The following is a 58,873-nucleotide window of genomic DNA, read 5'->3' on the forward strand; positions in this document are numbered from 1 at the left end:
GGAGATGAGGGTCCTGGTCCACACCTGCGGATTACCTGGTTTGGGGGGACCGTTGCTGTTCCTGTCCTTGTCCACCTGGTCATACTTCTGACCTAGTCTAAAATCAAATATACTCTGGATTTAGCCAAGAGAAATTTATTTATTACTCCAATTGGACTCTTAATATCTCACCCGGCACAGCCAGAAGAGGACTGGTCACCCCTCTGAGCCTGGGTCCTCTCTAGGTTTCTTCCTAAAATTCGACCTTCTTAGGGAGTTTTTCCTAGCCACTGAAATTCAACACTACTGTTGTTTGCTCCTTGGGGTTTAAGGCCGGGTGTCTCTGTAAAGCACTTTGTGACAACTGCTGTTGTAAAAAGCGCTTTATAAATAAATTTTGATTGATTTTTGATTGATACAGGAAGTCCCACCCTCCAAACCGGATGTCCTGCCAACCTGTCACATCAATCTGGAAGCCCCGCCCAACAGGGTCATAAATTACCAATCTGACCCAATATACCCTACATTTACTACTTATAGTAAGCCTTAACTTAAACTGTATACGGTTAAATTGCGACTGTTTCTGGCGTGGAAAATTCATCTTTACTCTAGCTCGCAATTGCTAGATTTTTATGTTATATAAGCAATATAGTTCATAGACGCTATGGTGGAGGTAAACTTAATAAGAAACTTTAGTCAGTGTAACAATCCTCAATGGAGTCTAGCGACTGCTGAAATGTGTAATGCTGTGGCGTAGTGGTTAAACCTGAGTTCGAATCTATTGAGAGCAATGACATTTATTATTTCTGGTAGATTCTACGATTCTCCCGTCTTTTCACTTGATGAAAAAGTTTGTCGCCTTTATTGATAGTTATTGTATAAGTGTCATTCACGAATGAAAGATACATTCTTATGCCATGAAATGAAATAGCTTTGGCAGACTCGCTAGCAATTGCTCAATTCTTATGACTATTCCAGACATAAGAATTGACTGGAATAGCAAAAGAGGAATTATACTGACACCTGGCAAATGTACAGTTGTGTGGTGTAGTGGATAACAACTGAGCCTTTTACCTGGGCGACCCGTGATTGAATCTTGAGATGGCAACACTATTGCGGGCCAGCTGAACTAGGCTTGCCTGGTTTCTTGTTTATATTGCTCTTGGAATAATCATTCGAAAAAAACACAATATCATTGTTGCAAAGTGAATAAGCTACGAGAATGGCGCGTCTTTGCGGGTCTGTTCCAGGAGTCCTTGCATAGAAATTGGTTCATTTCAGTGCCAGTGTATAGGACCAGACTTGTAATTTAAGCGATTGTATTTTCCTCAAACTCCTTTCAGTTTGGACCTATGCTATGGGCGTGGAAATCAAGACGTTAACCTCATCAAATTCCCTGTGAGAGACCTGAAAAGATGTGCCGTTTTCATAGCCTATTCACTTTCCAAAAAACCCTCTTGGTTTCGCTATAGGCTAACTGGCATACATTTGCAATGGTCAAAGTCTTATCCACTCCCAAATATCAACCATCCATCACACAACCTTGGAGATGGTATTATTCGAAAGGGGAGGCATAAACAAGTGTTCCATGATTTCAATAGTGTGATTTGGATGTTTCAACAAATAAAGATCTACATATTTGGGGTTTGCCCTAAGTTCATGCCTGTCTCACGGCTCAGTGATTTAATTTTATTGTGTGTTTCGGCAGTTTGGCTGAGTTCTCTTCATAGTTTTTAACTTTAGCCATACCTTCTTATTAAGCTGTTAGACACTAGCTCAGCACAATTTAATAAAAACAAGTTATTTTACCCCTCCATGAACTGCCATCTTAACGTGGTGGAGGGGTTTGAGTACCCGAGTGACCCTATGTTGTCTGGGGCTATATGCCCCTGGTAGGGTTTCCCAAGGCAAACAGGTCCTAGGCGACGGGTCAGACTAAGAGCGGTTCAAAACCCTTTAATGATGAAAAACATTTTGAGGACCGTGACGTTGCCTGGTATGGCGCAGCCGGGGCCCCACCCTGGAGCCAGGCCCGGGGTTGGGGCTCGTATGCAAGCACCTGGTGGCCGGGCCTTTCCCCACGGGGTCCGGCCGGGCTCAGCCCGAAGGAGCGACGTGGGGCCGCCTTCCCGTGGGCTCACCACCTGTAGGAGGGACCATAAGGGGTCAGTGCGTAGAGGATCGGGCGGCAGTCAGGGCAGGGGCCATGACAACCCGATCACTGGACACGGAAACTAGCTCTAGGGACGTGGAACATCACCTCGCTGGCGGGGAAGGAGCCTGAGATCATGCGTGAGGTTGAGAGGTTCCGACTAGAGATAGTCGGGATCACCTCTACGCACGGCTTGGGCTCTGGAACCACACTCCTTGAGAGAGGATGGACTCTTCACCACTCTGGAGTTGCCCATGGTGAGAGGCGGCGGGCTGGTGTGGGTTTGCTCATAGCTCCCCAGCTCTGCCGCCATGTGTTGGAGTTTACCCCGGTGAACGAGAGGGTCATTTCCCTGCGCCTACGGGTTGGGGATAGGTCTCTCACTGTTGTTTGTGCCTACGGGCCAAACGGCAGTGCATAGTACCCGACCTTCTTGGAGTCTCTGGGAGGGGTGCTGGAAAGTGCTCCAACTGGGGACTCCATCGTTCTACTGGGGGACTTCAACGCCCACGTGGGCAACGACAGTGACACATGGAGGGGCATGATTGGGAGGAACGGCCCCCCTGATCTGAACCCGAGCGATGTTCAGTTATTGGACTTCTGTGCTAGTCAAAGTTTGTCCATAACAAACACCATGTTCAAGCATAAGGGTGTCCATCAGTGCACGTGGCACCAGGACACCCCAGGCCGCAGGTCGATGAACGACTTTGTTGTCGTTTCATCTGACCTGCGGCCGTATGTCTTGGACACTCGGGTGAAGAGAGGGGCGGAGCTGTCAACTGATCACCACCTGGTGGTGAGTTGGATCCGATGGCGGGGAAGGAAGCTGGACAGACTCGGCAGACCCAAGCGTACTGTAAGGGTCTGCTGGGAACGTCTGGCCGAGTCTCCTGTCAGAGAGATCTTTAACTCCCACCTCCGGCAGAGCTTTGCCTGGATCCCGAGGGAGGCTGGGGATATTGAGTCAGAGTGGACCATGTTCTCCATCGCCATTGTCGAAGCGGCCGCTCGGAGCTGTGGCCGTAAGGTCTCTGGTGCCTGTCGAGGCGGCAATCCCTGAACCCGGTGGTAGACACTGGAAGTAAGGGATGCTGTCAAGTTGAAGAAGGAATCCTATCAGGCCTGGTTGGCTTGTGGGACTCCTGAGGCAGCTGACAGGGTACCGGCAGGCCAAGCGGACTGCAGCCCGGGTGGTTGTGGAGGCAAAAACTCGGGCCTGGGAGGAGTTCGGCGAGGCCAAGCAGAAGGACTATCGGCTGGCCTCGAAGAGATTCTGGCAAACCGCCCGGCGCCTCAGGAGAGGGAAACAGTGCCCTACTGGGGATGTCGTCGGGCGGTGGAAGGAGTACTCCTCAATCCAGCCACCACGTCTTCCGTTGAGGAAGCAGAGGATGAGGGCTCAGAGGTGGACTCTTCCATCACCCAGGGGTGATGGGTCACAGAGGTAGTCAAGAAACTCCTCGGTGGCAAGGCACCGGGGGTGGATGAGATCTGCCCTGAGTACCTCAAGTCTCTGGATGTTGTGGGGCTGTCTTGGTTGACACGCCTGTGCAACATCGCGTGGCGGTCGGGGACAGTGCCTCTGGGATGGCAGACCGGGGTGGTGGTCCCTCTTTTTAAGAAGGGGGACCGGAGGGTGTGTTCCAATTATAGGGGGATCACACTTCTCAGCCTCCCCGGGAAAGTCTATGCCAGGGTACTAGAGAGGAGAATACGGCCGATAGTAGAACCTCGGATTCAGGAGGAACAGTGTGGTTTTCGTCCGGGCCGTGGAACACTGGACCAGCTCTATACCCTCTACAGGGTGATGGGGGGTTCATGGGAGTTTGTGTTTTGTGGATTTGGAGAAGGCAATCGACTGTGTCCCTCGCAGCATTCTGTGGAGGGTGCTTCAGGAGTATGGGGTCCTGGGTCCTTTGCTAAGGGCTGTCAGGTCCCTGTACGACCGAAGCAGGAGCTTGGTCCGCATTGCCGGCAGTAAGTCAGACTTGTTCTCAGTGCATGTTGGACTCCGGCAGGGCTGCCCATTGTCACCGGTTCTGTTTGTAATTTTTATGGACAAAATTTCTAGGCGCAGCCAGGGGCCGGAGGGTGTCAGGTTTGGGGACCATGCGATTTCGTCTCTGCTCTTTGCGGATGATGTTGTCGTGTTGGTTCTTTCAAACCAGCACCTTCAGCATGCACTGGGATGGTTTGCAGCCAAGTGTGAAGCGGTGGGGATGAAAATCGGTACCTCCAAATCCGAGGCCATGGTCCTCAGTCGGAAAAGGGTGGCTTGCCCACTTCAGGTTGGTGGAGTGTGCCTGCCTCAAGTGGAGGAGTTTAAGTATCTAGGGGTCTAGTTCACAAGTGAAGGAAGGATGGAACGGGAGATTGACAGACGGATTGGTGCAGCTTCTGCAGTAATGCGGTCAATGAATCGGTCTGTTGTGGTGAAGAAAGAGCTGAGTCGCAAGGCAAAGCTCTCGATTTACCGGTCAATCTACGTTCCTACTCTCACCTATGGTCATGAGCTTTGGGTCATGACCGAACGGACAAGATCCCGGTACAGGCGGCTGAAATGAGCTTTCTCCGCAGGGTGGCTGGGCACCCTTTTTCCCTTAGGGTGAAAAGCTCGGTCACCCGGGAGGAGCTCAGAGTAGTGCTGCTCCTCCACATCAAGAGGGGTCAGCTGAAGTGGCTTGGGCATCTGTTCCGGATGCCTCCTGAACGCCTTCCTGGCAAGGTGTTCCGGGCCCGTCCCACTGCTGCTACCCCCACGACCCGGCCCCGGATAAGCGGAAGAAGATGGATGATGGAAGTTCTTTTTAATGTCAAGTCGAACAGCAGCAGCATACAAATCTTTCAAACCTTTTTTGCAGTCTGCAATGCAAGACAAAATGCACTACTGCTCATGCGTGTTTCCTCGCTACTATTGGTAAATGCTGCCTTGTGTACAGTAGACTACTCTTGAGTCAGTCCACACGGTATTATAGCCAGCAGTTAATAATCCAATTATTTATACTATTTAAATCGGGATGGAGGGGTTAATTAGGTTGTTCTAAATGTGCTGGCATAGAGTTGTTGAGATAGAATCAGACTGTGAAGACACTGATTGCTCTTTTAGATCCTTGGCTCGTCCCATGTTGCCAATCACCAGTCCTTGTTTAAGCACATGCATCGTTTGAGCATAGCTGACATTAAAGTAACGAAAAACCAAGAGGAGTTTTCGGAAAAAGACAACGTCATTTTCATGAGGTGAATAGTCTACAAGAACCGCGTGTCTTTGCGGGTCTGTTCCAGGAGTCCTTGCATTGAAATTGGTTCATTTCAGTGCCAGTGCATAGGAAGACCAGACTCGTGAGCGATCGTATTTTCCCCAAACTCCACTGTGTTTGGACCTATGCACTGGCGTTGAAATCAAAACGTTATCCCCATCAGATCCCCTGTGAGAGACCCGTAAATATGTGCCGTTTTTGTAGCCTATATTGACTTTCCAAAAACCCCTCTCAGTTTTTCTATAGGCTAACTGGCATACATTCACACTGGTCAATGTAATTGGCTACTTTTACCAGTTCTCATTGCTATCTGGGATTTTTAATATCAGGGCTGACTGGTCATTAGGGACAGGTGGGGCAAAGAAAAAACTGCAAGAAAATTGTTATTTTTATTTCTTGAAGATTACTTTCATATTTATTATATGAATATAGCATCTTCCTAAATTGCATATCATTTGTGTTAGGATTTTATTTCATGTTCTCTGGTCCATGCCTTGCTGCTTCAGACTGTTCTGCTGATTCGAGTGTGCAGTAGTAGGCCATAGGCTAAGCGTGACTGTGGGGCTAGCCCCTCTCTCACAATGCAATGTACATTGTACATGTGAAAATATTAATATGCATGCTCAGAATGTTAGCGTGATCAATGTAGATCACACCAATTTGATCCCAAGTGGGGCTGACAGCCCCTACAGCACTGGTTTGAAACCCTTAATTTGGATGAGAAACTTGAAGTAAAGCGACTTTGTACCCATCAGCCACGGGATATTGTCATCACTCAAACTGCTAGTAAAAGTAACCGCAAATTTAATGTGGAGTGGTTATTGAAGAAAAAGTGGCTAAGAAGGCACTCTCTTGTTTTCCATGTCTGCTATTTGGGGGAGATGGTACTTGGTTGAGGACAGGATCTTTCTGAGAGGATTGCAAAACATGAGAGCAGTAGGAGTCACCTGGAAAATGCTGTGAAATTGGGCTTACTTGGTAAATGTTGCAGCCCAAGTTGATAGTGCATACAGGCACTCCATTGAGCAACATAACAAACAGGTGGAGGAAAATAGGTACATTCTCAGTTGGATCATAACATGTATTAAACTGTGTGGAAAATGTGAAACCTCACTGCGGGGGCACGACAAGTCCGTGGACTCCCTGAATCCTGGAATATTCAGATGCATTCTCAAAACTGTGTGTGAGGGCGATTTTCGAGACATCAGAGGCACTATGACGCTCAGCCCATCTTCAAAGGGACATCCAGCACTGTACAAAACTAACTGTTAGATTGTATGTATGAAGTGTACAGGGAGGATATAGCCAAGCAAGTGGATGAGACATAATTTGTTGCCATATAGGCAGATGAGACAACTGATGTTGTGTTGCGATATGTTGCCTGATAATACAGTGACAGAGAGATTTTTGGAGTTTGTGGAAGTCAAAGATAAAACTGGACTCGACCTCTCTAAAAGCATCAAGGGTGTGCTGGAACCACTGATGCTGGAGGAAAAGCTGATCGTTCAGACTTATGATGGTGCGGCTGTAATGTGTGCAACGTCCAAGGGGTACAGACGCTAATGAAAGAGACATACCCACATGGCCAGTTTGTTCACTGCTATGCTCACCAGCTGAACCTGACCTTGCAGCAACTTTGTTCAGCAAGGATGAGCATCCTGAAGGTTTTTTTTACAGATTTAACTGCATTTGCCACCTTTTCTCTGGTGCTCCAAAACATGTTGTGGCACTTGCTGAGGCAACACAGAGACTCATTCCAAGGCCACCACCCCGCTGTATGATGGAACTTTAAAAGTAGACCTGTTAATGCAGTTTGAGAAAACAGCGTTGTGCTGCTCCTGTGTATGGAGTACATACGCACACAACCAGGATGGGATGAGGCCACCATAAGTGAGGCATATGGCCTGTCAAAAAAAGACCGAGCATTTTCTTTCTTCCTTATGCCAGAAGTTGATGTTTTATACAACACTCTGCAAAAACGGAGCATCTGGGATTAGCAGTGCGCTCACCCACGCGGAAGCAAACTGATGAATGGGCTGCAACCATTCACGATGGAACAGACGAGCCAGGCCGTGTAACCAACACAGCACCGGTGATGAAGGAGGCATGCAACACAGTCATCTCCCAGGTGGAGCAGAGGTTTTCACAAAGTGACCACCTGATCACTGCAAAGCTGGTTGACAGCTCGCTCTTCCCACAATTTGTCCTGTCATTCCCTACATCTAAGCTTAACTGTGCGGTGAAACTATGGCCTCTAGGAAACGAGGAAAAAAAGTCTGAGCTGACCACTTTGTACCGCCACACTGAGCTTCACACTGGTAAGACGGCCCTGTCTATGTTAAAATCCATCCATGAGAACAACCTAAAGAGGCTTTTGCTGAGATCGTCACTCTGCTGAAAATTATCATAACAACACCTATGATGACATCCTAGTCAGAGAGGAACTTTTCCACCCTGAAGAGGGTAAAAACCGCCACTCGCAGTACCATGGAATAGCCGCGACTCAACACATTGGCAATGTTGTCCATCGAAAAGTTTGCCCAGAGGTAGAACTGCCGTGCCACCTTTCTCTTCAAGTGAGCCCTCAGCCTTGGTGAGTGAAAGCATATTTTATCATCCTGCCTTTGTGGTGCTGGTCCGTGCATCTGTCATATTTTTGTGCTGGACCGATAGATGTGGTTGGTGACGAGTGTCAGCGTGTCCATGCTTATCTGTTAAGGTTGTCATAGAATGGATCTTTATTCCTAAAAAGTTGTCTTTCCACTTCGTTGTGGCCTTCAGTGGTGTTGAGCTCATTGTTGTTCGCGTATGGCCCTGTAAGCACATTGGTTCTGAGCTTGGTTGTATGCCTAATTTAGGTTTGTAAATGTGACAGTGGTAATTTTACATGTGAGAGAGAATGAGAGCAATTAGACAAGAAGGTCTCTCTCTCCAGTATGTGTACTACAACACATTGTAGAAGCAAGCCGCTCTGTCGTTAAAAAGTGTTTTCTGTTGATGTTAAATAAACACATCAGTAGCAAGAGGGAGTTTTGTAGCTTTACTGGTATGTATCCTATATTTTGAAGTGGTTTGTACCCACCAATTTTTTACATGTAAAAACACCACTGTATAGGTCATACAATATTAGGCTATTTAATATGCTATTAATAGATTTATTTATTTATTTGGTATATTTCCTACCAGACATTTTGGCCGTTGATATTTTTATCTGCCAGACAACTACCCCCACACCTCATACCGGCTTTTTTTGCAGACTGATGTACCCTGCAGTGAATAGAATAATATTTTTAATGAACTCCAGTGGCGTCGTTAGGCCTGGGCGTCTTTTATGAATAGCCCCGGATCTCAAATTGACCAAGAACATTTCAATACTGAATGTAATGTGATCCTAGCGACGCCTCTGGTGAACTTCGTCAATTTTATTTTAAATTAATGAGCTTTGAACGTAAAGTGGCAAATCAAAAGTAAACTAAATCTGGATAACATGGTCACAGACCCTGTTTGAAAAACTGTGAAAAGGTATTATAGAATTTATCCCCCTGCAGTATAAAATATGACATAACTGCGCAATGTTCTGTTAGATTGAAGTGTATACACTTAACAACTGCAACACATTCAAAATAATCTACATAACCCCTCCATCCTGATTAAAAGGTATAAATAATTGCATTATTAACTTGCCACACAGACTGACTCAAGAGTAGCCTACTGAACACAAGACAGCGTTTACCCGTATTAGCGAGGAAGCACGCTTTAGCGGTAGATAACTTTTGTCTTACATTGCAGATCATTGTAGGGATCTGATGGGGATAACATCTTGATATCAACACCAGTGCATAGGTCCAAACCGAAAGGAGTTTGGTAGAATACGATCGCTTAAATTACGAGTCTGATCCTATACACTGGCACTGAAATGAACCAATTTCAATGCAGGGACAGACACGCAAAGACACGCCATTCTCATAGCCTATTCACTCTAGAATGATATTGTGATTTTCCGAAAACTCAATACCTTAATCATGTCACCTATGCTTAAACGATGCATATGCGAGGAATAGTGATTGGCAACATGGGGATGCGCCAAGAATCCACTGTAAAACAGCACTCACCGTCTTCCCAGTCAGATTCTATTTGCTGCTCTGGGCTTGATTGCTACGTCTGACTGTTAGTCCCGCCCCTTAATTTGCTTAAGGACAAGGAAATACAGAAATAAAAGAACACAGAAATAAATAAATACAGAAATAAAAGAATAAGGAAATAAATACAGAAATAAAAGAATATGGAAATAAATAAATATAAACAGAAATATATGATAATGGAAATTAATAAAAAAATATATAAAAACAGAAATGAATGATCAAGGAATTAATACTGATTCATTATTATATTTTTATGCATATATTTACTGATACATTTATTTATTTATTCATTTATTTCAAATTTTGGCAGGTTTGGTCCTCCATAGGTAAGGGTTGGGAGTATGAACATTTATCAAAGGGGAACAGCCTGAAAATTGATGACATATAACATATAAAATATACCTCAAGAACTGCTTTTTTCCATCTTCGGAACATTGCAAAAATCTAAACTTTTATCAAAAACTGATGCAGAAAAACTAATACATGCTATTGTTACTTCTAGATTAGATTACCGCAATGCTCTTCTCTCTGGTTACCCAGATAAATCAATGAATAAACTTCAATTAGTGCTGAACATTGTTGCTACAATTTTAACTAGAACTAAAACATTTGGACACATTACTCCAGTATTAGCCCCCCTACTCTGGCTGCTTGTTAGGGCTAGGGCTGATTTTAAGGTTTTATTGTTAACCTATAAAGCCAAACATGGACTTGCCCCTACTTACCTTGTGAAATGATTCAGCCATACATACATACATGTAATCTAAAATCCCAAGTTTCAGGCCTTCTTATTGTACCTAGAATTTCTAAACAAACATGCAGAGGCTCTCTCATAGAGCTCTACTGCTGTGAAATGATCTGCTAACTAAGGTTAGAAATGCTGACTCAGTGCAAACTTTCAAGTGTCTAGTGAAGCCTCATCTCTTCACATCGCCTATGATTAAGTTTAGTCTGGCCCAGGGGTCTGAAGGTGAACGGAAAGACTTGATACTGTCCATCCTTGCTGTCTTGCCAGGTGGGCTCACATCCCCACTGGGATGCCCTCTCTCCAATGCTATTCGGGGGCGGAGTCACCGGCCTGCTGTTATCTCTTCATTGAGCCCCTCGAGCAATTGGAGTGAACTCGGGCAATAATTGGCCCTCATCCAGGGTGGTTGCAGTTGGTTGGTGTCCCTTTGGTTGATGCTTGGTAATGTGGGTAGACTTCCTGCCTGTTGGGCCCTGTCCGGGGGCCTCCCCTGGATAGGGCCACAGTGTCACTAGACCCCCCTGTCTCAGCCCCAAGGTTTTATGCTGTTATTTTTATGTTGCCGGAGGAGTTGGGTCAGTTCTCCTTCTCTTTTGTAAATCCTTATAAATCTAAGGAATGCACTCTCTCTATTTTCCTTGTCGCCCACGTCTCCGGAGTACCCCGGCTCAAAAGTCTCATTGCTGTCCGTGTCCAAAGTCCTCCTGGTTGTGTTACAGATCAAGATGATACCTGACGATTCCAGCTGCTTCTGACCTGGACTTTGTTTTATAGACTCTGGACACAGCCTCCATGCATTTATTATTAGAATTTTTACTCCTAAAATGTTCACTCGGCACAGCCACAAGAGGACTGGTCACCCCTTCAAGGCTGGTTCCTCTCTTGGTTTCTTCCTAAATGTCAGCCCCTTTTAGGGAGTTCTTCCTAGCCACAGTGCTTCAACACTGTTGTTGCTAGCTCCTTGGGGGTTCAGGCTGAGCGTTTTATAAAAGCACTTTGTGACAACTGCTGATGTAAAAAGGGCTTTATAAATAAATTTGATTTGCCAGGAATTGTTAAAGGTTCTCATCTAAAATGTGGTTGCCCCCACCCCAACCAAATCTTGCCTAGGGCCCTGAAAAACTAGTGCTGGTCTGTGTCCTTTTCCTTTTCCCCCCCATCTGCCCTTCAGGCTAGGCCACATGTGACAGACAGACACTGATGGTGACGCCCATCCACCCAGTTTCACACCTTGGCTGTCCCCCACTGAGAAACCACAGGCCACCACCCTGGCGCCAGCCCACAGAGCACAGAGGCCCAATCAATACCCTTGCATTTCCTATCCATTTGCTGCAGGTCACAAGAATGGGCCTCATTAATAATTACTGCCCGCACAGCTTTGAGTGTGCTCCTTGTGGCAGGGCCACAGAAAGCTTAATGACCTTTTTCCTTCTAGACTGTCTGTTGTTCCACAGTGGCAGAGCAAAGTAGTAATAGTAGTACACACAACAAACACAAAACAATAAAATGACTAAACAACAATTGACATGATGTGAATTGATTTAATAGTAAACCGTTAAATGGGGTTTTAACAGTGGCATCTAATTTAATTTGTGGTAAATGCCTGTAGGAGCAATGAGGGGAAGGGTCATTCCATGTGTTCTGCCCATTGATTTGTTTAAATAGAACCACAATTGTTTTTAGTTTCAGTGTGTGTTTGAGCATTGATTGTTTGTGCAATTTGTCCTGAGGCCACAGGGGATTAAAGGGGGGTCAGAACTTTGTAACAGCCCTAGCGATGTTCTCCAAGGCTGAGTGCGCCTCAGAGGAAGGAAAAAACTGGATGGACTCCAGAGCTTTGCTGCTGTGGTAACGACACAGGTCCATTGTTGAAGTAATACCATCTTCCAACTTGATCGAGGACCGCAGCTGTTGCAAGAAGAGACCATAGGATATGACTTTCATTAATACGTTATTATTTTAAACATTTTTGTATTAAAATTTGAATTCCTATTGTGATCCCTGAAGATAGAACATGCAGTCGTTCTAACAAAACTGTACATTGGTCATGAGAGTCCCTCCTCTCAGAAACATTGAGTAATCTTGGGTGTCTTTCCTCATTCTGCTCTGGCAGGACATCTTTTGGCTCAGGGCATTGTACCTAATGAATTCTGGGACCGAAAACACCCTGTGGGCTTTCCCATAAAAAACAGCAGACGAGAAGCATTGCTACACTGCGCTAATGTGGCTGCACGCTCTTCAGTTAGGAAACAGGGACAAAGCATACTTTATGGGTCTCCTCCACACTCATTATTCCACAGAAAGTATTTGTCCTCCTCTGTCTATCGTTTACTCTACAAACAACAGGTGGCAGAGATTTCCTAAATAATCTCTGAGATCTCTACAATTATGAACAGGACTTATCAAAACAGTAATGATAGTTATAGTAAGTACAGTAACTAGTGTGTGGGTAGGAGGATACATACTCCCCATACTCCCCGCCTCTCCTCATGAAGGAGAGTCTCCGTCTCTCTGTCTCCTCCACAAATAGTCCTAGGTACCTAATCCCAGACGATCTGGTTTCAGACGTGACCAGAGATACCCCTGCCCTCTATTGGTTTTTTACTGCGCCCGTCTGTCCCCACCTTTCCCTCTAACTGACTTTTGGAAAGAAAAGTCAAATTTGTGGTTGGTTGAAGTGGATTTAAACCCTCTCTGAGCATATTTGACACTCTAGCAACTAGCGGTGGGACCCAGTATTGAGAATTTGAAATTATATAGTTTCATATCGATATGCCCAAGGCATGTTGTGATATATTGTATGCTTATTTTACATGTTTTTCACACTGTTGTCCATAATATTATAATGTACCAGAATTTCCTCCTCCTGCACTGAATGAATGGCAGGCAATACGGGTGCGCTTGGTTTACTACTTGGACCAGCTTGTTGGTTAGTTGGTAACATTAGCCAGCATTTAAATTATTTCCTTGCTAGCTAGCACATTGTAACCAAGTTAACAGTTGTTGTGCCCTGCATGTACAATTGGCAATATATCACAAAACCCCAGATGGCTTATTGCTATTATAAACCAGTAACAAATGCAATTAGAATAATAAAAAGTTGTGATCCCATAAAACGGGTTTCTCAAGGCCCAGATGCTGATTGATTGAAAGTAATGATATATGAAACCACGGGTGTGGCATCAAATAACATTTTACTGCTAAATTTGCATTGGTAACCAGTTTTAATTGGAATAAGGAGACACGGGTTGTACACTGTCAAAATGGTCAATAATGCCACAATTCATCGTTCATATGAACAGCTCTTAGCCATGGTAAATTGGCCATATTGGTTAAATATACCATGGCTTTCAGTCAATCAGCATTCAGACCACCCTGTACTAATTATTTACATGAATTGGGACTATAGCATTGTTAATGTTTGTGTACATTTTGTCCATTATAACAAAGTTTTTTGCCGGACCGCATAAGCAGCGCCGGCCAAGAAGAGCGAATGTCTCTTACTGAGTGAGTGACTGAGTACTCTTTGTTAAATAGCGTAGTGGTTAGAGAAGCAGACCTACAAACAGTAGGTCCTGCGTTTGAATCTCGTTACAGTTAAAGCAAATTATGCATTAGGATTTGTTCCAGAAAGACAACATCTTAGCTGGCTACAACCTTCAGTAGCTGCGTTACAGTAAGCCTAAAATGAAATTTCACGATTATATTGCGAGTATTTCTGGTGTATTTCCGAGGTCCGCATCCGTGCATTATTTTTGGGGTAATATAGGGTAGGTCAAAACCCCTTGGGCAGTAAAAGAGTAGGGGTTTCCCCAATCCTCTCGTATTTTCACTTGACGAAAAAGTTAGTTATTATCACCTATATTGATAGTTAATGTATCAATGTCATTCACAAATGAAAGAAAAATTTAATTGTGCCATGAAATAGCTTTGGCTGTGTAAAGTTCATATTCAGTCTCGCTCAAAATTGCTCAATTCTTATGACTATTCCAAGTAGTTAGATAGTAGTAAGCCTATTACTGGCTAATAATCTGTTAAAACGGCCTGGTTTATCTGCTGGTTTATCTGCTTTAGCAAACACTAGCAAGCTTCCTTGGCTAGCCATCTAGCTAGCTTACATTTATTCTACACTACTGTAGGGTTGAGATCTTGGACTGAGATGGAACAAATTACCAACTTATCGGTTTCACTATACAGATTTTATTAATCAGTACAGATAATTTGTTTTCCCCAGTTTAGGTTCAGACAGCCAGTCACTGCTACTTTTCAAGCAGACACGAAGAACAACTGGGTTGGCTTAAAGTGGAACTGAAACCACTACAGTATGTTATGGCAGGGGAAGAAAAATCATCACTTAAAAGAAAATACAAAATGTTCCAGTATTTTTGGCAAAATGTTTTAAAATGATTATGCAATTTTGAAATCAAGTTTAGAAATGCAACTGATATCAGTATAGAAATTGCATATTTGTGCCCATCCACACTGAACCACCCTGCTAGAATACCACAATAGAAATACACTCCATTTACATCCACTTGGCTCACCTTTGTATAGTCAATTTGTGTTCCAATAGTTTTTGCCTGTTCATAGAGAGAAAATTGGGAAATACTTTTTAAGAAGTATACATTTTTGCATGTGGCAATACAAATAATGGAAATGTTGGGAAAAGTTAATAGCCCAGAATAAGTAGTTAAATACCTGTTGCAGCTGATGATGCCATTTCTCCTGTCCCACAATCTGCCGGTGTAGAATCACAGGGGCAGAGTTCAAACCGAATGTAACTGGGTCTGCTGAACTGCTTTTCATAAATGGCTGTAGGTCTGAGTTTAACTAAAGAGGGAGAAATTACAGCATTAATCAATATTCATGACAATCAAATTACTATCCTTAGATGTCACATCTCAGTAGCTATCAGTGTATTGCAAATATCCATGACAGTATGTGGACCATTTCACCATTTCCATTTCACATTTACAGTAAAACTAAAGGCAAACAGAACAACTTAGTTACTTATCAGCAAAGACAATCTTTTACTTTTTTACAGTAGAGCTTGCCTTATAGCCCAGTGATAGATGCTTCCCGTATTTGTAGGCCAGTCCTTGGGCATCTTTTTCATGTTTGGCAAGCTCCATCGCTGCCTGGCAGCTTTTCGCCAGCAAGGCACCATGAGACAAGAACATCTGCTCCTCCCATGTGACCATGGTAATGTCATCAGTTAGGCTCTTGTCCTACAAAGAGCAGTTAAAAAAAACAATACAAGAAATAACAGCTGAAATCAAAGAACATATTGCACACCTATTCTCTGGAACTTAATTGCGCATTCTAGAAATCATAACTGGTAAAAAAAACATTTCATTTGTTAAGATCAGTGACTTATTACCACAGTATCAGGTTTCAGGGAGAAAAGAGCCAAGGTCGAAACTCAAACCTTTTTCTGAGACAGAACATAACACTGAGTTCTGCTGGGAAAGCTTTTCTTCATAGGGTGAGGTGTAATACCTTTGTCAGAAATCATCTGGTTGCATCCAGGAGGGAATACTAGCAGACATGTGATAGAACTGTTTTTAATGTATGCCAACTGAAAACGTTTTTGTCCATATTAATTAGACATGATAGACAGTAATGTCTATTTTTGTTTAGAAATCTCAGCTTTTTTATTATCCCATGAATGTTGAGTTGTTGCGGGGAATGAGTAGTTACGGAGCTGTAGGGGATACATTTTCAATAATGTTGTCAGTTTTGTGAGGTGTCATGTAAATCCTTATATATCTCTGGTAAGGATGTGCCTGGTGGGGGTATGGAAATGTTCTTACCTCCACATTGTTAGGCATCTCATGGTAGATGCCTTGCACCAAGTCACCAATGGCACTCGATATTAACTCCACAACCTTTCAAGCACAAAGTAAAAATAAAGCTTCAAGGAGCATGCTATATGTTTTGAACATACAGTACAATTGCCGATCAGAAAAAATATAACATTGAGACCTTGGTATATACACTACCGTTCAAAAGATTGGGGTCACTTAGAAATGTTTGTTTTCCATGAAAACATACATGAAATGAGTTTTAATAGGAAATATAGCTAAATGAATAGGATGATTAGAAATCATTATTTTTTATTGAAATAATTAATAATAAAAATGATGTCCTTCAAACTTTGCTTTTGTCAAAGAATCCTCCATTTGCAGCAATTACAGCCTGACAGACCTTTGGCGTTGTGGATGTCAATTTGTTGAGGTAATCTGAAGAGATTTCACCCCATGCTTCCTGAAGCACCTCCCAAAAGCTGGATTGGCTTGATGGGCACTTCGTATGGTTAAGCTGCTCCCACAACAGCTCAATAGGGTTGAGAGCAGATGACTGTGCAGGCCACTCTATTATAGACAGAATACCAGCTGACTGCTTTTTCCCTAAATAGTACTTGCATAGTTTGGAGCTCTGATTTGGGTAGTTGTCCTGTCGTAGGGAGAAATTGGCTCCAATCAAGCGCCATCCTTGCAAAATGGAGCGATAGTCTTCCTTCTTCAAGGTCCCTTTTACCATCACCAAAGCACCCACAGATCATCATATTGCCTCCACCATGCTTGACAGACGGTATAAAGCACTCATCCAGCATATATTAATTTGATCTGCGCCTCACAAATGTTCTTCTTTGTGATCTGAACATTTCAAACTTAGAGTAGTCAGTCCAACTCTGCCTAGAAGGCCAGCATCCCGGAGTCACCTCTTCACTGTTGATGTTGAGACTGGTGTTTTGTATTAGTCCTGTTGCTCAGTTGTACACCGCAGCCTCCAATTCCTCTTTCTATTCTGGTTGGAGCCAGTTTGCACTGTTCTGTGAAGTGAGTAGAACACAGCGTTGTACGACATCTTCAGTATCCTGGCAATTTCTTGCATGGAATAGCCTTCATTTCTCAGAACAAGAATAGTTTTGGTAGAAAGTTTGTCGTTTCTGGCCATTTTGAGCCTGTAATTGAACCCACAATTGCTGATGTGCCAGATACTCATCTAGTCTAAAGAAGACCAGTTGTAATGCTTTTTTAATCAGCATATCAGTTTTCAGCTAACCTAACATAATTGCAAAAAGGTTTTCTAATGAACAATTAGCCTTTTAAAATGATAAACTTTACTAACACAACGTGCCATTGGAACACAGAGCTGATGGTTGCTGATAATGGGCTTCTGTGCGCCTATGTAGATATTTCATTAAACAAATCAGCCGTTTACAGCTACAATAATAATTTACAACATTAAATGACTATTGTATTTTACACAGTACTTCTGATCAATTTGATGTTATTTTAATGAACAAAAATCTTCTCTTTTGAAAACAAGGACATTTCTAAGTGACCTCAAATGTTTGAATGGTAGTGTATATTTGGTATTTCAAGTTTCAAGCAGATTTAGTTCCAGATGAAAAGCGTATTAAGTCCTAGAAAATCCTTCATGGGAAATTTTAAAGGTCCTTGAGGCATATGCATATCTCATAAGAAAACAGATCTATGCAGTAACATTTCTTGGCAGCCTCGACAACAATAGCCATCGATGCCCCTTCTATGTGGCCTCACCAAAAAGTATCTCCCTTTAGCCAAAGAGGACGTTGTGCCTTCTCTCGACTAATGATGGTGGTCACACTAACAATGGGCTATATAGAATGCAAGCATTTTGCTGCCTTTTTGCAACATTATTTTTATAATTGTCCAAAAAAAATATATTATACAGTGGGGAGAACAAGTATTTGATATATGTGAGAGATGGAATCTAAAACAAAAATCCAGAAAATCACATTGTATGATTTTTAAATAATTAATTAGCATTTTATTGCATGACATAACTATTTGATCACCTACCAACCAGTAAGAATTCCGGCTCTCACAGACCTGTTAGTTTTTCTTTAAGAAGCCCTCCTGTTCTCCACTCATTACCTGTATTAACTGCACCAGTTTGAACTCATTACCTGTATAAAAGACACCTGTCCACACACTCAAACGTCTCCACAATGGCCAAGACCAGAGAGCTGTGTAAGGACATCAGCGATACAATTGTAGACCTGCACAAGGCTGGGATGGGCTACAGGACAATAGTTAAGCAGCTTGGTGAGAAGGCAACAACTGTTGACGCAATTATTAGAAAAAGGAAGAAGTTCAAGATGACGGTCAATCTCCCTCGGTCTGGGGCTCCATGCAAGATCTCACCTCGTGGGGCATCAATGATCATAAGGAAGGTGAGGGATCAGCCCAGAACTACACGGCAGGACCTGGTCAATGACCTGAAGAGAGTTGGGACCACAGTCTCAAAGAAAACTATTAGTAACACATTACGCCGTCATGGATTAAAATCCTGCATCGCACGCAAGGTCCCCCTGCTCAAGCCAGCGTATGTCCAGGCCCGTCTGAAGTTTGCCAGTGACCATCTGGATGATCCAGAGGAGGAATGGGAGAAAGTAATGTGGTCTGATGAGACAAAAATAGAGCTTTTGGTCTAAACTCCACTCGCCGTGTTTGGAGAAAGAAGAAGGATGAGTACAACCCCAAGAACACCATTCCAACCGTGAAGCACGGAGGTGGAAACATCATTCTTTGGGGATGCTTTTCGGCAAAGGGGACAGGACGACTGCACCGTATTGAGGGGAGGATGGATGGGGCCATGTATCGTGAGATATTGGCCAACAACCTCCTTCCCTCAGTAAGAGCATTGATGATGGGTCGTGGCTGGGTCTTCCAGCATGACAACGACCTGAAACACACAGCCAGGGCAACTAAGGAGTGGCTCCGTAAGAAGCATCTCAAGGTTCTGGAGTGGCCTAGCCAGTCTCCAGACATGAACCCAATACAAAATCCTTGGAGGGAGCTGAAAGTCTGTATTGCCCAGCAACAGCCCTGAAACCTGAAGGATCTGGAGAAGGTCTGTATGGAGGAATGGGCCAAAATCCCTGCTGCAGTGTGTGCAAACCTGGTCAAGAATTACAGGAAACTTTCTGTACCAAATATTAAGTTCTGCTTTTCTGATGTATCAAATACTTATGTCATGCAATAAAATGCAAACTAATTACTTAAAAATCATAAAATGTGATTTTCTGGATTTATGTTTTAGATTCCTTCACTCACAGTTGAAGAGTACCTATGATAAAAATTACAGACTTCTACAAGCTTTGTAAGTGGGAAAGCCTGTTAAATCGGCAGTGTATCAAATACTTGTTCTCCCCACTGTATAATTTGTTTCAACAATTTAAAAAATATCTTCTTAAAAGTGTGGGGTATGGGGAATTGAAAGACATCAACATTTAAATGCATTAAATTCTGAGGCATTGACACAATAAAATATGAAAAAGTGGGTGAATACTTCAAGGGGGTGAATACATTCTATATGTGCTGTAGTTGGAACTACCATTCCTAGTCCTCATTTTGAAAGATTACATAAATGTTATTATTTAAAGATGACTTCTCTCTAACTCTCAAAGTGCCCCAGAAACTACTGTTGCTTTTTGGACTTGACATAGGCTGAGCATAACTCACTGGCTGCAAAATGTTCTACATGTTCTTGTACTACAACTTTGCTTGTGCAAATGGTGCCAGGGAAATTATGACTGATTTATTACAGCAGTTGAAAACGTCAAAAACATACTCAGACAAAGTTATAGACATCTATGAGATGCATTTCCTTTTCAAACATATGAAATGTGGCACCTTGGAAGTACTTTCGTAATGGCATATTTGTAAATCTGTTACGATAGATAACAGCTTCATAAATGCAGACATTACAACATCTCAGAAGCTTGTTTTGAAACACCACTGAACATGGATTTCCTTCATCTGTAGGCGACCAGATCTGTCAGTTAAATAATCTAGATCTGCCTTTGCACAGCCTGATTATGTACGTTTGCCCTCTGACAAAAGAAATTATCAGTCTATAATTTTAATGATTTAAACAGTGAGAGACAGAATAACAACAAAACAAGAAACCATGGAAGCCTTGTTCAGCCAGCTTGATGTAGAAAGTGTTGCCGTCTTGAGACTCGAACCCGGGTCGCCCACATGAAACACTGTGTCATTAACCACTACCCCACGGAGCTGTACATTTGCCGGGTGTCAGTATAGCCTTGTGTCTAACCCCAACAAATCCTCTTTTGCCACTGGCCATTTTAATAATTAACTGGCCATTCGTGAATGACATTGCTACAGTTAAACTGAGAAACAGTCGCAATATAACCGTATACAGTTTAAGTTAAGGCTTACTATAACGTAACTACTGTATGTTGTATCCAGCAAATGTGTTTGTCTATCCTGACCCAAAACACTTGCACGGATGTGTAAGTGAAAATCAATAGTATATAACCATACTGTTTTATTTCAGGCTTACGATTATGTAGATACTGATAGTTAACAAGTCCGCTTCTCTAACCACTATGCTATTTAACAAGGTGTACTAAATCAGTCAGTAAGAAACATTCGCTCTTCTTGGCAAAAATCCAGAAAAACGCATGTCAAAAATTGTATACATTGATTTGCATTTTAAAGAGTGAAATATGTATTTGATCCCCTCTCAATCAGAAAGATTTCTGGCTCCCAGGTGTCTTTTATACAGGTAACGAGCTGAGATTAGGAGAGTGCTCCTAATCTCAGCTTGTTACCTGTTTAAAAGAAACCTGTCCACAGAAGCAATCAATCAATCAATCAGATTCTAAACTCTCCACCATGGCCAAGACTAAAGAGCCTTCCAAGGATGTCAGGGACAAGATTTAACTTAAACTGTATATATGGGCTACAAGACCATCGCCAATCAGCTTGGGGAGAAGGTGACAACAGTTGTGGCGATTATTCGCAATTGGAAGAAACACAAAAGAACTGTCAATCTCCCTCGGTCTGGGGCTCCACGTCGTGGAGTTGCACTGATTATGAGAACGGTGAGGAATCAGCCCAGAACTACACAGGAGGATCTTGTCAATGATCTCAAGGCAGCTGAGACCATAGTCACCAAGAAAACAATTGGTAACACACTACGCCATGAAGGACTGATATCCTGCAGCGCCCGCAAGGTCCCCCTGCTCAAGAAAGCACATGTACAGGCCCGTCTGAAATTTGCCAATGAACATCTGAATGATTCAGAGGAGAACTGGGTGAAAGTGTTGTCGTCAGATGAGACCAAAATCGAGCTCTTTGGCATCAACTCAACTCGCTGTGTTAGGAGGAGGAGGAATGATGCCTATGACCCCAAGAACACCATCCCCACCATCAAACATGGTGTAAACATTATGCTTTGGGGGTGTTTTTCTGCTAAGGGGACAGGACAACTTCACTGCATCAAGGTGTGGAATCTGATCATTAACAATTACAATATCTATGTACGTTTCATTGGAAGTGAATGTGCCTAGATAATGAGAACAACAGAAACATCTCTATTTAGATTATCTCTCTGTAGGTTGCGCTCTACTAACCCCAGGAATGTTTACACTGACCATTTGGCATGGGGGTTACTGTCTTGGAAACCTGATCTTTGCTGGGTAGAAACACCCTTAATGTATAGGTCAGCTTGTAACCAACATTACAGTGAGAAGATAATGGAACGTTCACCGAATGACATCTGTGCTGCAATTTTCCAATAAACATGAGCAAACTTCTCCCTCAATTTGATACAGGTTCTACATTATTTGACCACTATACGAAACCGCCGATTTCTAACAAAGGGGACGATGGACGGGGCCATGTATCGTCAAATCCTGGGTGAGAACCTCCTTCCCTCAGCCAGGGCATTGAAAATGGGTCATGGATGGATATTCCAACACGACAATGACCCAAAACACACAACCAAGACAACAAAGGAGTGGCTCAAGAAGAAGCACATTAGGGTCCTGGTGTGGCCTAGCCAGACCTTAATCCCATAGAAAATCTGTGGAGGGAGCTGAAGGTTCGAGTTGCCAAATGTCAACCTTGAAACCTTAATGACTTGGAGAAGATCTGTAAAGAGGAGTGAGACAAAATCCCTCCTGAGATGTGTGCAAACCTGGTGGCCAACTACAAGAAACGTCTGATCTCTGTGATTGGCAACAAGGGTTTTGCCACAAGGTACTAAGTGTACTAAGTACCTTGTACTAAGTTTTGCAGAGGGGTTGAATACTTATTTCACTCATTAAAATGCAAATCAATTAATAACATTTTTGACATGTGTTTTTCTGGATTTTTCTTTTGTTATTATGTCTCTCACAAATAAACCTACCATTATAGACTGATCATTTCTTTGTCAGTGGGCAAACGTACAAAATCAGCAGGGGATCAAATAATTTTTCCCCTCACTGATTGTTCTCTCGTAAACAAGTTCACAGTTTATTAATACAGGAACTTACTTGGTATTTAGTAGAAATAAAATAGTGATCGTTTTTTGCATTTCATAGCTATGATAAGTTGGCAAACAACATAAAAACTTGTTTTTTGAAATAGGTTGAGTGGACTACAAACCTACAACGCATATCTGTCCAGAAAGGCTGGCTGGCAAGGTGCATTTAACCTTCCTAGGCTAAACAAACACATCAGCATAGCAAATAACGCAATCGTTATGAAAACACAAACTGTACTATCAATATCAGAGTTCAAATGTTATCATGTTCAAATCATTTCAGATTGGTTGAGGTGTTGATTCTACCTCATAGTTTTTTCAATCCAATTATGCATCAGAGAAACAAAGAGAAACTTTTTTGTATCATGGTAGTAGGAGGAAGAATATTAATCATATTAAGTCTGAACTAAATATTAACTAAATATTAATTTCCCTCAATAATTATTGTAGTAGTAAGCATTTTAGTTTTCTTTTGGCTCTATAACAATATCTGACAAAGGAAATTTGCTTCCCCTCTTTGGATGTTAGCTGTATTATAGCAATGCTGCATTTAACACTCACTTTACATTCAATTTTGGTCAAAATAAAAGCCGTTAAAAACTATGTTTGGAAATGTTCAAATGAACAAAGATATTTAGTTGGCACGGTGATTCCCTACCATGTTCAGTGCTTGTTTTCTCACTTGAACAGAAGTTGATTGAATTGTATAGAATTTTAACAACCAGCATAAGAGATTTCTCATGCCATTGTCTGCTCATTTAAGGAAATATAATCATGTGTTAGTGATGCTGATGGAAGGAAAGTAGGGTGTCACTTTTTGATTTGCCAACAGAAGACTTTTAAAAACTTTCATATTTCTTAACAGCGCACACAACTACAAAATCTGAGACTCTACAGAACAGAAATTCTGCACTTTAGGATTTGCTTTTGAATGCACCCAAAACCTTTCTCTGGAGTAAATGCTAAAAAGCAATATTTGTAATCACTATTCACGCAGATATACAGTATTATGGATTTAAGAAGGCTACACTTAATCAGGGCCATATTGCTTGAGTTAGAATTTTAAGTCATGGGCACATCTGCATGCATTCCAACCAATCGGGATGTATTGTTCTATGCTTTTGAAATCACAACGGTCAAGCAGTGCTTTGTGGTTTTTGCTAATATTGGCAGTTTCACCCCAGTAAAAATATCTGGTTAACTAAAATAAATCCTGAAAATACTAAACCAAAAATTTAAATTTTGGTTGACTAACACGGTTTTTGAAAAGACCAACGTTTTCAGTTCAATCAGCTCCTTTGTTATTATCTAATTACATAAGGTGTACTCAATCAGCAAATCAGTGGCATAGGTGTACAACTTGTTTTGAGTGAAGTTGTGCTTTATCCTTTATCCTGGCAATTAGAAGGAGCACAACAGCAAAGCCTAGACTGCTGGCCCATGTTTATCGTTTTTATCAGGTAAATTGAAAATATACAGGTGGGTGACAAATTAAAGGAAGAAAAACTTTCTAATGAGGGGTTTATGCACTCCAAACCCTGCCTAATATGCTGTTGGTCCTCCGCTATACTGTACCATTTGAGAGGTTGATTCAGTAGGCAGGGGTACGTTTGCACCACAACATGTACAGGGGGTGGACGAAATAACAGAAACACCACACGGAAAACGACTGTTATTGTGGAGTAACTATATCACAATTATAAACAAAGCTGCAGAGGTCACATTAGGTTGATTGCTAAACAACAGTATATACACATGTCAGCTACAAAAGAGGTCTGACAACCACCACTTTAATATTTGAGTTTTCAAACCAACATGAAGCAACTAACCGAGTTCCAAAGAGGCCAAATAGTCGGTGCCGGAATATGCATCAGTCAAAAACTACAAAATTAGCCAATGTGTCAAGGGGAACCGTCTTAATATTTTGACAGCAAATGCCGAAGATTAATAAATTGCATCTGCAAAGAAGAACAGTTGTCAGAGAGACAGGCTGACAGACTGGGATACACTGTTGAGCACCTGAACCTGGACCCCTGAGCAATGGAAAATATTAATATGGTGTGAGAAGTCATCTTTCACCCTCATTTCCTACATTCAGACAGGTTTACGTTTGGAAAAAGCCTTCAGCCCACAAAGTCTGCTTCAAACTGTTAACTCTAGGACCGCCAAATGTCTATGGGAATTAGCATTTAAGTTTGTAAATAAAACTGCCATTTGGAAAGCTACACCCTCCTCCTTCCATTACTTTTCCTAAATAGGCGTATATTACATTGTTTAGTTGCCAAATTTCTCAACTCACAAACGGAAAACTAGAGAAATTATTTACCAGTTTTTTCCCCGTTTTCCATCTTAATCAGCCAAAAGCCCACGTCACATAGCGTTGGTACCCAGGCATCCCGCTAATCATACCCAGGCGCTAATCACCCGTCACTAAATGCATGACATCAAGGGATGAATGTGCGATACTCTCAGATGAATGATAGAGTATTGGTTGAATTTGAATGAACAAATGAAATACAAGATTTCCATGACCATTCACCAAATTAAATTAGGCTATTATTGAAACATAAAACGATATAGGCTACTTGACAATTCAACATATGTATCACACATTACCGTTTTTCAATAGTAGATTTAGGCTAATTCATCAAATGTAAATCTAAAATGTAAATCTTTTTTTTTTTTTTTTTTACGAAATACCAGACATTCTTTACCAATCGCCAGCTACCAATTCAATAAAGGTATTACATGTTACTGTCCATCTTAGAAGAGAAACAAAATCGCATACACATCCTATTATACCTCTTTGAATTTTCTCTGCTTATTTTACTGAAGATTAAGATTCCACAAATGTATTACGCTAAATAATTATTCACGGAACGAAATACCAACAATCAATTCAGCAACTCTATTACGTTACTGTTTTTCATCAATACAATAAACAAATGACTTTTCTATATTTGCATGTAGGCTACTGTTAGGGTTGGGTGTCAAGAACCGGTTCCAAGTTGGAACTGGCTACAAATTTCCAAGAACCGTGGATTCGAAAAGACACATGAAAACTGGATTCGATTAGCAGAATCAGAATTTAGAATCGATGAAATTGAAATGATTTCCAACCCTAGCTACTGTAAATCATTCTTTGAAATTGTGTACGTTGTTTACATTCTTTATCAGTTGTTACATGTAATGATAACCTCGGGAACCTCACTGCTTCTATCCCTGCATTTCAGTTGCACATGCCACCTGCCACCTTCAATTTGCACATTTATACATCCCACTTCTTAATGGTTTCACTTGTAGATTTTTTGCATTCTTCTACTTGCACTTCTGATGCTAACTGCATTTCATTATACTGCACTTGTACTTCAATGACAAAGTTGAATCAATTTAATGAATAGCAATGACGCCAATGGATGAATGGGCGATAACCAACTGATCAACCCAGACACACCTCTGTGCATGTGACTGAAGTCACAATTTACAGAGTTTAGTTCACAATGGCAAACTGAACCCGACGATTCAACGCCCTGACAGCATTGCTGCAAAATTTAGATGAGATGGAGTCAGATGGAGGTTCAGAAATAGATCCTGAAATCGAGATGTCGGGTCTTCATCTGATTCTGATAATGAGCCGCCCCCTCCAATGCCTGAGCCACCTCGCACATTTTTTTATAAACGAACCAACGCCAACCACAAATGCCACTGCCAGCCACTTTGATCATCCTTTCAGTCTGCTTATCAAAAAAAAAAATCTGTTTATTTATATATGTCACAGTGTGGTAAGTAAGGAGTCCAGGTGCAGGATGAACAGTGGGTTTACTAAGCTGAATAGCGTAATGCATAATACAAACAATGAAGGCTGAAATGGCTAGAACTGATACAAAGGAACATGTGCACTAGCTGAGAAAACACACACGAACAACTAGCAGACAATACAAACACAAGGTTGGTCACAGGCTATAGTAGTGAAGATCCGGTTTATGTCATCACGGGAAGTCCTGGATGATGTTATGAGGAACAGGTTTGCGTAATAGTGGAGAGTCCGGGGTGTTGCGTGAATGCGGATCGTCGCATATTTTACGTTGTACATCATCAAAATGAAAAAGAAAATTCTAATGGATTTTATTTTGAATAATAATACATTTTGTACATTTGTAGGGCCTAATAAACTAATGAAAATACTATAGCCTGTGTTCTTAGAAATAATCGTTATATGTATTATTTTTTTAGATGCTTTTTTTGTATGATAAGACCCTCACTACAAACACATTCTTGTGTTTTTTCTAATTCATTAAATTCATTTAAAACAAACACATTCGGTAATTCATAATTTTTAGACTATTCTATTTAATTTGATGACGACCCAGTAGATGAACTGATGTTCTGGCTGGATGGTGATGCTGCGGAGGAGAATGTGTATAATAGGGCCTATTGGTATACTATTGAGGAAAAACAGCATTTGGCTCTTGCTGATACTGTTGGTCTGAAAGGCCTGGCGGTCCTAGTGTTAAACATGGTGGGAGATCCTTAATGTTACAGGCATCCGTCATGGGAGAGTCATGGTTGTATAATGGCCAAGGAATATGAGGCCATTTTACAGGACCTGATGAACCCTATGGTGCAAACACAGTTCCCTCAAGATGTTCCAGTATTCGGGGTTGATCATTTCCACATTCAATTCAAGAGTAGTTGTATGAACACCAGGATGATGTTAAATGCCAGATCACCAGATCTGAACACCATTGAACCAAAGCAAATTTCCACCACCTCCATCCCTCAAAGAACTGCAGGCTTATATCCCACTGAAGTGCAATACACACAGTTCAGGACTTGTATGACAGCATTCCAAGAAGTATTGGAGCAGTTCTGAAGGGTTGGCTCCATTAGATCCCTGATATTAATATATTGTTAGGTGTTATTTTGTCCACCCTGTGTGTGTGTGTGTGTGTGTGTGTGTGTGTGTGTGTGTGTGTGTGTGTGTGTGTGTGTGTGTGTGTGTGTGTGTGTGTGTGTGTGTGTGTGTGTGTGTGTGTATATATATATATATATATATATATATATATATATATATATATATATATATATATATATATATATATACACACACACACAGACTGAGATTACATCTTTGTCTCATTAAGCTTCACAAAAATTTGGAGAGGTCTTATTATGTAATCCGTCTGCAGTTGCCCAGTCCCTCTTGCAGGGGGCATGCATGACTACATTTTAAATAGCTCACTCGCTCTCACACGACACTAATCCTCCAAAGGTAATTCACTCAGACACTTTTTTATGATTGTTCAAACAACTGACTGAGTTCAAATAAGCTCAAACACGGTTTTGTTCGGCTGTCCCTTGATTCACCTCCAATTTCTAAGGATGAACATAAATGGGCAAGCATTTACAGTTCTAAGTGACAAGAAAAAAAGGAATGTGTGTTCTTTACAATACATTCAAGATGTTTTTTTTCATGACTTGAGAGGGTGGTGGCACTGTCTGTCTCTATCAGAGTCTTAGCAGTGCCCTCTGGTAACCAGATCCTTTTGGAAATATTAAAGAAACTCATGCCTCACGAAAGGCCTAAAAGGACAATGCACCTACAGTGTTACCAGATGTGCTGTATTTGCTAGGCTGGCAATGAGCAAAATGAAGGGAGGGGGAGGGTCTTTTTTTGGAAAGTATCAGATAAGCTCCAGCCTCCCCCTTACTCTATTCCCAAATCCAAGCAGATCGTGTTTTGCCGACAGGCCTGTGAGGGAGAGAAACCAGAGCTGGGCTTGGAGATCACTTTACCATTTATACAAGTACCGGCCTAGGATTCCTCTCAAGGCCGGGACATATAATCCAGATCAATTGCTCCCATAAACTCCCTAGTTTTTGTGAAATGCTTATAAACCTAAAAGCGCTAATGATACAACTGCTACAATTCTCATTTAAGCACATCCAAATAACACTAAAAAATAAACATACAGTATATATTATTTTGATTTAACACCATTTAACCTCAGGTTGCCTTGTGTAGCCACACCTGCAAATCACTCAAAGCTTTACCTTAAATGACTGGAATGTATGAACATCTTATTCTCTGTCCAGTTGTAAATAGGATTCTCAAATTTGTATTGAGGCATTGACATCGTTCAGACACACACAAGTCTCATTTTAACATTTCAACCAGGCTACATTTTACAACTCATGTGTAACCTGAAACTTTTACTTTTATCCAAGGGGAGAGTGGAGGCACATGCATTTCTGTCTAACAGGGAGAGCTCTAGAATTTTATGAAATTATTGGAGACACATGCATTTCTGTCTAAGAGAAGATTATTAAACACATGATATTCATGTAAAGTATTCCTACATATATCAATTTGACAACCTGACTTCAGATAGAAATGAATTAAAATGCAAAGCACAAAGCTGATTCTGTTGTTCAGCCACATTCTGAAAGTTGGGCTTAGTGACAGATTCTGTCAGCAATGGGTTACCAGCGTATGCACTTGAAGTGATCTGTGACCCCCACACCCATCGAGACAAGCACACCTTACACAGACAGACATTAACTGCAGAAGTGCTTAGTAAGAATGAGTGAAAGGCCATAGGAAAATGCATCTCATTCTACTTATGGGGTTACATTACTTCATCCAAGCACATACGCGTGTGTCCGTCTGCCTTGCAAGTGGGAGAATAGATGTTGATTCAATCGATCTACAAAGTCTATTCTCCCCAATATAGTTAGCCATACTGTGACAATCTCAACAAGTATCATTTACCTCACACAGGTAAAAGGCAAAATGTTTACTTAGGAAGGCTAATTTCAATGGAAAAACAGCTACTGTTCAAGAAGTATGTCTTGCTCCAACAGCGTTTGTAACATTATGATTATTTAATACCTTAGTGTTGTTTAGCTGGGCCAGTCCGGTGCAGGCATTAGCAAGCAAGAAGTCCCCACTGAGAACAGCCATCTTGTTTCCAAATTGCATGTCCTTCAGAGTTCCATCTGAGTTTGCCCACTCCTTGAGATTAACAATTCCACGGTGCACAAGGAAAGCTGTGTGGATAAGCTCTGTGATTTCAGCCAGGTTCCTCTGGCTGAAGAGGAGAAAAAGCATACCTTTTTATAGGACATCAATAAAAAAATCCATACATAAATAATTTGTCGCTACAAAACCAAGTGTCAAATGTTAGGCATTTCAATTGTTAATGTCAAAGTGCACATTTGAAGTATTTTAAAAAGTGACTTTAAATTGATAGAAACGTTGTTCAATATTGAGGCAAAATAAGCCTCTCTCAGTGCCATAATAGTCAACAGAGATAACAACTATTCTTAAAGAACAGAAAAGATGCGCAAGTGGTTTTTGAATAGAGCTTTTGAACTTGGACTGAGGGAGGATTTAATCAAAATGTTGAATCAGTCATTGCTGGGGGATAATTAGGTCCCTGTCCATATGGACGGGTCTGCCAGTGCGAGACAGACAGGGATATCAGTCTGCAGAGTGAGCTAGGGATGGGTGCGCTGATGGCAACTTAGGGCCATCTTTCAGCAGGTGTGAAACAGTCCTGATAAGACATTTCAATTCCAGTCATCTGTTCCTGCCCATAATAGGCCGTTTAGATGTACATATACGTGCCTTGTCTGGCAGCAGGTAATTGCATGTTCTACAGCTCCTCAGAGAGAGAGAGTTGTTATTAAAATGCAATAATGTCATGTATTGCTCTGTTCAATCATATCTATTGTCCCCCTTCTCTGTAGAAAAGTAGATCTGGCCCCTAAGCGATGAATTCAGTAATGTCTCTCACTGAAATTCCTGCTTTGACGTTATTTATGACACGTACAAGATTTGATTTGGTTGTTACAGAGACATTTTAACAGACTACAGAACTGACCTAACCTAAAGGTTGAGAATAATGTATTGAAGTTAACATACAATTCTCACAAACTATTTAAATGCAATATTAAATGAAGTTTAATCATTTATATTACAAACTCTTAACCATGGCACAAATAAGGTTGCCATCCTCTTCAATGTGGATATTGAGTACTGTACAAACGCAGCTAAATAATACAAATGTTTAATGCTGGCAGTGGAAGCTACTAACCATGCGGGCACGCACGCATGCACACACGACCCTAAGACCTCTGATGAATCCTAGCCCAGTCTCTGCCTCAGATCTCCAACTCATGATAAGCAGTCAGAGCCAGGGGAGGAAGAATGGGAGAAGGGACTTGTGTATAAATAGCTTCAGCACCCAGTTGCATAGCAACTGATGCCATCTTGCTGAGGCGTTCCCGCCCCTAACACGCCCCTTGTCCTGAGTGTTCTGCTCCATTTTCTTCTGCATTACCCTGCAATATAACGGTGTAACTGGCACAGGCTGTTTGGTTTACTATGTGTATCTGGCTACTGTGTATGTATGCCTTTCTCCCTCCCAGGTTCTGTCTGTCTCTTTCTGATTCTGTCTGTCGGATTCTTTCTGTCTTTATCAATCTCTTTCTCTGATTCTTTCTTTCTCTCTCCATCTCTCATTCAGTACTGCTCTGGCACTCTTTCGATGTTTAGTGCCCTGGTGAGCCATCAGCGTTGGGCACTGGAGTGGAAGACGTTTTACAAATGCTGGCTGTCAGGAGGGAGGAGAACATTCCCCTAGAGGTATCAATCAATCAATCCCCCCATCAGTGCTCTGGCCCAGGTGCTAATGAGCCCACATTCCTCTGACAGAGCAGAGGGGGCAAGACAGAAGAGGGGGAGGGGGTATGGAAAAGGGTAGGGGGTGGGGAGCACACACAGAGAGAGAGAAAAAAACAGGGCAAGAGAGATGTCCAAAGACTGTGTGAGAGACAAAAGAACAAATAAGGTGACCCAGTAGAGGTTTCTCTGTATGAACATTGTCATTCAGTAGTAACAAAAAATATAACATGGTAAGTTATCATGTATCATGACATGATGTACATAGTATAATCAGAATCAACTGTTTACACATACTAAGGATTTTACTTGGTGTAATGTTAATGCTAGTGGTAGACACTATGAGGAGAGAATACATCAAACTACACAATGTCCATGTACAATTATATACAATAGGTGAAGGGATATCAGTCTCTAATATTGAATGGTAGGAATTTTTGCCCACTCTACATTACTGCTTCAACTTGGTCAAAAGCATTCATAATAACGATAGTTGATAACTGATAGGTTTGAGATCCAGACATTAACTCTTCTCCAGTTGAAAGATCCATGTTCATTTCAGTTTCAAGAATTATTTGCTAGAACATGGAATTCATGGTTGACTGAATAACGGCAAGTTGAATAACGGCAAGTTGGCCTGGGCATGAGGCTGCAAACCATAATGGCACAGCCTTTATGCTTAATGTTGGTATGAGGTTCTTCTATTCAAATGCAGTGTTTTGTTTTTCGCCAAACGTGAGGTCTGGCATTGCAGCTTAACAACTCCACCTTGAGCAGCGGCTTCTCCTCTGTGTAGTCTGTTTCTGACAGTTGACTCATGCGCTTTGACATCGATTGTGGCAGAAGAGGCTTGTAGAATCCTTGATGTTACCGTGGGGTTCTTAGAGACTTCAATGAGCATCTTTCGTTCCGCTCTAAGGCTGAATTGTTGGGACAACCTTTGGATTGGCAGTGGTCTGGCATTGTTTCAATTCGTGCCATTAATGTATACACCCAATTTTGGCTGTATACACAAAGGGCATTGGAAAATGCTACATTTCTGTGGGTCAAATGAAAGTGTCAACCTTCTCCTCTGACATCATTAATCATCTTTCCTCAAATGAACAATAATAGACATGGGAAAGCAAAAGCAATCTGTCAGTCATTGTCCGGTTGCTAACATTCAGTTTTCAATATTGTGAGTGAGAAAGTGAGAAAACAAGCACCAAAACGGTGTAGGACATGATTGTGCAAGCTCTATTATATTGTTCGGTAAATTGGTCAGTGTAGTAAGTGCACTGTATGGAGACAGATGTTTTGAATGTCAACTGTTCATGTGGTCTAACTTCCACAAGGTGGGAGCAAATTAGGGATGTCCCATTTGCATTGTGAGTGAGGTTTTATAACAGGGCCTATAATATTTATAACATTCAAATTATACATATAATTACACATCACACCCCCATTTGAAATAGAAAGTATATTATAACTATATATATATATATATATAAAAAAAAAGATTCACCCCAAATCAAGGAAGCCCCAGGGCCCCGATTTGAGGGCACACTAACTAGGTTAGGAACCCTTAAATTAGACAATGGCTGTACTAAAAATAGATAAGCACACTCATTGATCACAATGAGTGAACTTGCATAAGTTGGCTAAATATTGGGTTCACAAAGTCTTAGAAAAGAGGGTAAGATGAGGCAACAATGTATGTTTTTTGCCACAAACACCACAGGGGGGTTTGGCATAAAGAGGCATGGCCATGCCTATCCCTAGCCTAAAGTATGGTGGTGGATATTTGATGTTTTGCTACCAAAGGCCCTGGGAACCTTGCTATGATACATGTAGTCATGGACTCTGTCAACCACAAGTGGCAAATTCATCCAACGTATGTTCACCCAAATCGGTGCATGAAACATGTTTGCGATAATTTATACAGTGTAATATGAACGTTTGCTTTAGAATGTCTGTACATTTACACACAGCCACGACCATGTGTACACACAGTGCCGGCTAATGGAATAAGAGAAATGCTTCAGAAACATATACTAATGTGGGAAATATATGTTAACATTTTCGAAATAAATAAAATGTTTTAATATCATGAGTATGGAGTCATTTGCCATTTTTTGGTTTCTAAAACATTTAAGGGAATAGAGGGCACTCTGGTCAACATAAAAACACCATACCAAGAACGGTATGTGAACAGAACAGCCTTCCACTTCTAGGTGATACAGTATAGGTAAAAGTGCTTCTGGAACACATGCCAGGTGGAACACATAACTCGTTCATACTGCTGAAATAAATGATGACTTTTCTATAGTCTACATGAGGGAGCTGTGGAGGATTGGAAGCCTACTGGTGAAAACTTAAATTGTTGAAAAGTAATTTAAAGAAAAGCATATTTCACAAAGCTAAAAACACTTACATTTTCATAACTGACTGCTCTTTAGCATGGTTTAATACTGTTCAGGTGAGCAATAAGGCAGCAAAGAATAAACATAATTAAGGAATGCTTTCTACGAATTACACTGTAGCACCTATTGCATACCTATGTCAATCCCAGAAACAATATTTCATGCTTCAGCATTGTATGTTTCCCACAGGTTTGAAAATATGATTTTGACCATAAATGGGTAATTGGGCACGTTTCGACACGCAAATAGCCATTGAGCACGAGCACTGAGACTTTGAACAAGTGGTATTTATAATGATTATTCACTACCGGAGTGCGTAAAACAGTAGCAGGATTGATAGATAATCTGTACTCAGATTCTTAATTCGGTTCGTGAGTAGAAATTTAGGATAGTTCCTATGAATGTATAAATGAGATCCCAGGAAATTTCAAAAGATTGAAAATGTCTGCCAGTGCCATGGGGCTATACCTGGGTTGCTCATGAATCAAGACAATGATCCATAGCTTTGTGTGGATCTGAAGGAAGGCTATCTGTGACCATAGAATCCCAGTCTCCTCACCAAAATACCATAGAAAACATGTGGGGTGTGAGTCCACAAGCAAGAATGAAGGACTCTCAGATCCTTTGCTATGCATTTTCCCACCTCATCAAACATTAGGAAAAAATGCTGTTATCTTGGCAAGGGGTTACCAAAATTGTAAATGAAGGGGTGTCAGTTTTCATGACATACTCGTTAGACCTAGACTATTGTGTTGTTTTGTTATGATTTTTGGGTGTAGATACCCTTTAATTAAAGTGCAAAACAAACAAGGTTTTAATTTTTATGAGTGTTCTTGTAGTGGACATGTTATGGTGTTTGTGAAAACAAATACCAACTGGATTTATAAAAATGTATTATGATCCTACTCTGAAGTAGCAAAGACTACCTTAAAGTTAATATTTAATCAAGAAAGGTTTCTAAAAAGCCTTATATCTACCAAAAGATGTCACAGTTCAGGTGAGGCAGGACACGAGGTGCAGCGTTAGGGAACATACTTTTAATGTTTCTCTTCCGTTCAGAAAAACAACAATAGGAGAGTACAACCGCGAACTGAAGAGTAGCAAAACAGACTCAAAACAATGACCAACAAACTGAAAGGCAAACCGAACAGCTTAAATAAGGTCCCCAATTAGATACAACAAGATGCAGCTGTCTCTAATTGGGGAGGACAGAAAACAGTACCGCAGAAATGCCTAGAGGCACCTCTGCGGCCAGGTCCTGATGGTGGCCTCCAGGCGCATGAAGATGCCTAGAGGCCACCAGCCAGGATCTGACAGTACCCGCCCAGGGCGGGATGGCAGGACACCAGGTGGAGGCTCCGGCCCGGAGCAGGACGGGGTGCCGGAGCAGAGGGAGGCGGTGGCGTTAGTAGTGGCTCATAGTCCCACTCCTCCAAGGGAGGTTCTGGTGCGGGGGACCGGCACTGGAGTTCTGGTGCGTGGGTACCAGTCAGTGTAATGTCACAGGGGGCTCAGGGCTGGGGACCGGTGCAGGAGCCCAGGTGCATGATGCCGGTGTAAGTGGCACCCAGCCCCCGAGCGTGGAAGGCGGAAGAAGCTCCCCCCCTCCTCCCAAAGCTGCAGGGGCTCTCTTCAGAGCCTCCACGGGTGTGGTGGCAGGAATACCTCATCTTCCTACTCCGACGACTCTGGGTACTCTGGCTCCCAGGGCTGCAGTGGCTCCATGTCGCAACCCCTCGAAGGCCCCCATAGCTAACCGCCAAAATTTGTGTGGGGGGGTCTCCTGGGCTGGTCGCTGGGCCTGCCTCCGGGAACACAGACGTTGTGTCCGCCGATGTCACCGCTTGCTTTGGGGCTTTGGATCCTCTGGCCAGAGACCCAGGCCCCAAACCTTCTCAAACACACGGCAGATCTCCGCCGTGGTTTGCAGCGCTGTCCTGGTTTGGTTGGTCATTCTGTCACGGTTCATGTGAGGCAGGACACGTGGCGCCGAGTTAGGCAACATCCTTTCAATGTTTCTCTTCCTTGCAATTAACTGAACAGAAAAACAACAAAAGGAGAGTACAACCACAGACTGAAGAGTAGCAAAACAGACAGCCAACTCAAAACAATGACCAACAAACTGAAAGGCAAACTTAACAACGTAAATAGGGTCCCCAATTAGAGACAAAAGACGCAGCTGTCTTTAACTGGTGAGAACAGAAAACAGTACCGCAGAGATGGCACCTCTAGGCATCTCTGCCCAAGGCGCATGGAGATGCCTAGAGGCCCCAGCCAGGACCTGATAGAAGACTGTCTTTATTAGCCAAATCGCTACGTCTACACAAGGTTTAATTTGTTTAATTTAATCAACCAATCAAATTCTGAACAACGTAATTATTTTATTTTTATATTCACTGAATAAATGTTGGGACTATTTCAGCAAAAACAACACCATCTAGTGGTAAAAACAGGCTAATATCAGTTTGTATTATGACCCATTAAAGAGGAAGAAACTCACCTGCAAATGGATCTTAGTCAAGTAATGACCCTAACCACACATCAATAGCTACAAAGAAATTGTTAATTGCCCACAAAATCAACATTGCACGTTTTGTAGAGCCGAGTCAGAAAAGACAAGGATATTTCTTTTGCCGCAAGTGTTATATCTGCTGGTGATAGCGGTATCCACAAATTTGAACCCCAATGAACATCTCCAATTTGAATGAAAGAGGGCAGGACATATGCGCAGATGAAAGAACCTAAAGGATTTTGACAGATTCTGTAGAGAGGAATGGTCCAACTTCCCTTCCAATGTTCTCCAATCTCAAAAAATGTAAAGGCCATTAAAAGGCCATTATACTTGCAAGGCAAGGATGAAATGTACTGAAAACAGGAGTGGAAAAAGCCAAGCATTTTAATACTGACATTTGTGAACAGTCCACAAAGACATGAGACTTCCATTGGGATTTTTTTTGGAGCACATTGTTCACTACCATTAATATGGCTTACAAAAGTTATTAAGCCAGCCAAATAAACTTGCAAATGACAATAAAACGGATGGAAAATTTGGTCTGACGTGCAAAAATCTAAAATATCCCTCTGAAATATCCCTTTCAAATAACATAAACGTTTCAAGATTCTGTTCAATGACTTATATAAATGTGTGTGTGTGTGTGTGTGTGTGTGTGTGTGTGTGTGTGTGTGTGTGTGTGTGTGTGTGTGTGTGTGTGTGTGTGTGTGTGTGTGTATATATATATATATATATATATATATATACACATATATACACACATTTATATATCTAAATTGTTGGTGCCCATGGTTAATAGTTCATAAGTCCGACCGTAACCATACAGTGTTCATTACAGCAACCCCACAATGTCCCCCCAGCAGCCCTGCTTGACAGACTCTCCCCAGTGATCCTGGGGCAGTGCTGCTTGCCAGATAGGAGTAAGAAAGGGCCATTCAGACACCAAGTGCACCACCTGCCAAACCCAACAGCAACTTCTGGTAACCACTTGGCAAGGTTGTAATTCACTGTTCAGGGCAACATTCTGTGTATGCGGTTTGCTTTTATGCGAGTGAGCGAGTGTCGTCATCGGAAAAAAAGACGTCAATTGGAGCTGGTGTGCTGGAGCAATAAAAAATATTTTGAAAGTAGAAATACAGGAAAGGCATTAAGGAAGCTACAGAGGAATGTAAAGACGGCCATAGATGCATGCTTACCTGGGGTAGATGCCGCTTACCATGTCTTGGGAGACTAGGTCTGAGGAGGTGTGCTGGCTGGGACCCGCTGCCTTCGACATCAGCAGGACCACCAGGCCTCTCATCTGAAGGTTGTTTCTGCTGTCATAGACGAAGCCCCTGAGCACAGAAATGCATTTAGAATATATTTGTTTTTGAGTAAGGGTTTATATGTGGGTATATGGAATTGGCATGGGAAGTTGGGATAAGTAACAAGCCGCTTAACAATGACAGAAAATGGCCAGTAATTGTATGGAAATAAGACATTGTGCTGCACTATGCTAATGAGGTTTGTGTTTTGCTCTCCCTGCATCTCCCCAGGGGCAACCCAAAAATCCCTTCTCTCTAACCCACATCGAAGCTGAGCAAACCAAACGGCTAACTGCTGCTTTGTGTGGTTGACGCAGAGACAAAGGTCAACACGCTCATGAAGACATTTTCTTTCAACATCATCATTAATTCAAATGCATTGTCAAATATAATTTGGACCACTGTATTACAAGTGGTAAAAAGTGTTAATAAATATGAACTCAGTCATTCCACGTTAGATACATTTTTTTAGAAATGTTTAATTGATGGGTGTAGATGTGAATGTTAGGGAAGTGCTACAGATTCGTTAGTCATGAAAATAAATGTAATGCACCTTGGAGGTGTAAGCAGACAACAGAAAGGAGTTAGACCTGTAGCTTGGGATTGATCTGGCAACTGATGGGCTGCAAAGTTCATGGCTTCAAAACATTCCCCTATCACGCAAGACTCTACATCCTGCAACATACTCTCCATCCAGAGCAGAAAACTACTTTCCATTGTTTCCAGGATTAAAATGTAACTTCTATGTAAATATGTAAAGTTGTATTGTATATTGCTACAGTGCGCCATTATTTGCATTTTTGTTGGAGTATCCCTTTCCTTTATAATAAATACAAAATCTTAAAGTGTAGCTTTAAACAAGCAATCTTCTACAACAGTTTAATTATTATTTAAAGGCTGTACTATTTTTGATCAACTGTGGCACAACATATTGTTTACCAGCAGAACGGGGCCCCATACAAAGTTCAAGCAGAGCTGCTAGGTTAGCACTGAGATGGACAATGTGGAGGTAAAATATCTGTGGTCCCACAGGAGCACATCTAATCCTGTCCCAAAGGAGCCCCTTGTGCCATGAATCACACTCTCGTTAGAGCCCGGCGAAGACACTGAGCACCGCCCACTCCACCCGCACCCAGACACCAGCTTCCACAAGACAGTCCCCCTCCCCTTGACCCAGCACTGCACCACAGGGAGGGGAGAGTGACAGGGCGAGGCGGAGGGGGGAAGAAAGAGACCGACAGAAAATGAAGGGAGAGGGAGAGCTAGAGAGCGGGAGAGAGGCACTGGAAGAGAGCACAAAGGGCAAAAGGGAATTGAGAGAAATAAAAAGAGAAGCTAATGATAGATATTTTAAGAGCAATAGAAAAGTAAAGAAAATTGCAAGTCTAATAATATAAACCTATTACATTTCAATGCATCCTAATGAAAACCATCACAAGAAAGAAGTTCTGGTCAGTTTGTAGCAGTAACAAAAAAACTGCATGTAACCTAAGTGAACTTGAACAAAATTCTAAGGCTTTTGCCAAGCCTACTTTAAGCCCTAGGTAACAAACATACATATATATATATATAGAGAGAGAGAGAGATAGAAAGAGAGAGCGAGAGAGAGAGCAAGAGAGAGAGCAAGAAATTCCTATCACTGACAATTAAAAACATTATGACTAACCACAGCAAAAATGTTAACTGCTTGTTGTGAGACTAGCCAAGTCTGCAGCCTGAAGATTGCAGATGATTAATATGTATGCCAGTCTCTACAACATGGCACATCAATCAATCATAACCACCCTCCTGCAAAGGGGTGGGGTTGGGAAGAGTGCTTTGAGACAGGGAAAGACAGAGAAAATGAGAGATGGGTCAATGCTATTTTAATGGGTAGCACAACATGGTTGTCATCATCATATATGTACTGGTTATGTACACAGACCGAGTACTGCACAAGTTTTGAATGCATCAAATATGTATTTAGCCTATTTTGGTCGAACATTACAAAAAACATACCATTTACACAGCTAGTACATGAAATGCTGGTACTGCATCAGTCATGGGTGGTTAGACAGCAACATCATCCAGCACTACTAAAGCTCAACATTATTAGCAGCAATAGCGCATGTTAAGGCCTACATAGAAGAGGTTGACAGACATTCTGTAATAACCAGCACTACTGTATGCGTGTCTTTCGTTCCTATTGTTTTTACTATGGCTGGCTGGATCTATGAAGTCAACCTGTATAAGTCATTCATCCATTGCAATTTACAGGGCTTGAATAATACAGTGTTTGATAACAAAAGACCAATGTTACAAAACCTTATTGGAGCTAGGGATTAGTCATAGAAAATTGCTAGAAATTAGCAAATTAGATATTCTAAAAGTTACAATCTGTACTTAGACTCTCTAGGCCAGCACTACATATTAATTTGTTCAGAGCTACATCTCAAGACTTAACCATTCGAGCTACAGGAGCCAGAGGATTACAGCCCACGTTCATGATTATAACAAATGCATTTTTCACGTTTTTCCCAGTACATACTAAGCATAAACCCTGCAAATGTGAGTTTGCTGTGAATTATCTGGATATTATTTTATATCTTAAAAGCATTACGGAACCAAAGTACTACATTTGTTTTCGTCAGCAAACCTAGTGAAAATATCAGTAAAGTCCAGCCCTGCAGCTTAATATAAATACAACTGAAATGCAGGGACAAAAACATGCAAATCCAATGTGAAAGAGATATTTGGCATCATTGTACGCATTTAAACAGATTAAAAAAAGACTATGCATAGACCTGGACCTGAGACAAAAAAGGCATTTGCAGGCCTATCGGACCACTGAGTCATCCCAAATGTCAGTATGCATTGGTTCTCACTGACAGTAACCACCATACATGATGTAGAGCAATGGTTCTCAAAAATCTCCCAGCAACCTCAGCCATCTCAAGTTTGTTGTATCCTTGAACTATCTCACCTGAATCAGCTAGTCTGGGCTTGATAATTAGTTAGGTTAGACCCCTGACCCAATAGCCAAGTCACCTCGTGTCCCAAGTTACATCGGAAAGGAGACATGCAATAATCTAAATGTTCACCCGTTTACACTAGTCTTTTTTAAATCTCAGACACAAAGTCTAGTTCTTCTACATAAAAACGTCACAGCGTAAAAACGCTCATAGACGATTGGTGAGGACACCCTCCTGGGGAGCCATCTGATGATGACAGTTCCTCTGACAGACACCCTCTGAGTTCTTACGGAGTTGGTTCATCAAGCCGTGTGTTAGTATACTGGTAAAAGTAGATGATAAATGAAACAGCTTGGCATGTGTTTTGCTCCCCTCTAGATGTTTATACAGAAGGGTCAAGCAGATAGGATTTGACAACTACCCCTAAATATTTCCTAAACTTCTCATTGTGACGACAAAAAAGGAAAACAAATACTCAGTGGAAAACAATAGAAGCCTCTTAAAGAGAAAAGTCAAACTGTGTCAAGGTCTTTCCCTGCTACAGTGTGATGTTTCCTATGTTCTGTATTGCTGCACTAACTCCAGACTTTAGGCAAAGTTAGCTGAGCTGCATTTTTTAAGAATGAAAGGCAAGAGAAAACCGAAACACAACTCCACGAGGGTCTGCCTGTCTGCTATTGTGGATATTTTTATCTGTGCCGCGTCTTTGGCGGAGACACAGTAGGAAATATGAACCAGTCAACCCAAGCTGACAGTGAGGAGTCAGACTGTCAGAGGTTCACTTTGCCCCTGATCTACAACACCGAAATGGATTGTCATATCAGATTTGGGTGTATAGGTTATTACATCCTTGGGCTAGGTTTTTCAAAACAGACGTCTTCATGGCGGGATTGGATTCCAGCACACTCCTTATAATTTCCCTGTCCCTTTCCTTCTGTCTTATAGTTGGTAGCAATGGCAGAGAGATGGCACTGGAGGGTAACTAACTCCCCAACTGAAAGTTTAAACATCTTCCCCTGTAACAACTTTGTTGAAGTAGTGCGAGAGTAGATGCTTAAGAAGCTGCATTTATAACATTCAGTGGCTTTGTAATCAATTAATTTGAACTGACAAGTTTACTGCAAAAGTTTTAACCTCAGAGATCAAGTTGTCCATCTCACAAAATAATTTCAGAATGAGAATTTAATATAATTTCAACAGCACTAACACAATGGGGAGAGTCTTTTATTTAATGAATGTTTATAATTTAAGGAAAATCGCCAAAATTAAACTTCACAGATATTGGCGTCCCAAAAGGAACCTCAAGATCACCAAAACAGGTTTTCAATTTTTTATTACCGGGGTAAACCAGCAATGACCAATCATGCATTATTGATCTGTAAATCTATATTAGCTTTATTTCAACTATTTCATTAAAATGTTTTAAATACCTGCACACCTACAACCCTCAACTTAGGCATTTTTGTTTTGTTCCATTTACTGAATGACATAGACAGAGAAGGTCACTAGACTACAGATGAGTTTGCACACAACACCAGCAGGCACGGTTTGAGAATTGCCAGTACAAGCCACAAGGGGGTATCCCCGGTACCCAGCACAATCCTCTCCAATGACAGAAAAACAAGGCACACGAGAATTTCATTCTGGGAGTAGCCAAATAATTTCAATAAAGTAACACATGCAACTGAACCCTGTCTGTAAAATAATGATGTTTAATTATGGGGCATAGTCTGTGACAATCATCATACTCTTAATAATAATGTATTTGACATCTGTACCCAACAGCATAGCCTATGCTTATGGTCACTTTCTGAATCAAATGTTATGTGCTCTATAAGGCCACATTTTCTTTGATTTACACTGGGCAAAGGTGCTCCAAATCAGACTTGGTAGTCTGATTTGAAGTACTCAACCACCTGATTTGCAAGGTCAGTTGGCTGCAAGCTCAATAAAGGTTGTTCTCCAGTGAATGCATTGAATTTCAAGTGCATTGGTGCTGGAGAGTACTTCCTGGTTGAGCGTGCAGTTTGATAAAAGACAAAAATAGAGCTTTTCTGCTTCCAAAGGTCCTGGGAACCTTCTTAAAGTGGATGGCTTGATGAAGAAGTACTATGAGCAAAATTGCCTCTGCCAGGAGACATAACTGTGTCGTCAAGAATTAGTTTTTTCTATTTGACAGTAAGAAAAAATTTATAATGCTATTTTTGTGAAAAATTTATTGAAAATAAAAAACGGTTTGGGGTCACTTAGAAATTTCCACATTTTCCTTAAATGTGTCACTCACCTATATTTCAATTTACATTTCTAAAAACGAAATACTTTCCAAATATTTTACCATATATCAAAAATGAAACACCAATATATTTAGATTAAAGAACTATTCTTCTCATCCCTGATTCAATAAATGTTAGAATATTAGCAATTATATCCGTCATCTTGGGTAAGCTTTGGAGACGTGGATTGTGAAATATTTATTTTTCATTACTCTCTCTAAAATTTGTGGGGATCATGCATAGACAGCAATTTTCAAGCCTTACCATAAAAAAAGCATTCAAGTCTAAACTTTAACTTGGCCACTCAGAAACATTCACTGGAACTGTGTATTGGTATTGAATATCTTTCCAGTGTTTGCCGATGTTAAGAATAAACAAACCATGGTGCATCTACCAGTAAATTTGAAAATAAGAAGGCAGTTACTCAGCAATGTGTTGTTTTGGATTTCTCCCAGACATAAGGTTTGCATTAAGACCAAAAAGTGTATAATTTCCACGTTTTTCTTGCAGTGTATCATTAATAACTTTTTGCATATAAGATTAATGTTTTTAGACTATTTGTATTATGTTTATTGTTATATTTTCACTCGTTTAGATCAATATTGTAGAGTCACTAGAATGTGGTTGATTTATACCCTGTTTTTTCCCCATTACAACAATTTAACTCTGTTGCTGTTTTACAGTCACCAATTGTCTCACTGTGATATCCCATAGCAGTTTATTCTCTGTCCTGCATCTCTGCTCAGAAGGACAATGGTATCTTTGATGTGTCTAGGTGTGTAAATGCATTGGTCAAAGCATAAAAGTATTATTTTTGTTATTGTTACCCCTCTACCAATCACTGTCCTTCTTTATGAGACTTTCAACAAAAAAAAAGCTTCCTGGTCTATATAGTTGAATCTGAGTGACCAGAATTGTTATAGGAGTAGGAAAGAGTTGGTTGGATCAGCTTATCAGAAGGTTACAGTAGGGAAACACACCAAGATCTTCTAAAACCAAAGACAAGATAATTAGGTAATTCCTATTATGTGGTACCATTTCTGTCCCCAATAAAATATATAAGTCTTATTTAATGTAAAATTGTGAAAATGTAAATAAAATTATGTTTTGATTATGAGGGCATTAAAAACACAAAGAAAATATATATATATTTTGAATGCATTTCGAACACTTTTTGTCAGCTTATATGACACATGTAAGGCAGAAAACATATTTACTGTATGTTCACTTAGAATTGTCGGTATTACTTTCCTTTTATGCTTCATTGCAGCCTGTTAATCAGGTATTTTCAAATAATTTAAGAAAGACAACAACAAAATGTTATGCACATTTATGTGTTGAATTTTTCAACTAAACTAAAATGTTTAACTAATTATAATGTTATTAACCGTTAAGCAGGAAAACTGTGTGCAAATAAAGTTGTGGTCCTGAAAACACCTCATTTTAGAGTCAAACATACCTTTTTTAATTGCATATACTGTAATTTACAATATTGTTTAAAAAATGCAAAGATGTCGAGGTCCAAATGGCACCGGATAGTAGGAATGACCCTATTGTTAATTATGAAAGTCTATGAAAATATTTAACATTTGCATAACAAATACGACGTGATGCAATATGCAATAATATATTATTTAAGGATTGCTTAATCATACCTGGCAGTGTTGAGTAATGGGTGTTTTGTTCCAACCAGTTTTCTCACGTGCATTGCTACATTACTGAGTTCATCACTCAACAAGCATCGCAGGCTCATGAAGGAGGTCGGATAACCCACTATTTTCTCTGCATCCGAAACCACTTTATTCCAATTAGAAGGCGTTGTGTTGGAAAAAAAACTTATGTTCCTCTGTCCACGGTTTAGCAAACCGATGCACGAGAGTCGAGACCAAATTACTGTCATGTTTCCCTTAATGTGTTTTACTACTGTACAAGTTAAAATAGAGTAAAGCAACGACTGATTCCTATTCAGTCTTAACACGTAAGTAGAATTCTGTTAAACCAATTATGTAAACGGCAGAACTTAAATTACATTAACAAAGTTAGACAATTAGCCTACAACGTTCAAATTAAATCAGCGCAGTTACGAGGAAGGTTAACAGCTACACCACTCTTGTTTAGTATGACAATGACGTTATGATGACATTCATCCTCACTGGTCTAAAATATTCTAAGTACACCACTGAGCCACGTACGACTCCATTATGTTACCTATCACCCTACTTGATTTGATATGATTTCCTTTTAAGATATGCTTTAAAAGTCTGTCAATGCGGCGTAACACACGACCTAAAATGAAAATTGACAACTAACACAGGACGCCGCCATCTTGACGAAACGCAATACGACATGTCGCAAAACATTAACAACAGTAGTGGGAAGCGTTCAAGTAAAGTCGGAGTTATCGGAAGTTTCTATATTCCGATTGGGAAATGTTGCTTGAATTAAGTCAAAATAAGACCATTCACTGTCAATTCACTTCTTCAACCAAAGTCATACATTACAAATTAGTTATTTGGTAATTAACCTTATCAAAGATAATTAGCTACTCTGAACACACTGTCAATGTTAACCAAGCGTACTACCTTAATGCAATGTTGCACAATATAAGCAAAGGTAGCAAGCGAATCAAACTAGCAGTGCTTTATTCTATCATTCCAATTTTTCATGACTTTGTCAATCAGTTTGTTCCTAATGACTTCATATCATTGTTTTCAGTTTCATTTTTAATTAGTGCTTTTAAAAATACCAATGTATCAGGGACCTGACAGACACATATTTCTTACCATCAAGCAGGTGATACAGGTTTCTTAATTTCTGCACCAGCAGTCTTCTTTCCAGGAACTGCAAATCATGCTGAACTCTGTGACCCAGCACTAACCATACCCACCTGCCCACCTCTTAGTACTGCCTCTCAGGGACCCTGTTGCACTACTCTCTTTGTACTACTGGACTCTGACATTGCTTTGCAAAGTCTGATAAGGATGTTTTCAGTTGTTACATGTACATGTATCTCAAGAACCTTATTGCTGCTATCCCTGTATTTCTGTTGCACATGCTACCTTGCACTTTCAATTTGCCTTCATTGCGCATTTAGAATTGTCATTTGTACATGCATTTGCTTTCATTACACATTTATACAACCCACTTATAACATTAATTGTTCTAAAATAGTTTCTCTTGTAATTATTTTGTATTCTTCTATTTGCACTTCTGGTTAGATGCTACCTGTATTTCGTTGTACTGTACTAGTACATGTTCAATGACAAAGTTGAATCTAATCTAATTTAAATTATTTTATTTTGGGGTCAAAATGACCCTGGCTAGTTTCTATATAAACATAAAACAAATAATGTTTACTTGAAATTACTGAAAACTAAATTATACCAGAATCAAAGGATGGTAAATAAGCTTTTAAGTACTTATGTGGATTGTACTTGGTATAAAAGTTGCAAATTGTATTGAAGAAAAGTATATATTTTCATTTGACACAATATGCAAATTAAGGGTTAATTTTTTCTAATGAAGTAACAATTACACTATAACATAGTAAACAATTTCCCCTTGTACTGTAGAAAATATGTTTTACACTCTATATTTTTTTACTCTACTGCTAAATGTCTTGTCAGCAGCATTATTCAATACGTGCAGACCTGTTACAACTTTAGCTTTGATATACATGATATTTTAAACCTCAAGAGAAAGTGGTCTTGTAAATATTTCAAATTTTTTGTAGTCTTTTTTCATGGTTTTAATAATAAATCCATGTAGGAATGATGGTTGAAATATTACCTTGCCTTGGAAAGACTGTAAGAGTTCTCTGTAATGATCATGAATTTAAACATTTTTGTGTCAAAATGAAAAGGGGACAAATGAGTCAGAGTCCTGTTTGGTTGACAAACGGTAAATTAAGAAGTTAGTTAACAAAACATAATAAAAAGAAGAAATGGTATTTAAATAAAAAATATACACCATATGGCTAAAAGTATGAGGACACCCAAACATAACACCTATATGAGTTTATTGGGCATCCCAATCCAAAACCATGGGCATTAATATGGAATTGGCCCTCCCCTTTGCAGCTATAACAGTGGTCACTATTCTGGGAAGGCTTTCCACAAGATTTTGGAGCATCTCTGTGGGAATTTGGGCACATTCAGCCAAAAGAGCATTTGTGAGGTCAGGCACTGATGTTGGATGAGAAGGCCTGTCTCAGAATCGACGTACTAATCCCAAAGGTGTCCAATGGGGGCCTTCCCCAAACTGTTGCCACAAATTTGGAAGCCCCTAAATGTCTAAAATGTCTTTGTAACCTGTACCATTAAGAAGAACCTTCACTGGAACTAAGGGGCCTAGCCCAAGTCCTGAAAGCAAGCAAGTTTATTTATATAGCACAATTCATACATACATTCAATGTGCTTTATAAAGAAAAAGAAAAAATATTAAAATACAATAGTATAAATACAAATACTCAAATGAAAACATCAAAACAACATCATAATAATAAAACATAGAATAAGAAAATAGAAATAGAATATAAATGGGATTAAAAACATAGGAAGCTATAAAACCTGGAAGGCAAAATTCTCAGTCATAGGCGCATGAAAACAGATGGGTTTTTAGTCTGGATTTTAAAATGTATACATTTGGGGCACGTCTAAGGGCTTCTGGTAGTTTAGTCCAGTTATGTGCAGAATAACTGCTAAACGCAGCTTGACCATGTTTAAGAGCCCTGCTCGGTTTATAGTCTTCAAACATATCAGAAATATATTTGGGGCCTAAACCATTCAGTGATTTATGAACTAAAAGCATCACATTCAAATATATTCTGTAACTGACTGGAAACCAGTGCAAAGATTTAAGATCTGGAGTGATGTGATCTGTTCTCTTGGTCCTGATTAACATTCTAGCTGCAACATTCTGAATGAGCTGCAGCTGTTTTACAGTCTTTTTGGGGAGTCCAGTTAAGAGGCCATTACAATAGTCAACCCTACTAGAGACAAAAGCATGGCTACGTTTCTCTTTGTCCTTTTGGGACACCAAGCCCTTGATTCTGGCTATATTTTGAAGATGATAGAATGCTGTTTTGGTGACCGCTTCAATATGACTGTTAAATGTGTGTTCTGAGTCTATCAGAACACCAAGATTACACACTTAGTCCCTGGTTTTTAGGGCCCGAGAATCCAGCTCTTTACTAATAATAGTTATTTAATTTTTGTTGCCAAACACAATAACCTCTATTTTATCTTAGTTAAATTGTAGACATTTTTGGTTCATCCAGGTTTTTATGTGCTCTATACAGTGACACAGTGAGTCTATTGAGCTGTTGGCATACGGTTCGACAGCCATTTATATTTGAGTATCATTGGTATAGCTATGGTAGTTAATGTTGTTGTTCTGTAGAATTTGGCCCAGAGGTAGCATATAAAGACAGAACAGAAGCGGTCTGAGAACTGATCCCTAGGGAACTCTGTATGTCATAGCCATCTCATCAGATTCATGATTACCAATTGTGACAAAGTAACTCCAGCCATCTAGATAAGATCTGAACCAATTAAGGACTGTCCCGGAGAGTCCTACCCAATTCTCCAGCATATCCATCCATCCATCCATCATCTTCCGCTTTATCCGGGGCCGGGGCGTGGGGGCAGCAGTCTAAGCAGGGATGCCCAGACTTCCCTCTCCCCAGACACTTCCTCCAGCTCTTCCGGGGGAACACTGAGGCATTCCCAGACCAGCCGGGAGACATAGTCCCTTCAGCGTGTCCTAGGTCTTCCCCAGGGTCTCCTCCCGGTGGGACGGGACCGGAAACACCTTCCCAGGACTTTGTTGTCGTTTCATCTGACCTGCGGCCGTATGTCTTGGACACTCGGGTGAAGAGAGGGGCGGAGCTGTCAACTGATCACCACCTGGTGGTGAGTTGGATCCGATGGCGGGGAAGGAAGCTGGACAGACTCGGCAGACCCAAGCGTACTGTAAGGGTCTGCTGGGAACGTCTGGCCGAGTCTCCTGTCAGAGAGATCTTTAACTCCCACCTCGGGCAGAGCTTCGACTGGATCCCGAGGGAGGCTGGAGATATTGAGTATTAGGGACCATGTTCTCCACCGCCATTGTCGAAGCGGCCGCTCGGAGCTGTGGCCGTAAGGTCTCCGGTGCATGCCGAGGTGGCAATCCCCGAACCCGGTGGTGGACACCGGAAGTAAGGGATGCCGTCAAGCTGAAGAAGGAGTCCTATCAGGCCTGGTTGGCTTGTGGGACTCCTGAGGCAGCTGATGGGTACCGGCAGGCCAAGCGGACTGCAGCCCGGTGGTTGTGGAGGCAAAAACCTGGGAGGCCTGGGAGGAGTTCGGTGAGGCCATGGAGAAGGACTATCGGCTGGCCTCGAAGAGATTCTGGCAAACCGTCCGGCGCCTCAGGAGAGGGAAACAGTGCCCTACCAACGCTGTTTACAGTAGAGGTGGGCAGCTGTTGACCTCAACTGGGGATGTCGTCGGGCGGTGGAAGGAGTACTTCGAGGATCTCCTCAATCCCGCCGTCACGTCTTCCATTGAGGAAGCAGAGGATGAGGGCTCAGAGGTGGAATCGTCCATTACCCGGGCTGAAGTCACAGAGGTAGTCAAGAAACTCCTCGGTGGCAAGGCACCGGGGTTGGATGAGATCCGCCCTGAGTACTTCAAGTCTCTGGATGTTGTGGGGCTGTCTTGGTTGACACGCCTCTGCAACATCGCGTGGCGGTCGGGGACAGTGCCTCTGGGATGGCAGACCGGGGTGGTAGTCCCTCTTTTTAAAAAAGGGGGACCGGAGGGTGTGTTCCAACTACAGGGGGATCACACTTCTCAGCCTCCCCGGGAAAGTCTATGCCAGGGTACTGGTGAGGAGAATACGGCCTATAGTAGAACCTCGGATTCAGGAGGAACAGTGTGGTTTTCGTCCGGGCTGTGGAACACTGGACCAGCTCTATACCCTCTACGGGGTGCTGGAGGGTTCATGGGAGTTTGCCCAACCAATCCACATGTGTTTTGTGGATTTGGAGAAGGCATTCGACTGTGTCCCTCGCGGCATCCTGTGGAGGGTGCTTCGGGAATATGGGGTCCTGGGTCCTTTGCTAAGGGCTGTCTGGTCCCTGTACGACCGAAGCAGGAGCTTGGTCCGCATTGCCGGCAGTAAGTCAGACTTGTTCCCAGTGCATGTTGGACTCCGGCAGGGCTGCCCTTTGTCGCCGGTTCTGTTCGTAATTTTTATGGACAGAATTTCTAGGCACAGCCAGGTGCCCGGAGGGTGTCAGGTTTGGGGACCACACGATTTCGTCTCTGCTCTTTGCGGATGATGTTGTCGTGTTGGCCCCTTCAAACCAGGACCTTCAGCATGCACTGGGACGGTTTGCAGCCGAGTGTGAAGCGGTGGGGATGAAAATCAGTACCTCCAAATCCGAGGCCATGGTCCTCAGTCGGAAAAGGGTGGCTTGCCCACTTCAGGTTGGTGGAGTGTGCCTGCCTCAAGTGGAGGAGTTTAAGTATCTAGGGGTCTTGTTCATGAGTGAGGGAAGGATGGAACGGGAGATTGACAGACGTATCGGTGCAGCTTCTGCAGTAATGTGGTCGATGTATCGGTCTGTCGTGGTCAAGAAAGAGCTGAGTCGCAAGGCAAAGCTCTCGATTTACGGGTCAATATACGTTCCTACTCTCACCTATGGTCATGAGCTTTGGGTCATGACCGAAAAGACAAGATCACAGATACAGGTGGCTGAATTGAGCTTTCTCCGCAGGGTGGCTGGGTGATCCCTTAGAGATTAGAGCCGCTGCTCCTCCACATTGAGAGGGGTCAGCTGAGGTGGCTTGGGCATCTGTTCCGGATGCCTCCTGAACGCCTTCCCAGGAAGGTGTTCCGGGCCCGTCCCACCGGGAGGAGACCCCGAGGAAGACCTAGGACACGCTGGAGGGACTATGTCTCTCGGCTGGCCTGGGAACGCATCGGTGTCCCCCCGGAAGAGCTAGAGGAAGTGTCTAGGGACAGGGAAGTCTGGGCATCTCTGCTTAGACTGCTGCCCCCACGACCCGGCCCCAGATAAGCGGAAGAAGATGCTTGGAAATAAATCAATATATCAGTCAATATACAGTTCCAGAAAAAATTAAGAGACCACTGCACCTTTTTCTTTCCTTTCCAAAAAATACGAAAAGTAAAGTTTTGAGTGAGGAACAGAAGCATTCAATTTACCGTGGTCTTTTAATTTTAACCCTTCTGTTCCTCACTCAAAACCTTCCTTTTTGACTTTTTTGGAAAGGAAAGAGAAAGGTTCAGTGGTCTCTTAATTTCTTCTGGAGCTATATTTTCTCAGTGATTATTTATTTTCGTCAACCATTTCATCGCATCTAAGTTTCTTACAAATTGTATTGAATCGTGTTCATTTGGCAGCATATTTGGTTGAGTTTGATGCTTTCAATGTAACTTTCTCATCTGGAGCGAACTTTCTTCTATAGTATTGTAGCTATCGTCTCCCTACTATCGGCCATCCCCATTATTGGACGTTTCTAGTGGCGGGAGAAGTAAACCCTTTCAAGTTAAAAATGTAATAGCACTGGAAAGCAACAGTATGTTTTGCTAATTAATATACTATTTAAGCTAGCCCACCACCATTCTTTGTAGAAATGTATGTTAAAAGATTTTTTGAGATCTTAAAAATGTAATATATGGAAATTGTTTAGAAGTTGCAGTTCGTGAAATTGTAGTTGCACGACAGACCAGACGTCACATAATATCAAAGTGATCAGTCTTTTTTTTCTTTTACCAAAAGGCAAGAAAGCTAGCAACTTTCTAGTAGACACTTCTGAGAAGACTAAGATCTGTCATATGTAATACAAATAAAAATAATCTATAATGTAATTCAACAAAATAGTAAGGTAGCCAATAATTAGGCACCGTGGCCGAATATAGGGCGTCATATTTCTTAGCTACATCACTAACCAACTACTGAAAATATGAATTGCCAATTAATGGCATGCTAGCTAAAATGTGTATGTCACTAATAATCATCATAAACATTGGTGACTTGATCAAATGATTAGTCGGTACAAGAAGATTTTTTTCGAAATTGCTGTTGGATATGCCAATAATAGGGGTTTGAGATTAGTTATGTTCAATTCTTCGGTTTCAACGGAACACAGTAACAAAACTATGCGTGTTTCACAGATTCATGTTTGTTTGGGATTGAAGTTAACAAATTGCAACGTATTCTGTTCAGAGGAAGAGAGATATGATATCGTTCTGGGATGAATAGGCTAATGACAAAATTTGTTTTGAAATGAATCTGAAAGATTCTGATAAATCTCGCTTAGAAACAGAATATGAGCTGTATCATGTTCATTTACTATAAACTATAGTTGACAAAAGCCGTTTTTGTGCGTTTTGTTGGTTTTGGATGAGGACGGAGTGGACTTTAATGTCTTTATTTGGATAGAATTTAAGTCATATTAGATCAGTGTCTAACACAAACAATAAGACAGATATACTTTAAGCCAATCTAGACCAACAATAATCTTATTTTGATAATTTTTATACCTGTTTTTACTCTGAAAATACATGATGAAAATATGTTTTTGGGAGTATGCCCAGACCCCCCAAAACGAGGCTTAGCCGCCCCATCTATGAATTTCTAGTGACATCCCTGGTCACAACCATAAGTGCTAAGTTTGGAGAGGGGTCAACAAGGCCTATAGTGAACAGAATACCATCCCAACTGTGAAGGATGGTAGTGGCTCACTGATGTTTTGAGGTGGGTGAGCTCGTGGAAGGCACGTGGAATCTTGTGAAAATTTATGGTAAGATGAATGCAGCATGTTATCAGAAAATACTGGCAGATCATTTGCATTCTTCTACACGAAAGCTGCGCATGGGATGCTCTTGGACTTTCCAGCATGACAATGACCCTAAGCACAAGGCCAAGTTGACCCTCTAGTGGTTACAGCAGAAAAAGGTGAAGCTTCTGAACTGTCCATCACAGTCTCCTGACCTTAATATCATCGAGACACTCTCGGGAAATCTCAAACGTGCGGTTCATGCAAGACGACCCAAGACTTTGCATGACCTGGAGGCATTTTGCCAAGTTGAATGGGCAGCTATACCACCTGCAAGAATGCAGGGCCTCATAGACAACTATTACAAAAGACTGCATGCTGTCATTGATGCTAAAGGGGGAAATACACCATATTAAGCACTAAGGGTATGCAGACATTTGAACAGGGGTCAGTTCATTATTTTCTTTGTTGCCATGTTTTGTTTTATGATTATGCCATTCTGTTATGAACTACAGTTGAATGTGAATCCCATAAATAATAAAACACATGTTTTTTCCTGCTCACTCATGTTTTCTTCACAAATGGTACATATATTACCAATTCTCCAAGGGTATGCAAAACTTTGAGCACAACTGTATATAATCCATGACTGCACAGAAGGGACCATGAAGAGACAAAGACACTCCAACGCATTTGCACAGGTCAACTGTGCCATGCGTTTCATTTTGACAAACTGGAATAATGAAAAAAACATATGGTCACAGTTATTTAAACCCAAAGATATTATCGTCTCAGTACTAAATTGTTGTTTTCAAGGTAATTGTTTCATGAAAGCCTTAAGTTCATTATGTCCTATTACACTAGGGTATAAATAGTTAGGTCCGGAAATAATTAGACACTGACACAAATTTTGTTGTTTTGACTGTTTACCAAAATATATAGTTACAGTTAAATAATTACTATGGGCTTAAAGTGAAGTCTCTCAGATTTATTCTGAAAGTATTCACAATCGAAATTGGAGGAAGGGTTAAGGAATTACAACTCTTTAATATGTAGCACCCTCTTTTTCAAGGGACCAAAATTAATTGGACAATTAATTGACTCAAATGCTCTTTCATGGACAGGTGTGGGCAATTCCTTTGTTTTTTTCTTTGTCAATTAAGCTGGTAAAAGGTCTGGAGTTGATTCCAGGTGTGGCATTCACATTTGGAAGCTGTTGCTTTGAACCCACAAAATCCAGTCATTGGAGCTCTCAATGAAAGTGAAACAGACCATCACTAGGCTGCAAAAAAAATCCAGCAGGAACATTATGACTGGCCAAATTAAGAGTTTGGTACTTTCTGAGCAAAAAAGAACACACTGGTGAGCAGTGGTGGATGATTGTAGGATCCTTTCCATGGTAAAGAAAAACCCCTTCACAACATCCAGCCAAGTGAACAACACTCTCCAGCAGTTAGGCACAGAGGCATTGCTAGGATCACAATACATTCAGGGCATTTTTAAGGCAAGTGGAATATTCTGCAATGGCCAAGTCAATCACCTGATCTCAACCCAATCGAGCATGCATTTCACTTGCTGAAGACACAACTTCAAGGCAGAAAGAACCTCGAACAAACAACAACTGAAGACAGCTGCAGTTAAGGCCTGGCAAAGTATCATAAAGGAGGAAACCCAGTGTTTGCTGATGTCCATGCATTCCAGATTTCAGACTTCAAGCAGTCTGAAGTCTGCAAAGGATTCTTGACTACATTGAAAACCTAATAAACAGGCAAGTAAAATTCCGGTTTGGGATCTCCGTTTTAAAGTTATGGAGCATTTCATGAACATTTGTTCATTACGCAGCGAAAGACTGCATAGGTTATGTAACCTATCATATTACAGCCCTCCTCTTACATGTAGCATTGTACAGTCTGCAAATCCCCTGCAGAGGGTGTCCAGTTTCAATAATTTTTTACATTTAATCTGTTAATAATGTTTGTAAATTGTATCGTAACTCCGGAACTATGATCAGCCTGTAGATAGATCATAAATCATTAAATTAGTTTATGTCCATTCAACATATTTGTAACTCCTAGATTTAATTATATAACTATAACCCTGTTTCCAAAGAAGTTGGGATGCTGCGTACAATGAAAATAAAAACAAAATGCAATGATGTTTAAATCATTTATCCCTATATTTTTATTGAAAATAGTACAAAATATCAAATGTTGAAACTGAGAAATGTTATTGTTTTTGGAAAAATACATGCCCACTTTGAATTTAATGCCAGCAAATACATTTAAAAAAAGTTGGGACTAGGGAATGTTTACCACTGTTTTTAATCACCCATTATTTTGACAATACTTTGTAAGCATTTTGGAGCTGAAGAGACTAGTTGTTGTAGTTTTAAAAGCAAAATGTTTTTCCATTCTTGCTTGATATAGGATTGCAGCTGCTCAACAGTTCTCGGTCTGCTTTGTCGTATTTTTTGTTACAGAATGCGCCAAATGTTTTCAATGGGTGACAGGTCTGGACTGCAGGCAGACCACTTGAGCACCCAGACTTTTGCTATGGAGCCATACTGTTGTAATACATGCAAAATTTGGTTTGGCATTTTCTTACTAAAATAAGCAAGATCTTCCCTGAAAAAGACATAGTCTGGATGACAGCATATGTTGCTCCAAAGCCTGGGTATATTGTTCAGCATTAATGGTGCCTTCACAGATGTGCAAGTCACCCATGCCATGTGCAATAATGTTCCTGAGCCCATGCAGTGATGTCCACTACAGAATCGTGTCTGTTTTTAATACAGTGCTGCTGGAGGAACTGAAGATTGTGGTCATCCAATATTGGTTTTCGGCCTTGATTTTTTTCTGGATTCTCCAAATCTTTTAAATATATTATGTACTGTAGATGATGAAATCTCTAAAGTCTTTGCAATTTTACATTTAGATACGTTATTCTTAACTTTTTTAGAGTGGTGAACCCCTCCCCATCTTTACTTCTGAAAGTCATCCTTTTTTGGATGCTCTTTTTATTCCCAATCATGTTACTGACCTGTTGCCAATTAACCTAATCATTTGTGAGATGTTACACCAGTTTCGTTTATTGCATTACACAAAATGTCCAGTCTTTTGTTGTCCCTGTCCCAGCTTTTTTGAAACGTGCTGCTGGCATCAAATTCAAAATGGGCATATATATTTCAAGAAAAAATAACATTTCGCAGTTTCAACATTTGATATGTTGTCTTTGTACTATTTTCTATTGTATGTAGGGTTTAAATTAGCACATCATTGCATTCTGTTTTTCTTAACATTTTACATTATTTCAAGGACATTTTTGTAGAACAATTAAGGAGCTTCCCTTTATGAGACTGCTCTAAAAACTAACGTAATCCATTGCGTGACCAATCAAAAATATTGTAATCGGGTAACAGATCTCATCTCATCTTCATCCACTTATCCGTATTGGGTCGTGGGGGCAGCAGCTCCAGCAGGGGACCCCAAACTTCCCTTTCCCGAGCCACATTTGCCAGCTCTGACTGGGAGATCCTGAGGCATTCCCAGGCCAGTGTCGAAATATAATCTCTCCACCTGGTCCTGGGCCTACCCAGAGGTCTCCTCCCAGATGGATGTGCCTGGAACACCTCCCTAGGGAGACGTCCTGGGGGCATCCTTACCAGATGCCCGAACCACCTCAGCTGGCTCCTTTCGATGCAAAGGATCAGTGGCTCTACTCCGAGTTCCTCACGGATGGCTGAGCTTCTCACCCTATCCCTAAGGGAGAAGCCAGCCACCCTTCTGAGAAAACCCATTTCAGCCGCTTGTACTCGCGATCTTGTTTTTTCGGTCATGACCCAGCCTTCATGACCATAGGTGAGGGTAGGAAGGAAAATTGACCGGTATATAAAGCGAATGCAATACCGCCCCTGCTCCTCCGATTCTCCGGCCAATCTCCCCTCCATTGTCCCCTCACTCGCAAAAAGACCCCGAGATACTTGAACTCCTTAACTTGGGGTAACGCCTCATTCCCTACCCGGAGAATGCACTCCATCGGTTTCCTGCTGAGGACCATGGCCTCAGATTTAGAGGTGCTAATCCTCATCCCAACCGCTTTGCACTCGGCTGCGAACCGGTCCAGTGAGTGCTGAAGGTCACAGACCGTTGATGAAATCAGGACCACATCATCCGCAAAAAGCAGCGATGAGATCCCCAGGACACCGAACTGCAACCCCTCCCCACCCCAACTACGCCTCGATATCCTGTCCATAAAAGTTACAAACAGGATTGGTGACAAAGCGCAGCCCTGGCGGAGGCCAACCTCCACCTGGAATGAGTCCGACTTACTACCGAGAACCCAAACACAGCTCTCACTTTGGACGTACAGGGATTGGATAGCCCTCAAAAGGGACCTCCTCACCCCATACTCCCATAGCACCTCCCACAGTATCTCCCAGGGACCCGGTCATACGCCTTCTCCAGATCCACAAAACACATGTAGACAGGATGGGCATATTCCCAGGCCCCCTCCAGGATCCTTGCAAGAGTAAAGAGCTGGTCGGTTGTTCCGCGACCAGGACGGAATCCGCATTGTTCCTCTTCAATCTGAGGTTCGACTATCTGCCGAACCCTCCTTTCCAGTACCTTTGAGTAGACTTTCCCAGGGAGGCTGAGAAGTGTGATACCCCTGTAATTGGCACACACCCTCTGGTCCCCCTTTTTGAACAGGGGAACTACCACCCCGGTCCGCCACTCCTTAGGCACTTTTCCCCGACATCCACGTTGAAGAGGCGTCATCCAAGACATCCCCTCCACACCCAAAGCTTTCAACATTTCGGGACGGATCTCGTCAATCCCTGGAGCTTTGCCACTGTGGAGTTGTTTGACTACCTCAGTGACTTCTGCCATGGAGATTGACGATGCTTCCCCATCAGCCTCCAGCTCTGCTTCCACTAAAGAGGGTGTGTTAGTGGGATTTAGGAGTTCCTCAAAGTGTTCCTTCCATCGCCCAATTACCTCCTCAGTTGAGGTCAACAGTGTCCCATCCTTACTGTACACAGCTTGGATAGTTCCCCGTTTTCCCCTCCTGAGGTGGCGGACGGTTTTCCAGAAACACCTTGGTGCCGACCGAAAGTCCTTCTCCATGGCTTCCCCAAACTCCTCCCACACCAGCTGTTTTGGCTCTTTCACAGCAGAGGTCGCAGCCCTTTGGGTCTGTCGGTACACTGCAACCGTCTCCGGAGTCCTCCGGGATAACATATCCCGGAAGGCCTCCTTCTTCAGTCGGATGGCTTTCCTGACCACCGGTGTCCACCAGGGTGTTCGAGGGTTACCGCCCCTTGATGCACCTAAGACCTTTAGACCACAGCTCCCCGCCGCAGCTTTGGCAATGGAGGTTTTGAACATCGACCACTCAGGTTCAATGCCCCCAACCTCCACAGGGATGCCAGAAAAGCTCCGCTGGAGGTGTGAGTTGAAGATCTTTCGGACAGGGGCCTCCTTCAGACGTTCCCAGTTCACCCGCATTACCCGTTTTGGTTTTCCCGGTCTGTCCAGAGTCTTCCCCCACCCCCTGACCCAACTCACTACCAGATGGTGATTGGTTGACAGCTCCGCCCCTCTCTTTACCCGAGTGTCCAAAACATGCAGTCTCAGATCCGATGACACGATCACAAAATCAATCATCAGCCTAGGGTGCTCTGGTACCACGTAAACTTATGAGCATCCTTATGTTCGAACATGGTGTTCGTTATAGATAATCCATGACTAGCACAGAACTCTAACAACAAACGACCACTCGAGTTCAGATCAGGGAGGCCGTTCCTCCCTATCACGCCTCTCCAGGTGTGTGCGTTGAAGTCCCCCAGCAGAATGATGGAGTCCCCTACTGGAGCCCCATACAGGACTCCATTCAGGGTCTCCAAGGAGGCCAAATACTCCGAACTGCTGTTTGGGGCATATGCACAAACAACAGTCAGAGATCCCCCCTCCACAACCCGTAGGCGTAAGGAGGCGACCCTCTCATCCATTGGGGTAAACTCCAACATAGCGGCACTCAGCCGGGGGCTTGTGAGTATCCCAACCCGCCCGGCGACTCACACCCTGGGCAACTCCAGAGAAGAATAAAGTCCATCCCCTATGCAGGAGTACGGTTCCAGAACCGAGACTGTGAGTGGATGTAAGCCCCACCAGATCTTACTGATAGCGCTCCACCTCCCTCACAAGTTCCGGCTCCTTACCCCCTGCTGCCCAGGTCTGGTCCGTCGAGGCCCCTGGCCTTCATTGCCACCCATATGGCAGCGCACCCGACCCCAGCGGTTCCTCCCATGAATGGTGGGCCCATAGGATGGAGAGGGGGGTGCCAGGTT

General features: G+C 41.8%; 1 protein-coding gene across 1 annotated transcript; it reads right to left on the reverse strand.

Moving 5' to 3' along the window:
- Nucleotides 1-11,799: 11,799 nt before the first annotated feature.
- pdss2 (prenyl (decaprenyl) diphosphate synthase, subunit 2) lies at nucleotides 11,800-45,076 on the reverse strand. The gene is made up of 8 exons (XM_010903541.3): nucleotides 44,392-45,076; nucleotides 37,405-37,542; nucleotides 29,501-29,699; nucleotides 16,092-16,166; nucleotides 15,333-15,506; nucleotides 14,977-15,108; nucleotides 14,823-14,858; nucleotides 11,800-12,186 (listed from the first exon to the last, which is right to left on the reverse strand). Exons 1-8 carry the CDS (start codon nucleotides 44,634-44,636, stop codon nucleotides 12,031-12,033), a joined length of 1,155 nt encoding a protein of 384 aa, XP_010901843.2. The 5' UTR covers nucleotides 44,637-45,076; the 3' UTR covers nucleotides 11,800-12,030.
- Between the last annotated feature and the right edge of the window lie 13,797 nt (nucleotides 45,077-58,873).

The sequence above is a fragment of the Esox lucius genome, chromosome 15, assembly GCF_011004845.1.
Source record: "Esox lucius isolate fEsoLuc1 chromosome 15, fEsoLuc1.pri, whole genome shotgun sequence".
NCBI lineage: Eukaryota > Metazoa > Chordata > Actinopteri > Esociformes > Esocidae > Esox > Esox lucius.

Excerpts from the sequence above, each read along its gene's own strand:
- pdss2 (XM_010903541.3), bottom strand. The coding sequence starts at position 44,636 with ATGACAGTAATTTGGTCTCGACTCTCGTGCATCGGTTTGCTAAACCGT. Across the intron at positions 29,700-37,404 it reads GTAAGCGGCATCTACCCCAG|CCAGAGGAACCTGGCTGAAA; the intron begins GTAAGCATGCAT and ends TCTCCTCTTCAG. Across the intron at positions 16,167-29,500 it reads CCCAGCTAAACAACACTAAG|GTTGTGGAGTTAATATCGAG; the intron begins GTATTAAATAAT and ends TGTGCTTGAAAG.